This window comes from Pseudophryne corroboree (genome assembly GCF_028390025.1).
Source record: "Pseudophryne corroboree isolate aPseCor3 chromosome 5 unlocalized genomic scaffold, aPseCor3.hap2 SUPER_5_unloc_3, whole genome shotgun sequence".
In the NCBI taxonomy this organism is placed as follows: domain Eukaryota; kingdom Metazoa; phylum Chordata; class Amphibia; order Anura; family Myobatrachidae; genus Pseudophryne; species Pseudophryne corroboree.
Window position 1 is genome coordinate 207333 of NW_026967600.1, and position 70990 is coordinate 278322.

At 49.6% G+C, this 70990-nt stretch overlaps 1 protein-coding gene across 1 annotated transcript; it reads right to left on the reverse strand.

Annotated features, from left to right (window-relative positions):
- Window positions 1-2721: 2721 nt before the first annotated feature.
- LOC134985581 (tyrosinase-like) lies at window positions 2722-53077 on the reverse strand. Its single transcript, XM_063950402.1, has 5 exons — window positions 52946-53077; window positions 27209-28018; window positions 25392-25605; window positions 6116-6254; window positions 2722-3853 (listed from the first exon to the last, which is right to left on the reverse strand). The coding sequence occupies exons 1-5, from the start codon at window positions 53072-53074 to the stop codon at window positions 3646-3648; spliced, it is 1500 nt and encodes a 499-aa protein (XP_063806472.1). The 5' UTR covers window positions 53075-53077; the 3' UTR covers window positions 2722-3645.
- Window positions 53078-70990: the final 17913 nt, after the last annotated feature.

Genomic DNA, 70990 nt, shown 5'->3' on the forward strand with positions numbered 1-70990 from the left:
GGCCACGGCAGAGTCTCAGAGGGTGATTATATAAGGGCCCCAGCAGAGTCTCAGACAGTGATTATATTGCACTATGGGCCCCGGCAGAGTCTTAGAGGGTGATTATATTACACTATGGAACCAGGCAGAGTCTCAGAAGGTGATTATATTACACTATGGGCCACGGCAGAGTCTCAGAGGGTGATTATATAAGGGCCCCAGCAGAGTCTTAGACAGTGATTATATTGCACTATGGGCCCCGGCAGAGTCTTAGAGGGTGATTATATTACACTATGGTCTCTGGCAAAGTCTCAGAAGGTGATTAGATTACACTGTGGTCCCCGGCAGAGTTTCATAAGGTGATTATATTGCACTATGGGCCCCAGCAGAGTCTCAGAGGGTATTTATATAAGGGCCCCAGCAGAGTCTTAGACAGTGATTATATTGCACTATGGGCCCCGGCAGAGTCTTAGAGGGTGATTATATTACACTATGGAACCCGGCAGAGTCTCAGAAGGTGATTATATTACACTATTGGCCCTGGCAGAGTCTCAGAGGGTGATTATATAAGGGCCCCAGCAGAGTCTTAGACAGTGATTATATTGCACTATGGGCCCTGGCAGAGTCTTAGAGGGTGATTATATTACACTATGGAACTAGGCAGAGTCTCAGAAGGTGATTATATTACACTATGGGCCACGGCAGAGTCTCAGAGGGTGATTATAAAAGGGCCCCAGCAGAGTCTCAGACAGTGATTATATTGCACTATGGGCCCCGGCAGAGTCTTAGAGGGTGATTATATTACACTATGGAACCAGGCAGAGTCTCAGAAGGTGATTATATTACACTATGGGCCACGGCAGAGTCTCAGAGGGTGATTATATAAGGGCCCCAGCAGAGTCTTAGACAGTGATTATATTGCACTATGGGCCCCGGCAGAGTCTTAGAGGGTGATTATATTACACTATGGTCTCTGGCAAAGTCTCAGAAGGTGATTAGATTACACTGTGGTCCCCGGCAGAGTTTCAAAAGGTGATTATATTACACTATGGGCCCCAGCAGAGTCTCAGAGAGTATTTATATAAGGGCCCCAGCAGAGTCTTAGACAGTGATTATATTGCACTATGGGCCCCGGCAGAGTCTTAGAGGGTGATTATATTACACTATGGAGCCCGGCAGAGTCTCAGAAGGTGATTATATTACACTATGGGCCCTGGCAGAGTCTCAGAGGGTGATTATATAAGGGCCCCAGCAGAGTCTTAGACAGTGATTATATTGCACTATGGGCCCTGGCAGAGTCTTAGAGGGTGATTATATTACACTATGGAACTAGGCAGAGTCTCAGAAGGTGATTATATTACACTATGGGCCACAGCAGAGTCTCAGAGGGTGATTATATAAGGGCCCCAGCAGAGTCTCAGACAGTGATTATATTGCACTATGGGCCCCGGCAGAGTCTTAGAGGGTGATTATATTACACTATGGAACCAGGCAGAGTCTCAGAAGGTGATTATATTACACTATGGGCCACGGCAGAGTCTCAGAGGGTGATTATATAAGGGCCCCAGCAGAGTCTTAGTCAGTGATTATATTGCACTATGGGCCCCGGCAGAGTCTTAGAGGGTGATTATATTACACTATGGTCTCTGGCAAAGTCTCAGAAGGTGATTAGATTACACTGTGGTCCCCGGCAGAGTTTCAAAAGGTGATTATATTACACTATGGGCCCCAGCAGAGTCTCAGAGGGTATTTATATAAGGGCCCCAGCAGAGTCTTAGACAGTGATTATATTGCACTATGGGCCCCGGCAGAGTCTTAGAGGGTGATTATATTACACTATGGAACCCGGCAGAGTCTCAGAAGGTGATTATATTACACTATGGGCCCCGGCAGAGTCTCAGAGGGTGATTATATAAGGTCCCCAGCATAGTCTTAGACAGTGATTATATTGCACTATGGGCCCTGGCAGAGTCTTAGAGGGTGATTATATAAGGGCCCCAGCAGAGTCTTAGACAGTGATTATATTGCACTATGGGCCCCGGCAGAGTCTCAGAGGGTGATTATATTACACTATGGTCTCTGGCAAAGTCTCAGAAGGTGATTAGATTACACTGTGGTCCCCGGCAGAGTTTCAAAAGGTGATTATATTTCACTATGTGTCCCGGCAGAGTCCCAGAGGGTATTTATATAAGGGCCCCAGCAGAGTCTCAGACAGTGATTATATTGCACTATGGGCCCCGGCAGAGTCTTAGAAGGTGATTATATTACACTATGGAACCAGGCAGAGTCTCAGAAGGTGATTATATTACACTATGGGCCACGGCAGAGTCTCAGAGGGTGATTATATAAGGGCCCCAGCAGAGTCTTAGACAGTGATTATATTGCACTATGGGCCCTTGCAGAGTCTTAGAGGGTTATTATATTACACTATGGGACCTGGCAGAGTCACAGAGGATGATTATACTGCACTATGGGCCCCAGCAGAGTCTTAGACAGTGGTTATATTGCACTATGGGCCCCGGCAGAGTCTTAGACAGTGATTATATTGCACTATGGGCCCCGGCAGAGTCTTAGAGGGTGATTTTATTACACTATGGTCCCCGGCAGGGTCTCAGAGGGTGATATTACTCGATGGGCCCGGGCAGAGTATTAGAAGGACTTTCACTCTCATACAAGAAATGTCAGCAAACAAAGAATTTGAAAAAAAATATTTAATTTTCCTTTGTTTTTTCTAATCTTACAATAATAATGATACAGAACAGACATCTAACTGACGTCGGCCCTACACCCCCTGTGTAACACACCCAAAACTGTGTTTTATTATAACATCTAATTTGTAAACAGCTTTAATATCAGTGGTTTTATTTTTACTTTACAGTTACATTTTTATCATTAAGAGAAAGACATTTATAGGACAAGACACAGTAACATTATATAATACAGATAAATGTCCGTGACAGAGATTGTAATGGACGTACACAAAGAACGCCAGGTCCCACGTGACTTGGCGATACAGAGTGTCTTTTTCGCACATAACGTGTGGCGTATTGAGGTACGGGGTATGAGGCCCCTCTGTACTAGTAAGGTAATGGTAATTACAGTGTGTCCCAATCAATTGCAGTAAGCAGGAGGAAAGGGAATAAAATTACCTACTGGTGCGGCTGCTTAGATAATGAAGGTACACAGTGCAGACTTTCCATCTGTGGCAGATCTGGGGGTTCCTGATTGTTTCCTTGTCCAGACTGCTGGCCAGGTGATGGGTACGTTGTAGTACAGTGTAGAGGTACAAAGAGCTGAGTATTAATGGAGGACTAGTAGTAGATGGAACACTATGTAATGAGACACAGCTGAGATAGGAACTAGTAAGAACGCTGTGACGGCTGACACTCAGAGCTGAACCTTTAATGAGTAGTATAACGCACATTGCACCCTGGATGGATTTCTACCTGTATACAGCGCACTATTAGTAGGGCTTATGTTGTAAGCTCCGTCAGCGTTGTACTGACAGTCATATAATTATTATTATCATTAGTGTTGGTCAGTATGTGGGGTACATACATGCACAGTAAAATACAAGGCTGGATATGAACCCTTCTGTTGTTATCACACATATTCCAGCTATATGGAGCATCTGCCACCCCAGATCAGATGTCTGGACCTTCAGCGTCACTGGTGTCTCTTCCTCCCCATCGGTGGCTTCCTGGAGAACTCTGAAAATCGATATCCGAAATCTGTCGACTTGAGAAATAGGATTTTGTTCTTGTAACATGGGAAATACGGCGTTGTACAATTATTTGGACCATGACCCAGCTCATTATTCTCAGGGTATGTGTCTGGAGACGCATTGTATCTTGTTAGCCATGTCTCAAAGATCCTGTGTACAATATGGAATAGCATTAGTTCTAGATCAGCATCAATGTCATAGGTTCCCATTATAGAATGTTTAGCACTGAGGGAATTATAGACAGAAATATATAACATAAGCACAGCAGCATATTTCCCCCACCCATACTATAATGCGTTGGCTATCCACCAATGTGAGATTTTATCCACTATATTGGGGTCCTGTAGATAACTCTGGTGCATCACTAAAGCCTCTGTCCTGGTGATGGCATCACTAGAGCCTCTGTCCTGGTGATGGCCTCACCAGTGCCTCTGTCCTGGTGATGCCATCACTAGAGCTTATGTCCTGGTGATGGCCTCACCAGTGTATCTGTCCTGGTGATGGCATCACTAGAGCCTCTGTCCTGGTGATGGCATCACCAGATCCTCAGTCCTGGGGACTGCATCAGTAAGCCTCTGTCCTGGTAATGGCCTCACTGGTGCCTCTGTCCTGGTGATGGCATCACTAGAGCCTCTGTCCTGGTGATGGCATCACTGGAGCCTCTGTCCTGGTGATGGCATCACTAGAGCCTCTGTCCTGGTGATGGCATCACTAGAGCCTCTGTCCTGGTGATGGCATCACTAGAGCCTCTGTCCTGGTGATGGCCTCACCAGTGTCTCTGTCCTGGTGATGCCATCACTAGAGCCTATGTCCTGGTGATGGCCTCACCAGTGTATCTGTCCTGGTGATGGCATCACTAGAGCCTCTGTCCTGGTGATGGCATCACTAGAGCCTCTGTCCTGGTGATGGCATCACCAGAGCCTCAGTCCTGGGGACTGCATCAGTAAGCCTCTGTCCTGGTAATGGCCTCACTGGTGCCTCTGTCCTGGTGATGGCATCACTAGAGCCTCTGTCCTGGTGATGGCATCACTAGAGCCTCTGTCCTGGTGATGGCATCACTAGAGCCTCTGTCCTGGGAACTGCATCAGTAGAACCTCAGTCCTAAAGATGGCATCGCTAGAACCTCAGTCTTGGGGTGGGTTCATTAGAGCCTCAGTCCTGGAGACAGCATCACTAGAACCTCAGTCCTGGTGACTTAATCACTAGAGCTTAATTCCTGAGGATGGCATCACTACAGCCTCAGTGCTGGGGACTGGATCACTAGATCCTCAGTTCTTGGGATGGCATCAATAGAGCTTCAGTTCTAGGGATGGCATCACTACAGCCTTAGTACTGGGGACTGCATCACTAGTGCTTCTATCCTGGTGATGGCATCAATAGAGCCTCAGTCCTTCAGCATGCATCACTAGAGCCTCAGTCCTGGGGACTGCATCAGTAGAGCCTCAGTCCTGGGGATTGCATCACTAATACCTCAGTTCTAGGGACTGAATCACTAGATCCTCAGGGCTGGGGACAGCATCAGTAAAGCCTTAGTCCTGGTGATGACATCCATAGAGCCTCAGTCCTGGTGATGCAATCAGTAGAGCCTCCGATCTGGTAACTGTATCAATAGAACCTCAGTCCTGATGATGCAGTAAGTAAAGACTCAGCCTTTATGACTACATCAATAGAGTCTCATGCCTAGGTTTTACATCAGTAGAACCTCAGTCCCGGTGATGCAATTAGTACAGCCTCAGCCCTGTTGACTGCATCAGTTAGCCTTAATCCTGAGGATGGCAGCAGTAGAGCCTCAGTCCTGGGAATGGCATCACTAGAGCCTCAGTTCTGGTGATGGCAACTGTAGAGCCTCAGTCCTAGAGATTGTATCTCTAGAGCCTCAGTCATGGGGATGGTATAAGTAAAGCCTCAGTCCTGGTGATGCTATCAGTAGAGCCTCAGCCTTGGTGACTGCATCAATAGAGCCTCAGCCCCAGGGATTACGTCAATAGAACCTCAGTCCTTTTGACTGCATCAGTTTGTCTTAGTCCTGAGGATGGCATCGCTAGAGCCTCAGTCCCGATGCATACATTAATAGGATCCGTGCTTTTTGGATGTACCTTTTCTTGGTTTGATTCACTAAGCAGGATCCCCCAAAATACATATTCACCTTGCTGTATCTGATCACATTTGCATTTATGGACTCTGTATTATGGATGAGCAATTCGTGTTATGTTGTTAATAATTGTTAAATAATTAACAATATACACATGTCCTGTCCCTTGTCATCTACTGCCAGGTGACATCCGCAGCCTATCCCACCTGTAATAGTACTTTACCTGAATGTATAATTAATACCCAGAGAAGACTGAGGACTCTACAATAATCACACAGTGACTGACGATACGACCCCCGAACGTCCTCTCCAACACTCACTTGTCAATGAAGCTGTGATGTAGTATGAAGATGGGATCATTGCTGGAGATAGGGACTTGAGACATGGTGCCCCCCAGATATATGTGCACCAGGTTATGCATGCTGCGTTTCAGGGTCACCCCATCAGGATCCAGGAAACCTGCAAGAAGAAAGTAGGTAGGGGTTTAGAAGACAACGGAACAGAACACTGGTCCTAGGTGTATAAAGTACTGTATATCTGTGTCTGTCTGGATGTTCTGCACCTTAGAGATGTGTCCACATCCACCTATACTCAAATCGCGCCTCATAGCCCCATTTGGTGCTTCACCTACATTTCATAAAGTATGCCACAACACTATGCAACAAGAGTACGATGTAGGGGTTCCCTGACTACTGACGCTGGCATTGCATGTAGCTCTGTCGCTAATCGCGGTACAACATCAAAAAGCAGAGGTCCGACAAGCGTGCCCCACGCCATGCGTTGCTCCACGTACAGTATCATTAGGCCTAATCTGTGACTTTACAACAAAAGTACTAATCCTAAGTAACTAGGACACTATAAATGTATGGTTAGGTAAGTGAGCTAGAATACTTACCTCGTCCCTGTCAGAATCATGACTAGCGGGATACCAGCGTCGGTATTGAGACAGCCGGCATCCTGTATGCTGGTTACCTTCCTCATCCCTGCCTCTCCCGCTTGTCTGAGACTCCCCGCTGCTGCCAGTGTCAGGTTTTGCCACAGAATGCTGGCCAGTTCATCCCCATATCATTCCCTCCAAAACAAGCATATGGGCGCTGCCATATTGGAAGTAGTTGAGAGACAGACATCCCTATATAAGGACTTCCTGGAGCACTGGCTACTAGCCAGTGCAACGCTGATTCTCTAGACACCTACCTGGTCCTTTGCAGCCTGCAGACTATCTTGATGTCCCTGCTTAGTGTCTTGCACCCAGCACTATTCCGGTTCCAGGCCGGTCAAATCATCTGGTTCCAGTCCAGTCATATATTGTGAGTCCAGTCTGGTTAAGTCATCAGTTTCCAATCTAGTCATATATTCCGGGCCCAGTCTGGTCAAGTCATCTGTGTCACGATCCGGGTATCTGGACGCCATTTCTTACCCATCAGATGCCTCCTAAGGCTGGCTCAGCGCTCCAGGACCGGATCCCATCTGTTATCCTGATGTGTACATTCCTGTATCCTCTCCTGTCACTCTGGGACGCTGTCACAGTAAACGCCATATTACACCTGGCATGGCGTCTCCCGCGGCCTCCGCCGCCGTCCCTGAACTTCTGCATGCAGAGTGTCTGAGTGGCGATTACGTCAGCCGCGGCCTCCGCTGTGTCCGCGTGGTTGGATGTGCATCTGTCAGCCTGGCGCCTCCTGTCTCCGGTGGCCGGCGCCGCCATTACTGTTTTCATTACCACATGGATTACAAACCAAACTTCCCTCCAAGTGTCTGCATGGGCGCAGCCATCTTGGATTCTGTCAGCTGATCATTTCCACCAATCTGTTCTCAGTATTGATAATCTGCATAATTGCCTAGCCAATCCCTTCCTTGCTGCAGGTATAAATACACTGTGCCTGAGCAAGGAAGGCGTCAGTGCTTTGGTTGTCAAACCTAGTTCCTGTTTGTCTCTCTCCTGTGATTGTCTTCCAGGTTCCAGCTCCTGTCTCAAGACTTCCACCATAGAGACCCGCACCAGCATTCCACCTGCGGTGTAGCCTGACTCTCCAATCCATTGTGGATTCATCTGTTTCCAGCTACAACATTACCTGCTTCCAGCTCAGCTTCCAGCAGAGTACAGCTTCCCTTAAAGGGCCGGTGTCCTTTCTACACTTTACCACTCTCCACCGGTATTATTATTTCTCCGCTCTCAAGTTCTACATTTCAGTTCATATTTCATCGCTCCCAAGTTCATTTATTATTTAACTGGTTCCAGCCAGTATCCACTCCGTGCTAACAACAGTCTGGTTCCAGCCAGTATCCACAGCAGCTGTTTTATCTTCAGCAACCCAGCTTTTCCTGGAACACCAGCTGGCACAATCCTGGGTTATCTCCATTGCTACAGTCGGGCCTGGTAAGGACTTTCCATCTAGAAGATCATAAGAACTATCTCACACTACCAGTGCCCTGTGGCTCCTGCCATCCTGTAGTACTCAGGAACTGTATTTATTCTTTGCTGACTTTTACGTTTTCTTTTACTGCTGCTGTGTTGCGGAGTTGTCATAATAAACATCATTGACTTTTATCCAAGTTGTCGTGGTCACGCCTTCGGGCAGTTATTATTCATGTTACTTACATGTCCAGGGGTCTGATACAACCTCCCAGGTTCCGGTACATCTCAGCCCCTACAACTGAGGCTGCCTCCCGTCAGCTCAGGCCCTCAGTTGTGACAGTAAGCACTGACCTAATGAATCCAGCCGGAGACCAGGATCAAGCGGCCAGGCCGATGCAAGAACTGGCAGCCCGACTAGAACATCAGGAGGCTGCACAGGGCCACATCATCCGCTGTCTCCAGGATCTCTCTACTCGGCTGGATGGGATTCAGACAACTCTCCGTGGATCAGGCGCGTCTGGTGCGTCAACCACAGTGACTCCAGCTATAACCCCACCCACCTTACCCATTTCTGCTCCACGTCTTCATCTTCCAACGCCAGCAAAATTTGACGGATCTCCAAGATTCTGCAGGGGATTTCTCAACCAGTGCGAGATTCAGTTTGAGCTACAACCTGGCAATTTTCCCAGTGACCGTACAAAAATTGCCTACATTATTTCTCTTCTCAGTGGCTCAGCCCTTGATTGGGCATCACCGTTATGGGAGAGGTCCGACACCCTGCTATCTTCCTACACTGCCTTCGTGTCAACATTCAGGCGCATCTTCGACGAGCCAGGCCGGGTAACTTCAGCTTCATCCGAGATTCTCCGTTTACGCCAGGGGTCACGTACTGTAGGACAATATCTGATACAGTTCCAGATCCTGGCATCCGAACTGGCATGGAACGACGAGGCCCTGTATGCTGCATTCTGGCATGGCTTATCTGAGCGTATTAAAGGTGAGTTAGCTACCAGAGACTTACCTTCTAAGTTAGATGAGCTAATCTCACTCTGCACGAAAGTTGATTTACGTTTCAGAGAGAGAGCAACTGAGCGTGGAAGATCATCTGCTCCAAAATCTTCTGCTCCTCCTCCTCGTCAACTGTCACCATCTAAAGATGAGCCCATGCAACTTGGCCGTTCCCGTTTAACTCCTGCTGAGCGCCGAAGACGTCTCTCCGAGTTTCTCTGTCTCTATTGTGCAGCTCCGTCTCACACCATTAATGTCTGTCCCAAACGTCCGGGAAACTCCAAATCCTAGCTCGCCAAGGAGAGGGCCGGCTAGGAGTAATGATCTCCTCTCCATCTCCTCAAGATTGTAATCTCCCAGTCTCGCTTCAAGTTGCTCAACGTTATCGGAACGTCATTGCCCTCCTTGATTCCGGAGCAGCTGGGAACTTTGGCCCTCATTCCGAGTTGATCGCTCGCAAGGCGATTTTAGCAGAGTTACACACGCTAAGCCGCCGCCTACTGGGAGTGAATCTTAGCTTCTTAAAATTGCGACCGATGTATTCGCAATAATGCGATTACTAACTACTTAGCAGTTTCAGAGTAGCTCCAGACTTACTCTGCCTGTGCGATCATTTCAGTGCTTGTCGTTCCTGGTTGACGTCACAAACACACCCAGCGTTCGCCCAGGCACTCCCACCGTTTCTCCGGCCACTCCTGCGTTTTTCCCGGAAACGGTAGCGTTTTCAGCCACACGCCCCTGAAACGCCGTGTTTCCGCCCAGTAACACCCATTTCCTGTCAATCACATTACGATCGCCGGAGCGAAGAAAAAGCCGTGAGTAAAAATACTATCTTCATTGTTAAATTACTTGGCGCAGTCGCAGTGCGAATATTGCGCATGCGTACTAAGCGGAATTTTACTGCGATGCGATGAAATATACCGAGCGAACGACTCGGAATGAGGGCCTTTATTACCGAAGCCTATGTTAAACGGTGGTCCCTACCCACCGAGAGACTTCCTTCGTCCATTTCTTTAACTGCCGTGGATGGCAGTAAAATTTTTGATGCAGTCATTTCTTTAAGGACTCTACCAGTTCGTCTGAGAGTGGGAGTTCTTCATTCCGAACTTATTTCTTTTTTAGTGATTCCAAGAGCCACACATCCTGTGGTCCTGGGCCTTCCATGGCTCCGTCTTCACAATCCTACAATTGATTGGACGACTACGCAAATCCTGGCATGGGGTTCCTCCTGTGCTGAGACATGTTTGTTTAAAGTATTGCCTGTCTGTTCTTCCTCCCCCAGGTCGTCTGATGTTCCACCTCCTCCATATCAAGATTTCACGGATGTGTTCAGTAAAGCTTCTGCTGATATCCTTCCTCCTCATAGAGAATGGGACTGTCCGATTGATCTCGTTCCAGGGAAGGTTCCACCTCGAGGCCGAACTTATCCGTTGTCTCTGCCTGAGACGCATTCTATGGAGGAATATATTAAAGAGAACCTAGCAAAGGGGTTCATTCGACCTTCTTCTTCTCCAGCCGGCGCAGGCTTCTTTTTTGTAAAAAAGAAAGATGGTGGTCTGCGGCCGTGCATCGACTACAGAGGTTTGAACGACATTACCATCAAGAACCGTTATCCTTTACCCCTGATTACTGAGCTCTTTGACAGAGTTAGCGGAGCTACCATCTTTACAAAGCTGGACTTGCGAGGTGCATACAATCTCATCCGGATCCGTGAGGGTGACGAGTGGAAGACCGCCTTTAACACCCGTGACGGACATTATGAGTACCTCGTCATGCCCTTCGGATTGAGCAATGCTCCAGCTGTCTTCCAGCATTTTGTCAATGAGATCTTCAGAGACATTCTATACCGTCATGTCGTGGTCTATCTAGACGATATCCTCATTTTTGCCAACGATTTAGAGGAACATCGTTTTTGGGTTAAAGAGGTTCTGTCCCGTCTCCGTGTCAATCATCTCTATTGCAAATTAGAAAAATGCGTCTTTGAAGTCAAGTCCATTCCGTTTCTAGGGTACATTGTGTCCGGTTCCGGACTAGAGATGGATCCTGAGAAACTACAAGCAATCCAAAATTGGCCGGTACCCTTAACCCTCAAAGGGGTCCAGAGGTTCTTAGGGTTCGCCAACTATTACCGAAAGTTTATACGAGACTTTTCCACCATTGTGGCGCCTATTACTGCTTTCACTAAGAAGGGTGCTAACCCGTCCAAGTGGTCTGAAGAAGCCATGCAAGCATTTCATCTTTTAAAACAAAGGTTCATCTCTGCGCCTGTTCTGAAACAGCCTGACATCGACTCTCCTTTCATCTTAGAGGTGGATGCCTCCTCCGTTGGAGTAGGAGCGGTGTTATCTCAGAGGGCTAAAGATGGCCATTTACACCCTTGCAGTTTCTTCTCCCGGAAGTTCTCCCCAGCTGAGCGCAACTATGCCATTGGCGACCAGGAGTTGCTAGCCATCAAGCTCGCTCTAGTAGAGTGGAGGTATCTGTTGGAGGGAGCTTCTCATTCAATCACCATACTTACAGACCACAAGAACCTTTTATACCTGAAGGGCGCACAATGTCTCAACCCTCGTCAGGCCAGATGGGCACTTTTCTTTTCCAGGTTCGACTTTAAACTCCAGTTCTGTCCGGGCTCTCAGAATCGCAAGGCCGATGCCCTTTCCCGCTCATGGGAGCAAGAAAATGAGTCAGAGTCTTCAGACAAGCATCCTATTATAAATCCGTTGGCATTCTCCACGGTAGGGATGGACTCTACGCCCCCATCAGGGAAAAGTTTTGTGAAGCCGATGCTAAGGAAGAAGCTCATGCATTGGGCCCATGCTTCCCGTTTTGCCGGACATACAGGTATCCAAAAAACCCTGGAGTTTATCTCTAGGTCCTATTGGTGGCCAACTCTGAAAAAGGACGTCTTGGAGTTTATTGCATCTTGCCCAAAGTGTGCCCAACATAAAGTATCCCGCCAGTCGCCTGCGGGGCAACTGGTTCCACTATCCGTTCCCCGTCGACCATGGACCCACTTGTCGATGGATTTCATTACAGACTTACCCATGTGCAACAAGTTCAATACCATCTGGGTGGTAGTTGACCGGTTCACCAAGATGGCACACTTCATTCCTCTCACCGGTCTTCCGTCAGCTTCCAAGTTGGCTCAAGTATTCATACAAGAGATCTTCCGACTCCACGGTCTTCCTGAAGAAATTATCTCAGATCGAGGAGTTCAATTCACAGCCAAATTCTGGCGAAGTTTATGTCAAGTCCTCCAAGTCAAGCTAAAGTTTTCCACGGCTTACCATCCTCAGACCAATGGTCAAACCGAGAGGGTGAATCAGGACTTGGAGGCCTTCCTCCGCATCTATGTGTCCTCCTCTCAAGATGACTGGGTTCAATTACTTCCCTGGGCCGAGTTCTGTCATAACAACCAGTATCATTCTTCATCTGCTTCAACACCATTCTTCACTAACTTTGGATTCCACCCTAAAGTCCCTGAGTTCCAACCGCTTCCAGCAACTTCTGTTCCCGCAGTGGATATCACCTTGCATCAGTTTGCCAATATCTGGAAGAGCGTACGATCAGCTCTGCTCAAGGCATCGTTCAGGTACAAGAAGTTTGCGGATAAGAAGCGTCGAGCAGTTCCTGCTCTCAAGGTGGGTGATCGGGTATGGTTATCCACGAAGAATTTGAGGTTAAGAGTTCCCAGTATGAAGTTTGCACCTCGCTATATCGGTCCTTTCAAGATTGAACAAGTCATCAATCCTGTGGCTTACAGACTCCAGTTGCCTCCCTTCTTAAAAATACCTAGGACATTCCATGTTTCCCTGTTGAAACCGCTGATCTTGAATCGGTTTCATTCCTCACTTCCTCCAACTCCGAAAGTCCTAACTCAACGAGGCGTTGAGTATGAAGTGGCCAAGATCCTGGACTCACGTCACCGTTACGGTCAACTACAATATCTTATTGACTGGAAGGGTTATGGTCCTGAGGAACGTTCTTGGACCAATGCTTCTGATGTCCATGCTCCTGCCTTGGTCCGGAGATTCCATTCCAAGTTTCCTCAAAAGCCAAAGAAGTGTCCTGGGGCCACTCCTAAAGGGGGGGGGTGCTGTCACGATCCGGGTATCTGGACGCCATTTCTTACCCATCAGATGCCTCCTAAGGCTGGCTCAGCGCTCCAGGACCGGATCCCATCTGTTATCCTGATGTGTACATTCCTGTATCCTCTCCTGTCACTCTGGGACGCTGTCACAGTAAACGCCATATTACACCTGGCATGGCGTCTCCCGTGGCCTCCGCCGCCGTCCCTGAACTTCTGCATGCAGAGTGTCTGAGTGGCGATTACGTCAGCTGCGGCCTCCGCTGTGTCCGCGTGGTTGGATGTGCATCTGTCAGCCTGGCGCCTCCTGTCTCCGGTGGCCGGCGCCGCCATTACTGTTTTCATTACCACATGGATTACAAACCAAACTTCCCTCCAAGTGTCTGCATGGGCGCAGCCATCTTGGATTCTGTCAGCTGATCATTTCCACCAATCTGTTCTCAGTATTGATAATCTGCATAATTGCCTAGCCAATCCCTTCCTTGCTGCAGGTATAAATACACTGTGCCTGAGCAAGGAAGGCGTCAGTGCTTTGGTTGTCAAACCTAGTTCCTGTTTGTCTCTCTCCTGTGATTGTCTTCCAGGTTCCAGCTCCTGTCTCAAGACTTCCACCATAGAGACCCGCACCAGCATTCCACCTGCGGTGTAGCCTGACTCTCCAATCCATTGTGGATTCATCTGTTTCCAGCTACAACATTACCTGCTTCCAGCTCAGCTTCCAGCAGAGTACAGCTTCCCTTAAAGGGCCGGTGTCCTTTCTACACTTTACCACTCTCCACCGGTATTATTATTTCTCCGCTCTCAAGTTCTACATTTCAGTTCATATTTCATCGCTCCCAAGTTCATTTATTATTTAACTGGTTCCAGCCAGTATCCACTCCGTGCTAACAACAGTCTGGTTCCAGCCAGTATCCACAGCAGCTGTTTTATCTTCAGCAACCCAGCTTTTCCTGGAACACCAGCTGGCACAATCCTGGGTTATCTCCATTGCTACAGTCGGGCCTGGTAAGGACTTTCCATCTAGAAGATCATAAGAACTATCTCACACTACCAGTGCCCTGTGGCTCCTGCCATCCTGTAGTACCCAGGAACTGTATTTATTCTTTGCTGACTTTTACGTTTTCTTTTACTGCTGCTGTGTTGCGGAGTTGTCATAATAAACATCATTGACTTTTATCCAAGTTGTCGTGGTCACGCCTTCGGGCAGTTATTATTCATGTTACTTACATGTCCAGGGGTCTGATACAACCTCCCAGGTTCCGGTACATCTCAGCCCCTACAACTGAGGCTGCCTCCCGTCAGCTCAGGCCCTCAGTTGTGACAATCTGATTCCAGTCCAGTCATATATACCAGGTCCAGTCTGGTCAAGTCATCTGGTTCCAGTCCAGTCATATATACCAGGTCCTGTCTGGTCAAGTCATCTGGTTCCAGTCCAGTCATATATACCAGGTCCAATCTGGTCAAGTCATCTGGTTCCAGTCCAGTTATATATTCTGGGTCCAATCCAGTCAAGTCAGCTGGTTCCAGCCCAGTTATATATTCTGATTCCAATCTAGCCAAGTCATCTAGTTCCAGTCCAGTCCATCATACTGGTGTCTATCCAGTTTGATCATCTGGTTCCTGTCCAAATACTGTATATAGCAGGTCCCAGCCCGACATTAAGCATTGCCAGTCCCAGCCTGGCTTTCCTGTGTAGCTGGCCCCAGCCCGGTATCAAGTTTAAGGCCTAGTCCATTCTGCTGTGTCCAGTACAGTTTCACCTACCCATCTGACATGTACTCTCAAGTGTCACACACCTCCTATCATTCACTTTCATTCAAGCTGTTCCACCTCATGCATAGGAATCTCATTCGGCCACCCAGCTTTCTAGACATAGCCTCACCCTCACCTCCTGGCACCCAACCCTTCCCGTGTACTAACAAACCCTCAGGTGTGACACGGGATCAGAAATTAGAGATGTGCTCCAACCCTGTGTTTTGCCAAAGCCACTCTCAGTGTTTTGTTTTTGTTTTCTGGTTTTGGCAAAATCACCCTCAGTTATTTTGGTTTTGGATCTGATTTTTTTAATTGCTAAAAACAGCTAAAGTCATGTAATTTGGGCCCATTTTTATCCCTACAGCATTATTCACCTCAATAACATTAATATCCAGTCATTTTCAGTCAATTTTGAAAACTTTACAGTTCACAATATTGTTCTCCAATATAGGCCAAAGGCCTACAGAGCAGCGGCACAAACACACGGCAGTTTAAAAGACTATAGTATAGCAGCACAGCAGTAGCAGACAGGATGGCAGTTTAATAAACTATACAACCCATAGAAAGAATGTTTTCAAAAGCAGAGGCCCAGGGAAATGGAGATGGTGTATGTAATGGTAGGTAAAACATTACTTTATTAATTGATTCATTGTTTACAATTGATTAAAATGTATTAATTTCATTGATTATTTTATAAAATGTAAAAGAAAACCACAACTGTTTGCAGTAACTGAGAAGAGAAAATGTCATATAATAATCTAATGTTAATAACCAAGGATTCCTGACAAGGGTTGAAAAAGAAGCTAAGAAAATAAATACTAGCACTGCAGAGGTGCAAACTCCAAATCATCCTATCTTACACTAACAAATCTTAGGAAGCTGACCTGATGGCCATACCCCGCCCCCCCACCCCCACCCCCCACTAGTGTAACACACCCCTGTAGCACATTTATGTGGTGCACCACAGAGTCTGAATATTAGGGATAATACCATGTTTTCTCCTAAATCTAGTCCATGAGTGGTACAAGGTGGAACTGTCCTTGGGCCCTCCCACCCACCCTTATGTTGCATATTAAAAATTGCATACACAGTTTCACAAACCAAGAACTTCAGTTACAGGGACTGCCACTTTTGTTTGGGCCCTCACAAACCAATGTTTTGGAAGGACTACCTCTAATTATTAATGAGGAGGTTGATGTTGGTGGTAGGGATTGCATGGACTGGTCCAAACTGCTGGTAACTGATACTGGACTGCTTGTTATTATTTAAAAAAAATATTATGTTTAAAATAACTTTCATGAACTCACCACAAATGATGTAACATGGAGGAGGTGCCTAGATGGTGAATGTCCCTACCTCTACTAACTTTGGCCTCACAAATAGTACAGATGCTTTCACAAATGGTGGTCTTAAAACTTAGGCATGACAATGCCCTTCTTTTTTCATTAGCAAGAACTGCTGCCACTGGTGGCTGAAATATACAAACAATGTTCTCCTCATCAACATCCTCATTAGCATCAGATACACAAATATCCCCCTCATCCTGTTGCACTTCCACACTAGCATCCTCAACTTGTACTGCTTATCCCCTCATTAACAGAGGGTGCAGAAATAGTGGAAGGATGCTTCTTTATGAGTACAGTGTCAGAAATTGCAGATTCACACATAGCTAACGTCGACACCCCAAATCTCTCAGGGATTTGAAAACAAACAGCTTGCTCTTCAGCCTTAGTGTTCTTTTTTTTATTTGCCTGCTTTAAAGGGGACACCTCTACTAAACTCAGAGCTAGCTCAGACCAGTGTTGCATCATCATATCAGGTTATAGAAGAAGATACCTGACTGCGTTTGGCAGCGGCTTCCTCAATAGACATTCTTTTCGTGCATGAAACATCAGAAGAACTAGCAGGACCACCACTCGGAAAACAAAGGCCATGACCTAAGCCTTTCCTTGCCACTATTTAAGGTGTATGGCATGTTGGCAATTTTTAATTTTTTGGCAGTAAATATTCTCTTTATTCTTAGATGTGATGTTTTCTTTAACATTGTAAAATATTTAGATTTCAGGGGCCCTTTCATAAACTTTGCGTCCCCTGGACCACCTTTAGTAGATGTTGAAGTACTATCATGACTGACAGCAGCACAGCACTAGTACTTGGTTGCTGCTCCTGCTCTGCTATGGACTGATCGTGAGCCATATTTGTTTACACACACTGCAGCTCACTGTGCTTAGAGTAATGGTGGCACACTGGCACCTAATGAATGTTATTTTTGACAGTTTTAGTTTAGTTTTCTTTAACAGCACTTCACAGTCTGACACAGCCGCAGCAGTAGTGCTTGCACCTGAAAGCCCGTCATTGAGACTTAGTGCTGTAGCCCACATCCTACCCTACCTAACCCTCCGACGTCCTTTGTGAAATGGCACCTGAACCACGAGGGAGGGGCTTTTGTTGAAATCAAAAAGGCAAGATCCATCCCTGGGAAGTTGGCGTTTTGCCTCGTTTTGGAATCTGAGTCTGGCGGGAAATCCCGAGCACAGACTTGGAAGTTCTCTGATATGCAAAATTCATGTGGGTTCAGATTTCAGAAACCTGAACCCACACATCTCTGTTAGCAAGCCCCAGCGACCGGGATTCGGAGAATCCTCTGCCTGAGAAGCGTGAGGTTGCCCATCGGCATCTCTCCCAGCAGGTACTGCGCTACTTTCCCCAGCCCAGGTGAGTATACGTGACTCTGTAACTGATCACCACTTCTATTACTGAAGTGCTCATTGTTGTAGTAGGGCTCTCAGAGGGTGGCTAGTACTGTACTACTGGCATGTCTGTATATATTGTATATACTGCAGTCTGTAGTTACTGTTTGTGCATGACTGTAGTGTGCTGTGTATGTGCGGAGTACGCTGCATTTCCCTACACTTTACTTAGGAGTAATGTACACCCATGTAGCTGCCATCTAAATATCCCGTATTCAGGAATCCACCACCCGGGGGCCCGGTGCCCATACCTAGTACTGGAAGCCATGGAGCAGTGCATTGGGAATGGCCTGCTCTGTCTGTATAGAGCAGCGGTGCAAGTATGCGGGTACGCTCAGGTACGGAATACCCTTAAGAATTTGGCAGCGGGTACGCAGTACCACCTGCCTCACACTTTGCCATTACCACAATTATAATGTGCCACAAAGCAACAAGACCAGGCTCCTCCCACGTTGTCAGGGTTACTGGGAGTGCGACAGCGGCTGTATTTTCCTGTTATACTGGAGGTGTCACTATATATTTCTATTATACTGGAGGTATCACTATATATTTCTATTATACTGGAGGCATTACTATATATTTCTATTATACTGGAGGTATTACTATATATTTCTATTATACTGGAGGTATTACTATATATTTCTATTATACTGGAGGCATTACTATATATTTCTATTATACTGGAGGTATTACTATATATTTCTATTATACTGGAGGTATCACTATATATTTCTATTATACTGGAGGCATTACTATATATTTCTATTATACTGGAGGTATTACTATATATTTCTATTATACTGGAGGTATTACTATATATTTCTATTATACTGGAGGTATCACTATATATTTCTATTATACTGGAGGTATCACTACATATTTCTATTATACTGGAGGTATCACTATATATTTCTATTATACTGGAGGTATCACTATATATTTCTATTATACTGGAGGTATCACTATATATTTCTATTATACTGGAGGTATCACTATATATTTCTATTATACTGGAGGTATCACTATATATTTCTATTATACTGGAGGTATCACTATATATTTCTATTATACTGGAGGTATCACTATATATTTCTATTATACTGGAGGTATCACTATATATTTCTATTATACTGGAGGTATCACTATATATTTCTATTATACTGGAGGTATCACTATATATTTCTATTATACTGGAGGTATTACTATATATTTCTATTATACTGGAGGTATCACTATATATTTCTATTATACTGGAGGTATCACTATATATTTCTATTATACTGGAGGTATCACTATATATTTCTATTATACTGGCGGCATCACTATATATTTCTATTATACTGGAGGTATCACTATATATTTCTATTATACTGGAGGTATCACTATATATTTCTGTGGCCGGAGAGACTAGCCAGCCACACGTGTAATGGCGTCTGCGGCACTGAAGGGGTTAACCCTCGTGCCCGGCGCCATGTTACGGACTGTTTGAAAGTTTGTTGAATGATGTGTTTTAACATGTCATATGTAGTGCTCTGTGCACCATTGCAGGAAGGCATGTTTAACTGTATCTATTTTATATTCAAGACAGGCTCTGTGTATATTTAAAGGGAAACACGTGTTTAAATGAAATGTATTTAAAGGAAAAAATGCAGTTACTATAGATGTCTGAATAAGCAACTCTTATCCTCTGGAAATAGGAAGTGGCATGCTAATGGTCCTGTCCTAGCAGCGAGGTGTGAAGGACAATACCTTTTGATGTGTAAGTTCCTTAGAGAGAGATGCTAATCACTGGGTCTATGGGCTTGGAACTTGTTTCATGTACCTGATTTAATTGACATACGAACGACCGATGTAGGAAGGAAGACTGTTTGTTTGTATTGTAGCCATTCCTGTTGTAATCTTAAACACTGGGATTGCCTGTAGATGTGAATGACCAGAAACATCTGTATTTTGAAGATATGTGATAAATTTATCAATAGTGATGTTAATCTGATACCAAACGTTGTCTGGGTGACAGGAAGGAGGATATTGTTTTATTGCACTTATATCCTTGTAAAATGTAATTTATTGGTATTTTGTAAAATAACCTGATTGGTTGGAGAAGACAGGGAGGGCTTACCCCCCTGTGGTACTGTGTGGAAAACTGACATAAAAAGGAGACCTGCGTGCCTCCAGAGTTGTAGTTGTACCATCTTTATTCTGCTGAAACATCTGATTGTATGCTGTTGGCCCTAGCAATAGGGAAGGGTTCTCTTTAGAACTATTGAGCAAATAAACATCTTTGCCTCAAGAAGACTGCTTCATCTTGTGACCAACAGGGTTAGGCCAAACCTAGCCCCGTCCTCCGGCTGTCCAGGGAAGTACCTAGCGTCTCCAAGCTCCGCCTTCCGCCAGCTACCGGTAGAGGCCTAGCAAGTGGCTAGTGGGGATTCGTCAGCACCACACAGCTGTGGTAAGGCAGTGCGTCGGCACATACAGAGCAGAACCGTGGTTCCAAACGCCACGGCAGGTTAGGAGTTTGGTGGTGGCAGCGAGAACCCGCCCACAACGCAGTGGGTGGAGTCAGTACCTGGCGGTTACTGACGGTAAGCGGGAATCCCCTATGTGGTCAGGCCTCGTGCGGCTTGACCTTCCATTTTGTGCGCAGTCGACGGGACGCGAAAGCGGCGAGTGCTTCCGTACGGTACCGTCCTGTCACAGAAATTGGTGGCATAGTGGTGGGATATTCCCAGGCGGCTTTTCATCACCCGATTGGAGAAGCCGAGTTACTCAGAAGAGGAGTAACTGCAGCGCAGGAGAACGCACAAGATGGCGGAATTCAGCGGAATGTCCAAGGGCGATCTGGAGATCGTGTGCCAGGAGAAGGGTGTGGATATCCCTTCCAACGCGTCCAGAAGCGTCATGAAGGCGGCGCTCAGGAGCGTGGAGGAGTCTCATCGGGCGGAGGTGGAAAGCACTGACGGCGTCAGCATCGCAGAGGACGGCCCAACAGTGGACCTTCGTAAGGAACCGGTGAGAACCACAAGCCCCGCCCTCTCTCACCGCAGCAATGTTTCCCAGGATCCCAACGTCCCAGGGGGGGCGGCCCGGATACCCTAGCAGATCGGCTAGCGGAATTGGGGGAAAGGGCAACGGAGCAAGAACGCATGCTTGTCATTCGGATGTGGCATGCGGAGCGTGCATCACAGGCCGTGGTACCCCGGGAGCCGTTGTCAGCTGTTGTACACAGATCAGGACGTATTCAGTTTGCCAAGTTTGCAGACAGTGATGGGGACATTGATGGACATTTACAAGTTTTTGAAAGGACTTGCAAATTACATGATCTACCCAAGTCAGAGTGGGTGAGACACCTTGTGCCCACTCTGCATGGAGAGGCCTTGGAGGCCTATCGAGGAGTGGCGACGGAGGACTGTGGGAACTACGACGAAGTCGCGAAGGCCCTCCTCCAGCGATTCTTCATCACTCCAGAGTCTTACAGGAAGAAGTTCAGAGACTTGACAAAGAATCCTAGCAGCACCTATGAGCAGTTCGCCACCCAGCTGCGGCAGTACGTGGTGAAGTGGGTGAAGGATTCGGAAGCCACTACATGGGACGCACTGATCGACCTGATCTGCAGGGAGCAGTTCTACCGCAGGTGCGCCCAAGAAGTGAAGGAGTGGGTGCTAGATCGGGAGCCACCCAGCTTAAAAATGGCTGCCCAATTAGCCGACAAATATGTGGCAATTCGGCCACGGGGGCAGAAGCGCCCCGCCAGCAGCCAGCTCCAACAGACTGTACCACCAAGGGGACCACCCTCTTCAGCTCATCAACCCCAAAGACAAGCATCTTCCAACCCGGGTGCTCTTGGCCAGCAACCGCACCGCAGCGTCCCTGCAACTGATCAGAGATCATCGGTGCCACGACTGGAGAAGAAGTGCTACGGCTGTGGGAAAATCGGACATCTGAGGATGAACTGTCCTGCATCCCAAGCACCCCAGACTCGTGCCCCAAATCCGAGTGCTGGAGCCCGGCTCGCTTGTTTGACGAGAGGAGATGAGCCTACAGAGACTGTTCCCCCTCCAGTCAGTCCGATGGAGTGTGGCGAGAGACAGGTGCACTCTGCGGAGAGAGTCACCTGCATGGCCAAACAGCCCCTACACAACATGTGGAGGCACCTGCAGCCAGTCCACGTGGGACCCCTGCAGGGAGAAGGCCTAAGAGACTCTGGGGCCTCAATCACTGTGGTGAGCCCCCACCTTATAGATCCCGCTGCAGTATTGCAGGGTCGCACTGCCACGGTCACCCTGGCAGAAGGAACAGAAAAAGCGGTTCCCATGGCAAGAATCTACCTGGACTGGGGAGCTGGACCAGAGTTGCGAGAAGTTGCCGTCATGGATGGTCTCCCAACTGATGTGGTCCTAGGAAATGACCTGGGTGGTGGGATCGTCACTACGTTTGTTGGCGCCATTCCCCGGAGTCAAGTTCCAAACCCACCGTTGACATCAGCTACTCCAGCACAGCCCAGCCCAGAGGAAAAGACTACAGCTGCTAGACAACTGCCAGCACAGCCAACCACAGCATCAACCAGCCCAGAGGAAAAGATTACAGCGGCTAGATCAGCACATCGACCCCGCATGCCTTTTGCCTCTGGTATGCCCACGTCCACTAGCAACGCAGAGGATGTCAGTTCCAGCTCGTTTGATCCTGTGGGAGTGCCCAATGATGCTCCTGACCCAAGTGGTTTGCCAACTCCGGCGGTGAGTATGAGAAACCACACTGACTTTTTCATGACTGACCCCTACCAGACTGTCCCTAGTAGTCCCTACCTAGATCCCCCTGTAGAGTGTCCCAATTTAGGAGAGATTGAGGGCCACAGGCAGGAGTTTAGGGAGGCTCAACTCTCTGACCCATCCCCGAAAGGCATGAGGCGCCACTCTGGCAGCAGCCTTGACAGGGTTGGGGCAGGAAGTTTGCCCTGGCGGGAAGGGTTAAGGTACAGGGTAGCCAGGAAAGTGGGAGGGGATAGACCAGATAGGGAATGTGTCCAACTGGTCCCCTCAGGGAACGTTCCTGCGCAACCGGTGTCGGTTGCCAGTGAAACCCCTATGGACAGTAACCCGGGGACAGACCGTACCCTGAAGTGCCTGACACAGAGCTTACCCTGGTCTGGAATGTCGGATGACGCCCAGACCAACTGTAAGGCTGGTGCCATGCGTTGGCAGCCGGGGCACTCCAGCGGTTGTGTTGTCTCTGGGCCTCTGCCCATAGGAGAACCCTTGCAGCAAGTTGCTGTGGACATAGCAGGTCCCCTGCCTGTGCGCAGTAGATCGGGGAAGACACGCAGCCTCCCTGTAGTGGATGCCACACAGGATCCAGAGGCTGGTGGTCTGGCCGCCATCACTGTGGCACAGGTAGCGGACGAGGAGGGAAGAGTAGGCCTAGGTGACAGGGTAGGTTTCCCGAGTCATAGGTCGACGGAGGAGGATTGGAGGGCAGGTCTGACGGTTAGGGCAGACAGTTGCCAGTTAGGTATGACGGAGGTGCAGTGCCTGGGGCACCATGTGGGAGGAGACAGGGGTAGGCCCAACCCAGAGGGGGTGGAGGCAACCAGAGGCTGTCCCCGGCCCACATCACCCAGACCGGTACTGACCTTAGAACCTGTAAGGCCCTACGGACATGTTGTCATTGACTTTAGTCCTGTAGTGACTGTAGAGGTATTACTATATATTTCTATTATACTGGAGGTATCACTATATATTTCTATTATACTGGAGGTATCACTATATATTTCTATTATACTGGAGGTATTACTATATATTTCTATTAAACTGGAGGTATCACTATATATTTGTATTATACTGGAGGTATCACTATATATTTCTATTATACTGGAGGTATCACTATATATTTCTATTATACTGGAGGTATCACTATATATTTCTATTATACTGGAGGTGTCAATATATATTTCTATTATACTGAAGGTATCACTATATATTTATATTATACTGGAGGTATCACTATATATTTCTATTATACTGGAGGCTTTACTATATAGTTCTATTATACTGGAGGTATCACTATATATTTCTATTATACTGGAGGTATCACTATATATTTCTATTATACTGGAGGTATCACTATATATTTCTATTATACTGGAGGTATTACTATATATTTCTATGATGCTGGAGGCATTACTATATATTTCTATTATACTGGAGGCATCACTATATATTTCTATTATACTGGAGGTATTACTATATATTTCTATTATACTGGAGGCATTACTATATATTTCTATTATACTGGAGGCATTACTATATATTTCTATTATACTGGAGACATCACTATATATTTCTATTATACTGGAGGCATTACTATATATTTCTATTATACTGGAGGTATTACTATATATTTCTATTATACTGGAGGCATTACTATATATTTCTATTATACTGGAGACATCACTATATATTTCTATTATACTGGAGGCATTACTATATATTTCTATTATACTGGAGGTATCACTATATATTTCTATTATACTGGAGGTATTACTATATATTTCTGTTATACTGGAGGTATCACTATATATTTCTATTATACTGGAGGTATCACTATATATTTCTATTATACTGGAGGTATCACTATATATTTCTATTATACTGGAGGTATCACTATATATTTCTATTATACTGGAGGTATCACTATATATTTCTATTATACTGGAGGTATCACTATATATTTCTATTATACTGGAGGTATCACTATATATTTCTATTATACTGGAGGTATCACTATATATTTCTATTATACTGGAGGTATCACTATATATTTCTATTATACTGGAGGTATCACTATATATTTCTATTATACTGGAGGTATCACTATGTATTTCTATTATACTGTAGACATTACTATATATTTCTATTATACTGGAGACATTACTATATATTTCTATTATACTGGAGGTATCACTATATATTTCTATTATACTGGAGGTATCACTATATATTTCTATTATACTGGAGGTATCACTATATATTTCTATTATACTGGAGGTATCACTATGTATTTCTATTATACTGTAGACATTACTATATATTTCTATTATACTGGAGACATTACTATATATTTCTATTATACTGGAGGTATCACTATATATTTCTATTATACTGGAGGTATCACTATATATTTCTATTATACTGGAGGCATTACTATATATTTTTATCCTTGCCTCCAGATTCCCCCAAAAAAGGGGCTGTGTCATGTGGCCACGCCGCAAGTGTCATGTAGCTACTCCCACTAGCAGCATGTGACCACACCCCCTCACAACACATGACCGCACCCATTTTTTGGCACTCAGTATCACTAAGAAATATTTCAACTTGCACCACTGGTATAGAGGTGTAGCCACACATACAGACACTTATGGTAAATAAAAATACTGCAGCAGGCAATGCTTGTGGCTCCTTAGGATGTGGATTTAGCCATGTATAGGGTACTCGATCATACAGTGACCCTAAAACCCCATTTCCATCCTTACTGATCAGTCTGACAATTGCACCTCCTGGTGGGGCCTCATCTGCATGATAACAGTCTATGCGAAGATCTCTTATATATAATCTCCCAGAGACGACGTTTCCCATCAGACTGACCTTCCAGGGCGTTGCGGAAACTGTATCTTGCGGTCTCATTAAATGGTGGATAATCAAAGTCTTCTATTTTCAGCAAATTTTCCACATCCTGAAAGGTGGGAAGATTGGGGGCGTAAGGTGTGGTCCCCGGCCTGCGGTGCAGCCGCTCCATTTTATCCTCCACATCGGCCAGTGGGCAATATTCATCCGGGAAGTTGAACCCACTGCAGATGGCCTGGAACGTGAGATGAAAGCGTGAAGAACATATTCTGTTTCAAAGGAAGATTACATCTGGGAAAGAGTTCTACTTTACTGTAACCAATTGTCAAAGTGTCATAATGTGCAACATATTTACTAATCAAAATAACAGTATGTTTCCCATAAGGGAAGTCTTGGGGACAGGGAGTTTCTAGGCAATATGGATTCCAGTGCGAACAGTCAAAATGCCACCACCCCTCCCTTACCACGGATAGTTGGAAAATGAATCATACTTCCCACCTTTTAGGAAGCAGATGATTGGCCCAAAAAGGGGGCGTGAAAAGATAACTTTACACCATAGATTTGCACCCTGTACACCACTGCATTTACAGCCCAAGCCAACCCCCAACCTAATATCCCCATCATTCAGGCCCTGCTCACTTTACCAGGTTGTCAGACTCCCCCCCCCCCCCACACACACACACTCACTCCCACCGCCCACCCAATGCCCCCTATTGGGGCTGACCCCCCATATTTAAACCTCTCTCCATCTTTCACTCTTTCTCAGTGAACCTTGTTATCTTCTCACTCTAGCTTCCATTCCCTTGATCTGATTGTTATGTACCAATGTGACATCACTGATTTCACAAACTGAATATTCTCTTTCCCTGGTCATCATCTCCTTTCCTTTAGCCTATCCCTGACCCCTTCACCTCCTCTTCCACCCAAAGCTGCCTTCATAAAGCTTAACCCTGAGGCTATTCACACAGATACTTTGCCATAACACTGACCTTTCCAGATCTATGCAATGATATTTCAAAACTATACCTTCAACTCTCTCACTTGCTTTTCCACCTACAGTACTTCACAAATCAAGATTGAATCTGTCTGCAAGGAGATCTTATCTCACTAGGCTCCACTCACCCCACCACCACCCCTTCTCCTCTACTGCCGCCAACCAGCTTGTCTTCCTTCCCTCCAGTATGTGATTATAAAGTCAGGACACTGATCTGGCCCTCCATGCATCTGCTCCCTTGATCCTCTCCTTCCCTCCCATCTCCTCTGCTACCCTCTCCTTCATTGCCTGTTCCTTTCTTCCCCACTTCCCTCAGACAAAGTCACCTCTACCAAGAAGTTCCTTGTTTCTCCCATCCTTAAAAATATACCATTGAGTCTCTCTTTTTCTCTTCACCTCTAAGCTACTCAAGGAGATTGTCTATAGTTTCATGCTCTACATGGCACAGAAATAGACACCATTAAACTCACTAATGACCTCAATGCATCTGATATAGACTGTAGTTTGAATGTTGGACTTTCCTTCTATGTGTGATTGTCATCTACAAAAAAATAGACCAGATGCTCTCCTTGATCTAGTCCATTTACTATGGGCACCAATGAAAAGACTAGTGGGCAGGATTGCATTAAGAGGACAACTCAAGGCCAACACAAGTTTCCCGCAAGAAGACATTATGTTTAGGGGTTTATTTCTCCTGGATGATGCAATTGTATGAGGGCATATTGCATCTTTCAAAATATATAAAGAAATTAATCTAGAACTATAGCCATATATTATACTTCAGCAGAACGTGTTGTGCATCAGAGCAGGAAAATGGAATGGAACATGCTGCAACAGGTCTCACCTTCCAGAAAGAGAAATGAGAGTATGGATGCAGAACCCCTTGGGCATCGTTACTTCCCAATAGGCCATCGATACAGATGGAGCAGTTCTTCTCCCCCCTCCAGTCATAGTATGGAATCGCAAAGTCCTCATCTCCCGTCATCAGCTGGATTTGTCTCTCCAAGAAGAGAAGTCCTAGCCGATGCCACCCAGGAAATGCAGGGCCCTGATGAGCATAGTTCTTACTGTTATCAAATGTGCTATTTATCATTAGAGGTTTCATGGAATAATAATGCATCCATGCAAAAACATCATAAAGAGAGGCGTCCACAAAGCGATAGGTCTCCCGGTGGTGTCTGTCTCCCGTGCTCAGGACCACAAAGTCTCTGCTTTTGGTCGTCTTGGCTAGAGCCAGGTAGCTGAAAAATCTTTCTGTTTCCACAAAGGTCAGTTCCCGGAGCTCCCGCCGCAGCACCACTTTCTTCCGGTCACATTTCTCTCCATGGTGGCCGAACCTGCAATCACCACAGTCAAAGCCGCTAAAGTTCCCATAGCACTCACAGGTGTTGTCGTAGTAGTTCCTTGGCCAATCCAGACGGTCATCGTTGTACTGGGGGACTTTCTGTCCTGTCAACTGAGCCCAATTGATGCATTTTCCACGTCCTGACAGGGAACCACATGGGCTTCTGTCCTTCCACAGTGGGCAACAACTCTTGGTGCGAAAGGCGGCTTCACTGGTGCAGACTCGGGGGAACTGGGCATCCACGGCACAGAGGCAGCAGGTGAGGAAGATGAGGGTACGTAGCATGGTGTCCTGATGATGGGAAGAAACCTATAGATGGGAAGCCATAAAAGTTCAACTTTAGAAATATTATTAATATACTTTGTAAACAAAATGTATCAATAGCAATTATTAGTTTATTAACTAAAACAACATCATGTTCCAAAAGCATACATTTTCCAGAGCATCCACCAATCCATTGGTTTTCTGGTCACGTTCCCAAAGAGTGGGAAATAGAATAACATATTGTCCATCCATTAATAATTCTCCAGCAAGGTGGAAGTGGCTGGGCGGTGACAAGGGAAATGGCTGGGCGGTGACTGGGAAGTGGTTGGGCGGTGACCAGGGAGTGGCTGGGCGGTGACAAGAGAGTGGCTTTGTGGTGACAAGGGCGTGGATTTGCAGTGACAAGGGAGTGGATGGGCAGTGTCAGGGGAGCGGCTGGGTGGTGTCAAGGGAATGGATGGGCAGTGTCAGGGGAGTGGGTGGGTGGTGACCGAGGAGCAGGTGGATGGTGACTGGAGAGTGGCTGGGCAGTGACAGGAGAGTGGATGGTCGGTGACCGGAAAGTGGCTAGAAGGAGACCAGGGAGTGGCTTTGTGGTGACCAGAGTGGCTGGGCGGTGACCAAGGAGTGGATGGGTGGTAACAGGGGAGTGGGTGCACAGTGACCAGAGAGTGGATGGGTGGTAACAGGGAAGTGGGTGCACAGTGACCAGGGAGTGGCTGGACGGTGACCGGAGAATGGCTTGAAGGTGACAGGGGAGTGGATGGGCAGTGATCGGTGAGTGGATGGGTGGTGACAGGGGAGTGGTTGGGCAGTGATCGGTGAGTGGATGGGTGGTGACAGGGGAGTGGTTGGGCAGTGACCGGGGAGTGGCTATACGGTGACAGGGGTGGGTGGTCAGGGATCGGGGAGTGGATGGGCAGTGACAGGAGAGTGGCTGGGCAGTGACAGGAGAGTGGATGGGCAGTGACAGGAGAGTGGATGGGCAGTGACAGGAAAGTGGATGGGCGGTGACAGGAGAGTGGCTGGGCAGTGACAGGGGAGTGGCTGGGCAGTGACAGGAGAGTGGATGGGCGGTGACAGGAGAGTGGATGGGCGGTGACAGGAGAGTGGATGGGCAGTGACAGGAGAGTGGATGGGCAGTGACAGGAGAGTGGATGGGCAGTGACAGGAGAGTGGCTGGCCAGTAACAGGAGAGTGGCTGGGCAGTGACAGGAGAGTGGATGGGCAGTGACAGGAGAGTGGCTGGGCAGTGACAGGAGAGTGGATGGGCAGTGACAGGAGAGTGGATGGGCAGTGACAGGAGAGTGGATGGGCGGTGACAGGAGAGTGGATGGGCGGTGACAGGAGAGTGGCTGGGCGGTGACAGGAGAGTGGCTGGGCGGTGACAGGGGAGTGGCTGGGCAGTAATAGGAGAGTGGATGGGCAGTGACAGGAGAGTGGATGTGGGCAGTGACAGGAGAGTGGATGGGCAGTGACAGGAGAGTGGATGGGCAGTGACAGGAGAGTGGATGGGCAGTAACAGGAGAGTGGATGGGCAGTGACAGGAGAGTGGATGGGCAGTAACAGGAGAGTGGATGGGCAGTGAAAGGAGAGTGGCTGGGCAGTAACAGGAGAGTGGATGGGCAGTAACAGGAGAGTGGCTGGGCAGTAACAGGAGAGTGGATGGGCAGTGACAGGAGAGTGGCTGGGCAGTAACAGGAGAGTGGATGGGCAGTGACAGGAGAGTGGCTGGGCAGTAACAGGAGAGTGGATGGGCAGTAACAGGAGAGTGGATGGGAAGTAACAGGAGAGTGGCTGGGCAGTGACAGGAGAGTGGATGGGCAGTGACAGAGGAGTGGCTGGGCAGTGACAGGAGAGTGGCTGGGCAGTGACAGGGGAGTGGATGGGCAGTGACAGGAGAGTGGCTGGGCAGTGACAGGAGAGTGGATGGGCAGTGACAGGAGAGTGGCTGGGCAGTGACAGGAGAGTGGATGGGCAGTGACAGGAGAGTGGCTGGGCAGTGACAGAAGAGTGGCTCGGCAGTGACAGGAGAGTGGATGGGAAGTAACAGGAGAGTGGATGGGCAGTGACAGGAGAGTGGCTGGACAGTGACAGGAGAGTGGATGGGCAGTAACAGGAGAGTGGATGGGCAGTGACAGGAGAGTGGCTGGGCAGTGACAGGAGAGTGGATGGGCAGTAACAGGAGAGTGGATGGGCAGTGACAGGAGAGTGGCTGGGCAGTGACAGGAGAGTGGCTGGGCAGCAACAGGAGAGTGGCTGGGCGGTGACAGGGGAGTGGAAGGGCAGTGAAAGGAGAGTGGATGGGCAGTGACAGGAGAGTGGATGGGCAGTGACAGGAGAGTGGCTGGGCAGTGACAGGAGAGTGGATGGGCAGTGACAGGAGAGTGGCTGGGCAGTGACAGGAGAGTGAATGGGCAGTGACAGGAGAGTGAATGGGCAGTGACAGGAGAGTGGATGGGAAGTAACAGGAGAGTGAATGGGCAGTGACAGGAGAGTGGATGGGCAGTGACAGGAGAGTGGCTGGGCAGTGACAGGAGAGTGAATGGGCAGTGACAGGAGAGTGGCTGGGCAGTGACAGGAGAGTGGATGGGCAGTGACAGGAGAGTGGATGGGCAGTGACAGGAGAGTGGCTGGGCAGTGACAGGAGAGTGAATGGGCAGTGACAGGAGAGTGAATGGGCAGTGACAGGAGAGTGGATGGGAAGTAACAGGAGAGTGGCTGGGCAGTGACAGGAGAGTGGCTGGGCAGTGACAGGAGAGTGGATGGGCAGTGACAGGAGAGTGGATGGGCGGTGACAGGTGAGTGAATGGGCAGTGACAGGAGAGTGGATGGGCAGTGACAGGAGAGTGGATGGGCAGTGACAGGAGAGTGGATGGGCAGTAACAGGAGAGTGGCTGGGCGGTGACAGGGGAGTGGAAGGGCAGTGACAGGAGAGTGGATGGGCAGTGACAGGAGAGTGGCTGGGCAGTAACAGGAGAGTGGATGGGCAGTGACAGGAGAGTGGATGGGCAGTGACAGGAGTGTGGCTGGGCAGTGACAGGAGAGTGGATGGGCAGTGACAGGAGAGTGGCTGGGCAGTGACAAGAGTGTGGCTGGGCAGTGACAGGAGAGTGGATGGGCAGTGACAGGAGAGTGGCTGGGCAGTGTCAGGAAAGTGGATGGACAGTGACAGGAGAGTGGCTGGGCAGTGACAGGAGAGTGGATGGGCAGTGACAGGAGTGTGGCTGGGCAGTGTCAGGAAAGTGGATGGGCAGTGACAGGAGTGTGGCTGGGCAGTGACAGGAGAGTGGATGGGCAGTGACAGGAGTGTGGCTGGGCAGTGTCAGGAAAGTGGATGGGCAGTGACAGGAGAGAGGCTGGGCAGTGACAGGAGAGTGGCTGGGCAGTGACAGGAGAGTGGATGGGCAGTGACAGGAGAGTGGCTGGGCAGTGACAGGAGTGTGGCTGGGCAGTGACAGGAGAGTGGATGGGCAGTGACAGGAGTGTGGCTGGGCAGTGTCAGGAAAGTGGATGGGCGGTGACAGGGGAATTGGTGTGCAATGACTGGGGAGTGGCTATACGGTGACAGGGGGGTGGGTGGTCAGTGATCGGGGAGTGGATGGGTGGTAACAGGGGAGTAGATGGACGGTGACAGGGGAGTGGCTATACGGTGACAGGGGAGTGGCAGGGCAGTGACCGGGGAGTGGCTATATGGTGACAGGGAAGTGGATGGGTGGTGACCGGGGAGTGGCTATACGGTGACAGTAGAGTAACTGGGCGGTGACTGGAGAGTTGCTGGGCTGTGACCGGGGAGTGGCTATACGGTGACAGGAGAGTAACTGGGCGGTGACTGGAGAGTGGCTGGGCAGTGACCGGGGCTTGGCTATATGACAGGGGAGTTGGTGGGCAGTGACCAGAAAGTGGCTATACGGTGACAGCTGAGTGGCTGGGCAGTAACCGGGGAGTGGCTATACGGTGACAGGGGGGTGGGTGGTCAGTGATCAGGGAGTGGATGGGCGGTTATAGGGGAGTGGGTGCTCGGTGACCAGAGAGTGGATGTACAATGACATGGGAGTGGCTGAGCGGTGGCCGGGAAGTGGTTGGGCAGTAACCAGGGAGCGGCTTTGTGGTGACCAGGGAGTGGATGGGTTGTAACAGGGTAGTGGGTGCACAGTGACCATGGAGGGGCTGGACGGTGACCGGTACGTGGAGAACTACAAGTACCAGGATGCGGGGCATTGAAGGGGCTGCTAGTACCTATAGTTCTCTTGTGAAAGAAATAACATACTGACAGAACACACACAGTCACCTACACCCAGAGACAAGGCGAGTACTGTACTCGCCTTGTCTCTGGGTGATCGCGTCCACTTGTCCAGTAGAATCCATACTCACCCATCCCTGGTGTAGATCACGTCCTCTTGGTCCACGTAGTATCCAAGGGGTTAAAAAAACAAAACACAGAACACCCAATCCATGCCGGACTGAGGAGCGCTATGTGTATAAACGCAATTTACAGGACACACGTGAGTCCTGCCATTAGGAAAGCCACTGCCATAGGAGCAGCCCTCTTATTGGCTGGAAGCAGCCAGACTGTCTGTCAACATCAGTTCCAACTGACTACAATGGTGGGAACTCCAAACATCCACCGCCACCCCAATGCCCAGTCCCTCAGCCCACATACTCTCCCCACTCCTCTCTCTGCCCTCACAGCTCCAAACTCCCACCCCCATCTGTGGCACCCCCACCCACACACAGTCTCCCCTCTCCTCTCCCACCCTCACAGCCCCAAACACCTGCCCCATCTGCAGCACCCCTGACCCCACAAAGGCACCCCCCTCACATCTCCAAATTCAAACCCACCCCCCATCTGTGGCACCCCCAACACCCCCCAGGCTCCCCTCTACTCTCTCTTTCCTCACAACGCCATACTCTAATTTCTGTGGCACACCCAAACCCCCCTCCCCCCACAAAGGTTCTGTTCTTCTGCTTAGTCTCACCTCACAGCTCCAAACACCCCCACCCCCTCTCCTCCTAAACACAGGTTCCCGTTTCCTCTCTCTACATACACAAACACACATAGAATTTGGTGGTGTTTTCTCTATAAAGATGGTAGGATGCTGTTAGGGAGGGGTTAGTATTCTGCAGTTAGGGTTAGGCTGCAGTTAGGGTGGGGTGAGTATTGGGCTGTGGTTAGGGTGGGGTTAGGATTAGGCTGCAGTTAGAATGGGTTTAGTATTCTGCAGTTAGAGTTTGGCTGCTGTTAGGGTGGAGTTAGGGTCAGGCAGCTGTTAGTGTGGCTGCAGTTAGGGTGGAAATATGGTTAGGTTGCAGTTAGTGTGGGGTTAGTATTAGGATGCAGTTAGTGTGCGGTTAGGGTAAGGCTGCAGTTAGTGTGGGGTTAGTATTAGGATGCAGTTAGTGTGCGGTTAGGGTTAGGCTTGCAGTTAGTGTGGGGTTAGGCTGCAGTTACTGTGCGGTTAAGGTTAGGCTGCAGTTAGTGTGGGGTTAGAATTAGGCTGCAGTTAGTGTAGGGTTAGGGATAGGCTGCAGTTAGTGTGGGGCTAGTATTAGGCTGCAGTTAGTGTGGGGTTGGTATGAGGCTGCAGTTAGTGTGCGGTTAGGGTTAGGATGCAGTTACTGTGCAGTTATGGTTAGGCTGCAGTTAGTGTGGGGTTAGTATTATGCTGCAGTTAGTGTGAGGTTAGTATTAGGCTGCAGTTACTGTGCGGTTAGGGTTAGGCTGCAGTTAGAGTGGGGTTAGTATTATGATGCAGTTAATATGGGGTTAGTATTGGGCTGCAGTTAGTGTGGGGTTAGGGATAGGCTGCAGTAAGGGTGGGGTTAGGGTCAGGCTGCAGTTAGTGTAGGGTTAGTATTATGCTGCAGTTAGTGTGGGGTTAGTATTAGGCTGCAGTTAGTGTGGGGTTAGTATGAAGCTGCAGTTAGTGTGAGGTTAGTGTTAGGCTGCAGACAGTGGCCCTCATTCCAAGTTGTTCGCTCGCTAGCTATTTTTTGCAGAGCAGCGATCAGATAGTCGCCGTCCACGGGGGAGTGTATTTTCACTTTGCAAGTATACGATCGCATGTGCAGCCAAGCGGGACGAAAACGTTTTTTGAAGTTTCTGAGTAGGTCTGAACTTACTCAGCGCTTGCGATCACTTCAGCCTGTCCATTCCCGGAATTGACGCCAGACACCCGCCTTGCAAACGTTTGGACACGCCTGCGTTTTCCCTACCACTCCCAGAAAACGGTCAGTTGACACCCGTAAACGCCTTCTTCCTGTCAATCTCCTTGTGATCGGTTGTGTAAATGGATTCTTTGCTAGAAGCATTGCACAGCAACGATGCTGTTTGTACCCGTGCAACGCACGTGCACATTGCGGTGCATATTCATGCGCAATAGTAACCTGATCGCTGCGCTGTGAAAAACGGCAGCAAGCAATTGACTCGGAATGAGGGCCAATGTCGGGTTAGTATTAGGATGCGGTTAGTGTTGGGTTAGGGTTAGGCTGCAGTTAGTGTGGGGTTAGGGTTAGGCTGCATTTAGTGTGGGGTTAGGCTGCAGTTAGTGTTGGGTTAGGGTTAGGCAGCAGTTAGTGGGGTTAGGGTTAGGCTGCAGTAAGTGTGGGGTTAGGCTGCAGTTAGTGTGGGGTTAGGGTAAGGCTGCAGTCAGTGTGGGGTTAGGCTGTAGTTAGCGTGGGGTTATCATTAGGCTGTGGTTAGGATGAGGTTAGGCTGCAGTTAGTGTAGGGTTAGTATTAGGCTGCAGTTAGTGTGGGGTTAGGGTTAGGCTGCAGTTAGTGTGGGGTTAGGGTTACTATTAGGCTGTAGTTAGTGTGGGGTTAGGGTTACGCTTCAGTAAGTGTGGAGTTAGTATTAAACTGCAGTTAGTGTGGGGTTAGTGTTAGGCTGCAGTTAGTGTGGGGTTAGTGTTAGGTTGCGGATAGTGTTGGGTTAGTGTTAGGCTGCGGTTATTGTCAGGTTATGGTTAGGCTGCAGTTAGTGTGGGGTTAGTGTTAGGCTATGGTTAGTGTCAGGTTAGGGTTAGGCTGCAGTTAGTGTGGGGTTAGGGTTAGGCTGCAGTTAGTGTGGGGTTAGGGTAAGGCTGCAGTTAGTGTGGGGTTAGGGTTAGGCTGCAATTAGTGTGGGGTTAGCATTAGGCTGTGATTAGGGTGGGGTTAGGCTGCAGTTAATGTAGCATTAGTGTTAGGCTGCAGTTAGTGTGGGGTTATGGTTAGGCTGCAGTTAGTGTAGGGTTAGGTTGCAGTTATTGTGGGGCTAGTATTAGGCTGTGGTTAGTGTGGGGTTGGGGTTAAGCTGCAGTAAGGGTGGGGTTAGGGTTAGGCTGCAGTTAGTGTGGGGTTAGTATTAGGCTGCAGTTAGTGTGGGGTTAGGTTGCTGTAAGGGTGGGGTTAGGGTTAGGCTGCAGTTAGTGTGGAGTTAGTATTAGGCTGCAGTTAGTGTAGGGTTAGGCTGCAGTTAGTGTGGGGTTAGGGTTAGGCTGCAGTTAGAGTGGGGTTAGGCTGCAGTTAGTGTGTGGTTAGGGTTACTATGAGGCTGTAGTTAGTGTGAGGTTAGGGTTACACTTCAGTAAGTGTGTGGTTAGGGTTAGGCTGCAGTTAGTGTGGGGTTAGTATTAGGCAGCAGTTAGTGTGGGGTTAGTGATAGGCTGCAGTTAGTGTGGGGTTAGTGTTAGGCTGCAGATAGTGTCGGGTTAGTGTTAGGCTGCGGTTACTGTCAGGTTAGGGTTAGGCTGCAGATAGTGTGGGGTTAGTGTTAGGCTACGGTTAGTGTCAGGTTAGGGTTAGGGTGCAGTTAGTGTGGGGTTAGGGTTAGGCTGCAGTCAGTGTGGGGTTAGGGTAAGGCAGCAGTTAGTGAGGGGTTAGGCTGCAATTAGTGTGGGGTTAGCATTAGGCTGTGATTAGGGTGGGGTTAGGCTGCAGTTAGTGTAGCATTAGTGTTAGGCTGCAGTTAGTGTGGGGTTAAGGTTAGGCTGCAGTTAGTGTAGGGTTAGGCTGCAGTTAGTGTGGGGTTAGAGTTAGGCTGCAGTTAGTGTGGGGTTAGGGTTAGGCTGTAGTTAGTTTGGGGTTAGTATTAGCTGCGGTTAGTGTGGGGTTAGAGTTAGGCTGCAGTTAGTGTGGGGTTAGGGTTAGGCTGTAGTTAGTTTGGGGTTAGTATTAGCTGCGGTTAGTGTGGGGTTAGGTTGCAGTAAGGGTGGGGTTAGGGTTAGGCTACAGTTAGTGTGGGGTTAGTATTAGGCTGTGGTTAGTGTGAGGTTAGGTTGCAGTAAGGGTGGGGTTAGGATTATGCTGCAGTTAGTGTGGGGTTAGTATTAGGCTGCAGTTAGCGTGGGGTTTGTATTAGGCTGCGGTTAGTGTGGGGTTAGGTTGCAGTAAGGGTGGGGTTAGGGTTAGCCTGCAGTTAGTGTGGGGTTAGTATTAGGCTCCAGTTAGTGTAGGGTTAGGTTGCAGTTAGTGTGGGGTTAGGGTTAGGCTGCAGGTAGTGGGGTTAGGCTGCAGTTAGTGTGGGGTTAGGGTTACTATTAGGCTGTAGTTAGTGTGGGGTTAGGGTTACGCTTCAGTAAGTGTGTGTTTAGGGTTAGGCTGCAGTTAGTGGGGGGTTAGTATTAGGCAGCAGTTAGTGTGGGGTTAGTGTTAGGCTGCAGTTAGTGTGGGGTTAGTGTTAGGCTGCAGATAGTGTCGGGTTAGTGTTAGGCTGCGGTTACTGTCAGGTTAGGGTTAGGCTGCAGATAGTGTAGGGTTAGTGTTAGGCTACGGTTAGTGTCAGGTTAGGGTTAGGCTGCAGTTAGTGTGGGGTTAGGGTTAGGCTGCAGTCAGTGTGGGGTTAGGGTAAGGCTGCAGTTAGTGTGGGGTTAGGGTTAGGCTGCAATTAGTGTGGGGTTAGCATTAGGCTGTGATTAGGGTGGGGTTAGGCTGCAGTTAGTGTAGCATTCGTGTTAGGCTGCAGTTAGTGTGGGGTTATGGTTAGGCTGCAGTTAGTGTAGGGTTAGGCTGCAGTTAGTGTGGGGTTAGGGTTAGGCTGCCGTTAGTGTGGGGTTAGGGTTAGGCTGCAGTTAGTGTGGGGTTAGTATTAGCTGTGGTTAGTGTGGGGTTAGGTTGCAGTAAGGGTGGGGTTAGGGTTAGGGTTAGGCTACAGTTAGTGTGGGGTTAGTATTAGGCTGTGGTTAGTGTGAGGTTAGGTTGCAGTAAGGGTGGGGTTAGGATTATGCTGCAATAAGTGTGGGGTTAGTATTAGGATGCAGTTAGCGTGGGGTTTGTATTAGGCTGCGGTTAGTGTGGGGTTAGGTTGCAGTAAGGGTGGGGTTAGGGTTAGGCTGCAGTTAGTGTGGGGTTAGTATTAGGCTGTGGTTAGTGTGAGGTTAGGTTGCAGTAAGGGCGGGGTTAGGGTTAGGCTGCAGTTAGTGTGGGGTTAGTATTAGGCTGTGGTTAGAGTGGGAATATGGGTGGTCATTCCGAGTTGTTCGCTCATTGGCGATTTTTGCAACGAAGCGATTATGTAAAAAATGTGCATGCATTAGGCTGAAGTTAGTGTAGGGTTAGGTTGCAGTTAGTGTGGGGTTAGGGTTAGGCTGCAGGTAGAGTGGGGTTAGGCTGCAGTTAGTGTGGGGTTAGGGTTACTATTAGGCTGTAGTTAGTGTGGGGTTAGGGTTACGCTTCAGTAAGTGTGTGGTTAGGGTTAGGCTGCAGTTAGTGTGGGGTTAGTATTAGGCAGCAGTTAGTGTGGGGTTAGTGTTAGGCTGCAGTTAGTGTGGGGTTAGTGTTAGGCTGCAGATAGTGTTGGGTTAGTGTTAGGCTGCGGTTACTGTCAGGTTAGGGTTAGGCTGCAGATAGTGTTGGGTTAGTGTTAGGCTACGGTTAGTGTCAGGTTAGGGTTAGGCTGCAGTTAGTGTGGGTTAGGGTTAGGCTGCAGTCAGTGTGGGGTTAGGGTAAGGCTGCAGTTAATGTGGGGTTAGGGTTAGGCTGCAATTAGTGTGGGGTTAGCATTAGGCTGTGATTAGGGTGGGGTTAGGCTGCAGTTAGTGTAGCATTAGTGTTAGGCTGCAGTTAGTGTGGGGTTATGGTTAGGCTGCATTTAGTGTAGGGTTAGTATTAGCTGTGGTTAGTGTGGGGTTAGGTTGCAGTAAGGGTGGGGTTAGGGTTAGGGTTAGGCTACAGTTAGTGTGGGGTTAGTATTAGGCTGTGGTTAGTGTGAGGTTAGGTTGCAGTAAGGGTGGGGTTAGGATTATGCTGCAGTAAGTGTGGGGTTAGTATTAGGATGCAGTTAGCGTGGGGTTTGTATTAGGCTGCGGTTAGTGTGGGGTTAGGTTGCAGTAAGGGTGGGGTTAGGGTTAGGCTGCAGTTAGTGTGGGGTTAGTATTAGGCTGTGGTTAGTGTGAGGTTAGGTTGCAGTAAGGGTGGGGTTAGGGTTAGGCTGCAGTTAGTGTGGGGTTAGTATTAGGCTGTGGTTAGGGTGGGAATATGGGTGGTCATTCCGAGTTGTTCGCTCATTGGCGATTTTTGCAACGAAGCGATTATGTAAAAAATGTGCATGCATTAGGCTGCAGTTAGTGTAGGGTTAGGTTGCAGTTAGTGTGGGGTTAGGGTTAGGCTGCAGGTAGAGTGGGGTTAGTCTGCAGTTAGTATGGGGTTAGGGTTACTATTAGGCTGTAGTTAGTGTGGGGTTAGGGTTACGCTTCAGTAAGTGTGTGGTTAGGGTTAGGCTGCAGTTAGTGTGGGGTTAGTATTAGGCAGCAGTTAGTGTGGGGTTAGTGTTAGGCTGCAGTTAGTGTGGGGTTAGTGTTAGGCTGCAGATAGTGTTGGGTTAGTGTTAGGCTGCGGTTACTGTCAGGTTAGGGTTAGGCTGCAGATAGTGTTGGGTTAGTGTTAGGCTACGGTTAGTGTCAGGTTAGGGTTAGGCTGCAGTTAGTGTGGGTTAGGGTTAGGCTGCAGTCAGTGTGGGGTTAGGGTAAGGCTGCAGTTAATGTGGGGTTAGGGTTAGGCTGCAATTAGTGTGGGGTTAGCATTAGGCTGTGATTAGGGTGGGGTTAGGCTGCAGTTAGTGTAGCATTAGTGTTAGGCTGCAGTTAGTGTGGGGTTATGGTTAGGCTGCATTTAGTGTAGGGTTAGGCTGCAGTTAGTGTGGGGTTAGGGTTAGGCTGCAGTTAGTGTGGGGTTAGGGTTAGGCTGCAGTTAGTGTGGGGTTAGTATTAGCTGCGGTTAGTGTGGGGTTAGGTTGCAGTAAGGGTGGAGTTAGGGTTAGGCTACAGTTAGTGTGGGGTTAGTATTAAGCTGCGGTTAGTGTGAGGTTAGGTTGCAGTAAGGGTGGGGTTAGGATTACGCTGCAGTAAGTGTGGGGTTAGTATTAGGATGCAGTTAGCGTGGGGTTTGTATTAGGCTGCGGTTAGTGTGGGGTTAGGTAGCAGTAAGGGTGGGGTTAGGGTTAGGCTGCAGTTAGTGTGGGGTTAGTATTAGGCTGTGGTTAGTGTGAGGTTAGGTTGCAGTAAGGGTGGGGTTAGGGTTAGGCTGCAGTTAGTGTGGGGTTAGTATTAGGCTGTGGTTAGGGTGGGAATATGGGTGGTCATTCCGAGTTGTTCGCTCATTGGCGATTTTTGCAACGAAGCGATTATGTAAAAAATGTGCATGCATTAGGCTGCAGTTAGTGTAGGGTTAGGTTGCAGTTAGTGTGGGGTTAGGGTTAGGCTGCAGGTAGAGTGGGGTTAGGCTGCAGTTAGTGTGGGGTTAGGGTTACTATTAGGCTGTAGTTAGTGTGGGGTTAGGGTTACGCTTCAGTAAGTGTGTGGTTAGGGTTAGGCTGCAGTTAGTGTGGGGTTAGTATTAGGCAGCAGTTAGTGTGGGGTTAGTGTTAGGCTGCAGTTAGTGTGGGGTTAGTGTTAGGCTGCAGATAGTGTTGGGTTAGTGTTAGGCTGCGGTTACTGTCAGGTTAGGGTTAGGCTGCAGATAGTGTTGGGTTAGTGTTAGGCTACGGTTAGTGTCAGGTTAGGGTTAGGCTGCAGTTAGTGTGGGTTAGGGTTAGGCTGCAGTCAGTGTGGGGTTAGGGTAAGGCTGCAGTTAATGTGGGGTTAGGGTTAGGCTGCAATTAGTGTGGGGTTAGCATTAGGCTGTGATTAGGGTGGGGTTAGGCTGCAGTTAGTGTAGCATTAGTGTTAGGCTGCAGTTAGTGTGGGGTTATGGTTAGGCTGCATTTAGTGTAGGGTTAGGCTGCAGTTAGTGTGGGGTTAGGGTTAGGCTGCAGTTAGTGTGGGGTTAGGGTTAGGCTGCAGTTAGTGTGGGGTTAGTATTAGCTGCGGTTAGTGTGGGGTTAGGTTGCAGTAAGGGTGGAGTTAGGGTTAGGCTACAGTTAGTGTGGGGTTAGTATTAAGCTGCGGTTAGTGTGAGGTTAGGTTGCAGTAAGGGTGGGGTTAAGATTACGCTGCAGTAAGTGTGGGGTTAGTATTAGGATGCAGTTAGCGTGGGGTTTGTATTAGGCTGCGGTTAGTGTGGGGTTAGGTAGCAGTAAGGGTGGGGTTAGGGTTAGGCTGCAGTTAGCGTGGGGTTAGTATTAGGCTGTGGTTAGTGTGAGGTTAGGTTGCAGTAAGGGTGGGGTTAGGGTTAGGCTGCAGTTAGTGTGGGGTTAGTATTAGGCTGTGGTTAGGGTGGGAATATGGGTGGTCATTCTGAGTTGTTCGCTCATTGGCGATTTTTGCAACGAAGCGATTATGTAAAAAATGTGCATGCATTAGGCTGCAGTTAGTGTAGGGTTAGGTTGCAGTTAGTGTGGGGTTAGGGTTAGGCTGCAGGTAGAGTGGGGTTAGTCTGCAGTTAGTATGGGGTTAGGGTTACTATTAGGCTGTAGTTAGTGTGGGGTTAGGGTTACGCTTCAGTAAGTGTGTGGTTAGGGTTAGGCTGCAGTTAGTGTGGGGTTAGTATTAGGCAGCAGTTAGTGTGGGGTTAGTGTTAGGCTGCAGTTAGTGTGGGGTTAGTGTTAGGCTGCAGATAGTGTTGGGTTAGTGTTAGGCTGCGGTTACTGTCAGGTTAGGGTTAGGCTGCAGATAGTGTTGGGTTAGTGTTAGGCTACGGTTAGTGTCAGGTTAGGGTTAGGCTGCAGTTAGTGTGGGTTAGGGTTAGGCTGCAGTCAGTGTGGGGTTAGGGTAAGGCTGCAGTTAATGTGGGGTTAGGGTTAGGCTGCAATTAGTGTGGGGTTAGCATTAGGCTGTGATTAGGGTGGGGTTAGGCTGCAGTTAGTGTAGCATTAGTGTTAGGCTGCAGTTAGTGTGGGGTTATGGTTAGGCTGCATTTAGTGTAGGGTTAGGCTGCAGTTAGTGTGGGGTTAGGGTTAGGCTGCAGTTAGTGTGGGGTTAGGGTTAGGCTGCAGTTAGTGTGGGGTTAGTATTAGCTGCGGTTAGTGTGGGGTTAGGTTGCAGTAAGGGTGGAGTTAGGGTTAGGCTACAGTTAGTGTGGGGTTAGTATTAAGCTGCGGTTAGTGTGAGGTTAGGTTGCAGTAAGGGTGGGGTTAGGATTACGCTGCAGTAAGTGTGGGGTTAGTATTAGGATGCAGTTAGCGTGGGGTTTGTATTAGGCTGCGGTTAGTGTGGGGTTAGGTAGCAGTAAGGGTGGGGTTAGGGTTAGGCTGCAGTTAGTGTGGGGTTAGTATTAGGCTGTGGTTAGTGTGAGGTTAGGTTGCAGTAAGGGTGGGGTTAGGGTTAGGCTGCAGTTAGTGTGGGGTTAGTATTAGGCTGTGGTTAGGGTGGGAATATGGGTGGTCATTCCGAGTTGTTCGCTCATTGGCGATTTTTGCAACGAAGCGATTATGTAAAAAATGTGCATGCATTAGGCTGCAGTTAGTGTAGGGTTAGGTTGCAGTTAGTGTGGGGTTAGGGTTAGGCTGCAGGTAGAGTGGGGTTAGGCTGCAGTTAGTGTGGGGTTAGGGTTACTATTAGGCTGTAGTTAGTGTGGGGTTAGGGTTACGCTTCAGTAAGTGTGTGGTTAGGGTTAGGCTGCAGTTAGTGTGGGGTTAGTATTAGGCAGCAGTTAGTGTGGGGTTAGTGTTAGGCTGCAGTTAGTGTGGGGTTAGTGTTAGGCTGCAGATAGTGTTGGGTTAGTGTTAGGCTGCGGTTACTGTCAGGTTAGGGTTAGGCTGCAGATAGTGTTGGGTTAGTGTTAGGCTACGGTTAGTGTCAGGTTAGGGTTAGGCTGCAGTTAGTGTGGGTTAGGGTTAGGCTGCAGTCAGTGTGGGGTTAGGGTAAGGCTGCAGTTAATGTGGGGTTAGGGTTAGGCTGCAATTAGTGTGGGGTTAGCATTAGGCTGTGATTAGGGTGGGGTTAGGCTGCAGTTAGTGTAGCATTAGTGTTAGGCTGCAGTTAGTGTGGGGTTATGGTTAGGCTGCATTTAGTGTAGGGTTAGGCTGCAGTTAGTGTGGGGTTAGGGTTAGGCTGCAGTTAGTGTGGGGTTAGGGTTAGGCTGCAGTTAGTGTGGGGTTAGTATTAGCTGCGGTTAGTGTGGGGTTAGGTTGCAGTAAGGGTGGAGTTAGGGTTAGGCTACAGTTAGTGTGGGGTTAGTATTAAGCTGCGGTTAGTGTGAGGTTAGGTTGCAGTAAGGGTGGGGTTAAGATTACGCTGCAGTAAGTGTGGGGTTAGTATTAGGATGCAGTTAGCGTGGGGTTTGTATTAGGCTGCGGTTAGTGTGGGGTTAGGTAGCAGTAAGGGTGGGGTTAGGGTTAGGCTGCAGTTAGCGTGGGGTTAGTATTAGGCTGTGGTTAGTGTGAGGTTAGGTTGCAGTAAGGGTGGGGTTAGGGTTAGGCTGCAGTTAGTGTGGGGTTAGTATTAGGCTGTGGTTAGGGTGGGAATATGGGTGGTCATTCTGAGTTGTTCGCTCATTGGCGATTTTTGCAACGAAGCGATTATGTAAAAAATGTGCATGCATTAGGCTGCAGTTAGTGTAGGGTTAGGTTGCAGTTAGTGTGGGGTTAGGGTTAGGCTGCAGGTAGAGTGGGGTTAGGCTGCAGTTAGTGTGGGGTTAGGGTTACTATTAGGCTGTAGTTAGTGTGGGGTTAGGGTTACGCTTCAGTAAGTGTGTGGTTAGGGTTAGGCTGCAGTTAGTGTGGGGTTAGTATTAGGCAGCAGTTAGTGTGGGGTTAGTGTTAGGCTGCAGTTAGTGTGGGGTTAGTGTTAGGCTGCAGATAGTGTTGGGTTAGTGTTAGGCTGCGGTTACTGTCAGGTTAGGGTTAGGCTGCAGATAGTGTTGGGTTAGTGTTAGGCTACGGTTAGTGTCAGGTTAGGGTTAGGCTGCAGTTAGTGTGGGTTAGGGTTAGGCTGCAGTCAGTGTGGGGTTAGGGTAAGGCTGCAGTTAATGTGGGGTTAGGGTTAGGCTGCAATTAGTGTGGGGTTAGCATTAGGCTGTGATTAGGGTGGGGTTAGGCTGCAGTTAGTGTAGCATTAGTGTTAGGCTGCAGTTAGTGTGGGGTTATGGTTAGGCTGCATTTAGTGTAGGGTTAGGCTGCAGTTAGTGTGGGGTTAGGGTTAGGCTGCAGTTAGTGTGGGGTTAGGGTTAGGCTGCAGTTAGTGTGGGGTTAGTATTAGCTGCGGTTAGTGTGGGGTTAGGTTGCAGTAAGGGTGGGGTTAGGGTTAGGCTACAGTTAGTGTGGGGTTAGTATTAAGCTGCGGTTAGTGTGAGGTTAGGTTGCAGTAAGGGTGGGGTTAGGATTACGCTGCAGTAAGTGTGGGGTTAGTATTAGGATGCAGTTAGCGTGGGGTTTGTATTAGGCTGCGGTTAGTGTGGGGTTATGTAGCAGTAAGGGTGGGGTTAGGGTTAGGCTGCAGTTAGTGTGGGGTTAGTATTAGGCTGTGGTTAGTGTGAGGTTAGGTTGCAGTAAGGGTGGGGTTAGGGTTAGGCTGCAGTTAGTGTGGGGTTAGTATTAGGCTGTGGTTAGGGTGGGAATATGGGTGGTCATTCCGAGTTGTTCGCTCATTGGCGATTTTTGCAACGAAGCGATTATGTAAAAAATGTGCATGCATTAGGCTGAAGTTAGTGTAGGGTTAGGTTGCAGTTAGTGTGGGGTTAGGGTTAGGCTGCAGGTAGAGTGGGGTTAGGCTGCAGTTAGTGTGGGGTTAGGGTTACTATTAGGCTGTAGTTAGTGTGGGGTTAGGGTTACGCTTCAGTAAGTGTGTGGTTAGGGTTAGGCTGCAGTTAGTGTGGGGTTAGTATTAGGCAGCAGTTAGTGTGGGGTTAGTGTTAGGCTGCAGTTAGTGTGGGGTTAGTGTTAGGCTGCAGATAGTGTTGGGTTAGTGTTAGGCTGCGGTTACTGTCAGGTTAGGGTTAGGCTGCAGATAGTGTTGGGTTAGTGTTAGGCTACGGTTAGTGTCAGGTTAGGGTTAGGCTGCAGTTAGTGTGGGTTAGGGTTAGGCTGCAGTCAGTGTGGGGTTAGGGTAAGGCTGCAGTTAATGTGGGGTTAGGGTTAGGCTGCAATTAGTGTGGGGTTAGCATTAGGCTGTGATTAGGGTGGGGTTAGGCTGCAGTTAGTGTAGCATTAGTGTTAGGCTGCAGTTAGTGTGGGGTTATGGTTAGGCTGCATTTAGTGTAGGGTTAGGCTGCAGTTAGTGTGGGGTTAGGGTTAGGCTGCAGTTAGTGTGGGGTTAGGGTTAGGCTGCAGTTAGTGTGGGGTTAGTATTAGCTGCGGTTAGTGTGGGGTTAGGTTGCAGTAAGGGTGGGGTTAGGGTTAGGCTACAGTTAGTGTGGGGTTAGTATTAAGCTGCGGTTAGTGTGAGGTTAGGTTGCAGTAAGGGTGGGGTTAGGATTACGCTGCAGTAAGTGTGGGGTTAGTATTAGGATGCAGTTAGCGTGGGGTTTGTATTAGGCTGTGGTTAGTGTGGGGTTAGGTAGCAGTAAGGGTGGGGTTAGGGTTAGGCTGCAGTTAGTGTGGGGTTAGTATTAGGCTGTGGTTAGTGTGAGGTTAGGTTGCAGTAAGGGTGGGGTTAGGGTTAGGCTGCAGTTAGTGTGGGGTTAGTATTAGGCTGTGGTTAGGGTGGGAATATGGGTGGTCATTCCGAGTTGTTCGCTCATTGGCGATTTTTGTAACGGAGCGATTATGTAAAAATGCGCATGGTACACATCGCGCATGAGCTAAGTACTTTCACACAAAACGTAGTAGATTTACACAAGGCAGACCGACGTTTTTTCATCGCTGGGGCGATCGTAGTGTGATTGACAGGAAGTGGGTGGTTCTGGGTGGTAACTGCCCGTTTTCAGGGAGTGTGCTAAAAAACGCAGGCGTGCCAGGTAAAAACGCAGGAGTTGCTGGGGAAACGGGGGAGTGGCTGGCCGAACGCAGGGCGTGTTTGTGACGTCAAACCAGGAACTAAACAGACTGAGCTGATCGCAAACTAGGAGTAAGTCTTGAGCTACTCAGAAACTGCAGCAAATTATTTAGTAGCAGTTCTGCTAATCTTTCGTTCGCAATTCTGCTAAGCTAAAATACACTCCCAGAGGGCGGCGGCCTAGCGCTTGCAATGCTGCTAAAAGCAGCTAGCGAGCGAACAACTCGGAATGAGTGCCATGGTTAGGTTGCAGTTAGAGTGGGGTTAGGGTTAGGCTGCGGTTAGTGTGGGGTTAGTTTTAGGCTGCGGTTAGTGTGGGGTTAGGTTGCAGTAAGGGTGGGGTTAGGGTTAGGCTACAGTTAGTGTGGGGTTAGTATTAGGCTGCGGTTAGTGTGAAATTAGGCTGCAGTAAGGGTGGGGTTAGGGTTAGGCTGCAGTTAGTGTGGGGTTAGTATTAGGCTGTGGTTAGTGTGAAGTTAGGTTGCAGTAAGGGTGGGATTAGGATTAGGCTGCAGTTAGTGTGTGGTTAGTATTAGACTGCGGTTAAAGTGGGAATATGGTTAGGCTGCAGTTAGTTTGGGGTTAGTATTAGGATGCCGTTAGTGTATGGTTAGGGTTAGTCTGCAGTTAGTGTGGGGTTAGGGTTAGGCTGCAGTTAGTGTGGGGTTAGTGTAAGGCTGCAGTTAGTGTGGGGTTAGGGTTAGGCTGCAATTAGTGTGGGGTTAGCATTAGGCTGTGATTAGGGTGGGGTTAGGCTGCAGTTAATGTAGCATTAGTGTTAGGCTGCAGTTAGTGTGGGGTTATGGTTAGGCTGCAGTTAGTGTAGGGTTAGGCTGCAGTTATTGTGGGGCTAGTATTAGGCTGTGGTTAGTGTGGGGTTAGTATTAAGCTGCAGTTAGTGTGGGGTTGGGGTTAAGCTGCAGTAAGGGTGGGGTTTGGGAGGGGCTGCAGTTAGTGTGGGGTTAGTTTTAGGCTGCAGTTATGTGGGGTTAGGTTGCAGTAAGGGTGGGGTTAGGGTTAGGATGCAGTTAGTGCGGGGTTAGTATTAGGCTGCGGTTAGTGTGAAATTAGGCTGCAGTAAGGGTGGGGTTAGGCTGCACTTAGTGTGGGGTTAGTATTAGGCTGCGGTTAGTGTAAAGTTAGGTTGCAGTAAGGGTGGGGTTAGGATTAGGCTACAGTTAGTGTGTGGTTAGTATTAAGCTGCGTTTAGGGTGGGAATTTGGTTAGGCTGCAGTTAGTTTGGGGTTAGTATTAGGATGCAGTTAGTGTATTGTTAGGGTTAGGCTGCAGTTAGTGTGCGGTTAGGGTTAGGCTTGCAGTTAGTGTGGGGTTAAGGTTAGGCTGCAGTTACTGTGTGGTTAGGCTGCAGTTACTGTGTGGTTAGGGTTCGGCTGCAGTTAGTGTGGGCTTAATATTAGGCTGCAGTTAGTTTGTGGTTGGTATGAGGCTGCAGTTAGTGTTAGGCTGCAGACAGTGGCCCTCATTCCGAGTTGATCGCTTGCTAGCTATTTTTTGCAGAGCTGCAATCAGATAGTTGCCGTCCACGGGGGAGTGTATTTGCGCTTTGCAGGTATGCAATTGCATGTGCAGCCGAGCAGGACGAAATTTTTTTTTTTGCAGTTTCTGAGTAAGTCCTTGCGATCACTTCAGCCTGTCCATTCCCGGAATTGATGTCAGACACCCGCCCTGCAAACATCTGGTCACGCCTGAATTTTCCCTACCACTCCCAGAAAACGATCAGTTGACACCCGTAAACGCCTTCTTCCTGTCATTCTCCTTGCGATCGGTTGTGTGAATGGATTCTTCACTAGAAGCATTGCACAGCAACGATGCTGTTTGTACCCGTGCGACACTGGTGTGCATTGCGTGCATAAGCATGCACAATAGTAACCTGATCGCTGCGCTGTGAAAAACGGCAGCAAGCAATCGACTCGGAATGAGGGCCAATGTCGGGTTAGTATTAGGATGCGGTTAGTGTTGGGTTAGGGTTAGGCTGCAGTTAGTGTGGGGTTAGGGTTAGGCAGCAGTTAGTGTGGGGTAAGGCTGCAGTTAGTGTAGGGTTAGGGTTAGGCTGCAGTTAGTGTGGGGTTAGGGTTAGGCTGCAGTTAGTGTGGGGTTAGGGTTAGGCAGCAGTTAGTGTGGGGTAAGGCTGCAGTTAGTGTAGGGTTAGGGTTAGGCTGCAGTTAGTGTGGGGTTAGGGTAAGGCTGCAGTCAGTGTGGGGTTAGGCTGTAGTTAGCGTGGGGTTATCATTAGGCTGTGGTTAGGATGAGGTTAGGCTGCAGTTAGTGTAGGGTTAGTATTAGGCTGCAGTTAGTGTGGGGTTAGGGTTACTATTAGGCTGTAGTTAGTGTAGGGTTAGGGTTACGCTTCAGTAAGTGTGTGGTTAGGGTTAGGCTGCAGTTAGTGTAGGGTTAGTATTAGGCTGCATTTAGTGTGGGGTTAGGGTTACTATTAGGCTGTAGTTAGTGTAGGGTTAGGGTTACGCTTCAGTAAGTGTGTGGTTACTCGTCAGCGAGCGATCACCTCAGTGTGAGGGACAGTGTCAGGTTAGTATTAGGCAGCGGTTAGTGTTGGGTTAGGATGCAGTTAGTGTGGGGTTAGGGATAGGCAGCAGTTAGTGTGGGGATAGGGTTAGGCTGCAGTTAGTGTGGGGTTAGGCTGCAGTTAGTGTTGGGTTATCATTAGGCTGTGGTTAGGGTGAGGTTAGGCTGCATTTAGTGTAGGGTTAGTATTAGGCTGCAGTTAGAGTGGGGTTAGGGTTAGGCTTCAGTTAGTGTGTGGTTAGGGTTAGCATGCAGTTAGTGTGGGGTTAGTGTTAGGCTGCAGTTAGTGTGGGGTTAGTATTAGGCTGCAGTTAGTGTGGGGTTAGTGTTAGGCTGCAGTTAGTGTGGGGTTAGTGTTAGGCTGCAGTTAGTGTTGGGTTAGTGTTAGGCTACGGTTAGTGTCAGGCTGCAGTTAGTGTGGGGTTAGGGTTAGGCTGCAGTTAGTGTTGGGTTAGGGTAAGGCTGCAGTTAGTGTGGGGTTAGGGTTAGGCTGCAATTAGTGTGGGGTTAGAATTAGGCTGTGGTTAGGGTGGGGTTAGGCTGCAGTTAGTGTAGGGTTAGTGTTAGGCTGCAGTTAGTGTAGGGTTAGGCTGCAGTTAGTGTGGGGTTAGTATTAGGCTGCAGTTAGTGTGGGGTTAGTGTTAGGCTGCAGTTAGTGTGGGGTTGAGGTTAGGCTGCAGTAAGGGTGGGGTTAGGGTTAGGCTGCAGTTAGTGTGCGGTTAGGGTTAAGCTGCAGTTAGCGTGGGGTTAGTATTAGGCTGCGGTTAGTGTGGGGTTAGGTTGCAGTAAGGGTGGGGTTAGGGTTAGGCTGCAGTTAGTGTGGGGTTAGGGTTAGGCTGCAATTAGTGTGGGGTTAGTGTTAGGCTGCAGTTAGTGTGGGGTTAGTATTAGGATGCGGTTAGAGTGGGGTTAGTATTACACTGCGGTTAGTGTGGGGTTAGGCTGCAGTAAGGGTGGGGCTAGGGTTGGGCTGCAGTAAGGGTGGGGTTAGGGTTAGGCTGCAGTTAGAGTGGGGTTATGGTTATGCTGCAGTTAGTGTGGGGTCAGGGTTAGGCTGCAGTTAGTGCGGGGTCAGGGTTAGGCTGCAGTTAGTGTGAGATTATGGTTAGGCAGCAGTTAGTGTGTGGTCAGGGTTAGGCTGCAGTTAGTGTGGGGTTACAGTTAGGCTGCAGTTAGTGTGGGCTTAGTATTAGGCTGCAGTTATTGTGGGGTTGGGTTTAGGTTGCAGTAAGGATGGATTTAGGGTTAGGCAGCAGTTAGTGTGGGGTTAGGGTTAGGCTGCAGTTAGTGTGGGGTTAGTATTAGGCTGCAGTTAGTGTGGGGTTAGTATTAGGCTGCAGTTAGTGTGGGGTTAGTATTTGGCTACAGTTAGTGTTAGGTTATGGTTAGGCTGCAGTTAGTGTGTGGTCAGGGTTAGGCTGAAGTTAGTGTGGGGTTAAGCTGCAATTAGTGTGGGGTTAGGCTGCAGTTAGTGTGGGGTTAGTATTAGGCTGCGGTTAGTGTAGGGTTAGTATGGCTGCAGTAAGGGTGGGGTTAGAGATAGGCTGAAGTTAGTCTGGGGTTAGGGTTAGGCTGCAGTTAGTGTGGTGTTAGGGTTAGGCTGCAGTTAGTGTGGGGTTAGGGTTAGGCTGCAGTTAGTGTGGGATTATGGTTAGACTGCAGTTAGTGTGGGGTTTTGGTTAGGCTGCAGTTAGTGAGGGGTTAGTATTTGGCTGCAGTTAGTGTGAGGTTATGGTTAGGCTGCAGTCAGTGTGTGTTCGGGGTTAGGCTGATATTAGTGTGGAGTTAAACTGCAGTTATTGTGGGGTTAGGCTGCAGTTAGTGTGGGGTTCGTATTAGGCTGCGGTTAGTGTGGGGTTAGGGTTAGGCTGCAGTTAGTGTGGGGTTAGCAATAGGCTGTGGTTAGGGTGGGGTTAGGCTGCAATTAATGTAGGGTTAGTATGGCTGCAGTTAGTGTGAGATTAGGGTTAGGCTGCAGTTAGTGTGGGGTTATGGTTAGGCTGCAGTTAGTGTGGGGTTAGTATTTGGCTACAGTTAGTGTGAGGTTATGGATAGGCTGCAGTTAGTGTGTGGTCAGGGTTAGGCTGAAGTTAGTGTGGGGTTAAGCTGCAATTAGTGTGGGGTTAGGGTTAGGCTGCGGTTAGTGTGGGGTTAGTATTAGGCTGCAGTTCGTGTAGGGCTAGGATTAGATTGCAGTTAGAATAGGGTTAGTTTTTTGGCTACGGTTAGTAGAACCCACATATTACTGCAAAGGACCTGCAGGACCCACACATCACTACTATCAGCAGAATCCCCAACATCCAACTGATCCTTAATGCCTGGAGCAACCAAACACAGCTATACAGTAATACCCGGGGTCTCAGACTCCACTACAATCAGTCTTAGTTATAATACAGCAACCCGCACAGTCATATCTAAGATGGATGTAATATTTACCCACTAGCAGAGAAGGGAGATGTGTTACAGACAGGAGCGGCCATACATCTCTCTCTATACCAGGCATGTCCAAACTGCGGCCCGCCAGCTGTTGAGAAACTACACATCCCAGCATGCCCTGATACAGCTTTAACATTCTCTGACAGCGAAACTGTGTCAGGGCATGCTGGGATACGTAGTTTCTCAACAGCTGGAGGTCCGCAGTTTGGACATGCCTGCTCTATACATACACATATATATACTGTACAAACACACACACTGCTCAAAAAAATAAAGGGAACACTTAAACAACACAATTGTAACTCCAAGTCAATCACACTTCTGTGAAATCAAACTGTCCACTTAGGAAGCAACACTGATTGACAATCAATTTCACATGCTGTTGTGCAAATGGGATAGACAACAGGTGGAAATTATAGGCAATTAGCAAGACACCCCCAATAAAGGAGTTGTTCTGCAGGTGGTGACCATAGACCACTTCTCAGCTCCTATGCTTTCTGGCTGATGCTTTGGTCACTTTTGAGAGCTGGCGGTGCTTTCACTCTAGTGGTAGCATGAGACGGAGTCTACAACCCACACAAGTGGCTCAGGTAGTGCAGCTCATCCAGGATGGCACATCAATGCGAGCTGTGGCAAGAAGGTTTGCTGTGTCTGTCAGCGTAGTGTCCAGAGCATGGAGGCGCTACCAGGAGACAGGCCAGTACATCAGGAGACGTGGAGGAGGCCGTAGGAGGGCAACAACCCAGCAGCAGGACCGCTACCTCCGCCTTTGTGCAAGGAGGAACAGGAGGAGCACTGCCAGAGCCCTGCAAAATGACCTCCAGCAAGCCACAAATGTGCATGTGTCTACTCAAACGACAAGAAACAGACTCCATGAGGGTGGTATGAGGGCCCGACGTCCACAGGTGGGGGTTGTGCTTACAGCCCAACACCGTGCAGGACGTTTGGCATTTGCCAGAGAACACGAAGATTGGCAAATTCGCCACTGGCGCCCTGTGCTCTTCACAGATGAAAGAAGGTTCTCACTGAGCACATGTGACAGAGTCTGGAGACACCAAGGAGAACGTTCTGCTGCCTGCAACATCATCCCGCATGACCGGTTTGGCAGTGGGTCAGTAATGGTGTGGGGTGGCATTGCTTTGGGGGGCCGCACAGCCCTCCATGTGCTCGCCAGAGGTAGCCTGACTGCCATTAGGTACCGAGATGAGATCCTCAGACCCCTTGTGAGACCATATGCTGGTGCGGTTGGCCCTGGGTTCCTCCTAATGCAAGACAATGCTAGACCTCATGTGGCTGGAGTGTGTCAGCAGTTCCTGCAAGACAAAGGCATTGATGCTATGGACTGGCCCGCCCGTTCCCCAGACCTGAATCCAATTGAGCACATCTGGGACATCATGTCTCGCTCCATCCACCAACGCCACGTTGCACCACAGACTGTCCAGGAGTTGGCGGATGCTTTAGTCCAGGTCTGGGAGGAGAACCCTCAGGAGACCATCCGCCACCTCATCAGGAGCATGCCCAGGCGTTGTAGGGAGGTCATACAGGCACGTGGAGGCCACACACACTACTGAGCCTCATTTTGACTTGTTTTAAGGACATTACATCAAAGTTGGATCAGCCTGTAATGTGTTTTTCCATTTTAATTTTGAGGTGACTCCAAATCCAGACCTCCATGGGTTAATAAATGTGATTTCCATTGATAATTTTTGTGTGAGTTTGTTGTCAGCACATTCAACTATGTAAAGAACAAAGTATTTTATAAGAATATTTCATTCATTCAGATCTAGGATGTGTTATTTTAGTGTTCCCTTTATTTTTTTGAGCAGTATATATATATATAATCTGCCACTCATGGAGTCCATGTGTCTTTACTTGCTCAGGTCTCACCCCCAAATGCAGAACAGGCAATAAATCAGACCCTGTAAATCAGTGAGGCGGGGGTGTTTATTATCTACATTTTGGGTATAGGTGCCCCGTCTTCAGGACACACACACAGGTTTCAGTGTGTGTGTGTGTGTGAGTGTGTATGTGTGAGTGTGTGTGAGTGTGTGTGTGTGTGTGTGTATATGTGTGTGTGTGTTTGAGTGAGTGTGTGTGTGTGTGTGTGTGTGTGTGTGTGTGTGTGTGTGTGTGAGTGTGTGTATGTATGTGTGAGTGAGTGTGTGTGTGAGTGTGTGTGTGTGTGTGTGTGTGTATGTGTGAGTGTGTGTATGTGTGAGTGTGAGTGAGTGAGTGTGTATGTATGAGTGTGTGTATGTGTGAGTGTGTGTGTGTGTGTGTGTGTGTGTGTGTATGTATGTGTGAGTGTGTGTATGTGTGAGTGAGTGAGTGTGTGTGTGTGTGTGTGTGTGTGTGTATGTGTGAGTGTGAGTGTGTGTGTGTGTGTGTGTGTGTGTGTGTGTGTATGTATGTATGAGTGTGTGTATGTGTGAGTGTGTGTGTGTGTGTGTGAGTGTGTGTATGTGTGAGTGTGTGTGTGTGTGTGTGTGTGTGTGTGTGTGTGTGTGTGTGTGTGTGTGTAGACAGGGCACTTGTCCCCAAAACACATAACATAGATATTAAACACCCCAGCTCCACTATATTACAAGCTTCAGAGTGTTGCCTTTGTTCCTGCATATATATATATATATATATATAATCAGACATATATATGGCATACATACATATACACACGTCACGGGCTTGTAATAAAAGTATCTCTCACCTTTGTGCCCACTTGTGCAGAACGTTCACATTGATTCTCTGCCTGTGATAGAACAGAATTCAGCCTCCTGCGAGTTCCTATATACTTGTGACATATGTATATACCCTGCCTGGCCGGCGCTGCAGTCATCACCTGAGGAGTAGCTGGAAGTCACCTGTCACCTGCAGGCTGGGTGAGGGGCGCCTGCGTTTATAAGGCGCTGGGAGGTGATAGGTGTGGTCCTCTGACAGCTTCGGGGATCTACAGAACTTCCCCCTGCAGAGCTCTGATACTTCTCTAATGCCCCAGATTAGTCACTTGTGCGTTTTATGGAGTTATTGCTTCAGAGAGGCTGGAAACGAGACCTGACACACCAGCTCCGATAATTCCCCCTATTTACTACGACTCCCCTTTAATCTGAGATGTCACCCATGTCTCACACGCTCCGTCACGCAGCCTGCACAGCTGTAATACACCGATCAGCCTTCATTAAAGCATTTCAGTGATAGAAGTCGTCAAACAACTGGTAATGACTTATCGTCCAGGTATGAAAGCTTCAAAGTGTCCCGTTATTACCGTATTATCAGCGCTTATTGGGCCTAATTCAGACCTAAATCTACGATCAGTCACACAGACATGCGGGGGGGGGGACCCAGCACGTCGGGGCCTCCCACCCCCTCCCCCCGCACAATACAAAAGCATCGCACAGCAACGATGCTTTTGCACTGGGAGAGCAGCTCTTGTGCGCTGGCAGGAGCTACTTGCCGCTGTAAGGGTTGCAGCGGCTGCGTGTGACGCCACGCAGCCCGTCTCCAGCACGGTCCGGGCACGCCTGCATCTAAAACGGCAGCCATATGCCGCCGGCCCGTCCAGCAAACGCCTCTGCCTGTCAATCAGGAAGAGGCGATCACAGGCTGAGACGGCCGCTGCCTGTCTGGCATACACCGGTGCACTGCGGCGTCGGCACATGCGCAGTTCAGACCTGATCGGCTGGTGTGCGAAAACACACAGCAGCAATCAGATCTGAATTAGGCCCCTTGTGCACTATGGCGCACTGCGGCGACAGCCCAGGTAGTTATACAGGGAAACTACACTGCACATATCACTCACAGGTATTACGTCACCCTGCCTCTATCAGTGGCTGAGCAATATACGTCACGCCCTCCACACACACAGAGGGAGGAAAGCCTGTGGCACCGGCATTTCATCACCTGCTGGGATTCTGGCGTCAGCATTGTCACCGCCGCGATCCCGGCAGGTGGTCTCCTCGTAATTGTTTCCTGCTGAGGGCATTTTGGCCCAAATGTATTACACCTTAACAAGAGATAAAGGGCCTAATTCAGAGGTGATCACAGCAGCAAATTTTTTAGCAGTTGGGCAAAACCATGTGCACTGCAGGTGGGGCAGATGTAACATGTGCAGAGAGAGTTAGATTTGGGTGGGGTATGTTCAAACTGAAATCTATACTGCAGTGTAAAAATGAAGCAACCAGTATTTACCCTGCACAGAAACAAAATAACCCACCCAAATCTAACTCTCTCTGCACATGTTACATCTGCCCCACCTGCAGTGCAGTATGGTTTTGTCCAACTCATACTTGCCTACTCTCCAGCCTAAGGTGTAAAAAAAGGGGGACTCTGCCTGCCTAAGGTGTAAAAAAAGGGGAACTCTGCCTGCCTAAGGTGTAAAAAAAGGGGAACTCTGCCTGCCTAAGGTGTAAAAAAGGGGGACTCTGCCAGCCTCAGGTGTTCGCCGCCGCCAGCACTTGCAATACCGGAAGTAAACATCCAAACTTCCGGTCACGGCGGAGCGGACGAAGCAGCGGCTACAGTGCAGCCAGGGGAAGGAGGACGTGAGCTACGGCCTAACAGGCAGGAAAAGCCAGCCTGCCCATCAGCCTAATTGCTGCCACAGACACCGGAACCCCCAGCCACGCTTGCACCAGACAAATAGGGTAAGTCAGGGATAGCCACACTGCAACAGACTGTACCCTTTTAATCAAGTGTCCAAAAGCTCCAAAATTATTCCTAAAGGAGCTGTAAACATTGCACTTTACCCCTTACCCCACCCACCCCTCCCTATTTTTAATTTAAAAACTTTTATATTTATTTTATTATATTTTATTATATTTTATTTCTATTTTTATTTATTTATTTATTTTTCATTCAGTACTTATATTATTATTTTTCTTCCCCAGTTATTATTTTTTATATTTTTTTAATTTTTTTAATTTTTTTCATTTTCTTCTTTTTTCTTCACTCTATTTCTTCTTTACATTTTATTCATTTTTCAGCCATTTACATAATTCTTTACTGGTTCATTAAACAATTCTACAGAACACTACACACCAGCACACACAAGAGCTCGGTTTAACAAATCCCAGTGTTATATACCTGCCATGTAATAGGGTTATGTTATTGTGTTCACTTATCTACCTGCTGTGCATAAATAGAAGGAGCATTTGTACCTGACTATTGTGTCACACTCTGTGTGATTCCGAACCATAGAGGCAACCGGGGCGCCGTGCAGAGCTGTAACCACTGCCTTTATCAAGACGATAGCATGGCAGGAGACATCCACATATGAACATGGGAGTCTCGACATTTGGTGGCAGCGGTGGGATAAGTCAGGTTACAAGCACGGAAGCAAGATATCACAGCAGAATGGAGGCAGCAGCACAATGCTACAAACACAGCAAGGAGGGAGTCCTGCAAGAAAAAGTGTAATCAATGCAGTGGATACCAAGGGGTCCCTAATTGGAAAATTGGCTCTTGGGACTTGGAGCACCCTTGTGATGAGGAGGAAGAGGAGGATATGGCCCAGGACCCGATGGCGGGGACCAGTAATGGAACCAGGGCAGTGGAGCTTGTGGATGGAGGTTTGACAGCAGATAATCCGGTGGAGAGTATCCAGCATACAGGACAAGTTGTGTAATCTGGGGAATGCGTTACTGCAGAAGTGAAGCAGTCACATGGAATCTTCTGGGAGAGCCAGAGTTTGTGGAATTAAGATAGGAAGTGATCGCCACAGTGGCCCAAATGACACAATGTACTGAGACGGAAGGGCAAGTCCAGATTAAATGTCTTCCCGGACAGAGCCAGAGGAAGTGGCATTGGATCGGGGGCCCCTGAATACCCCAGCATGGCAAGACCAGTGTTACAGGGTGGATGCTGAAAGGCACCCTCTGCAACAGCTTCTCCCATACCCAAGGAAAGAAGCTACCCAGTGTCCTATACGGAAGGTGGTTAGCGCTGAAGTGAAGAAAGCAGTGCCCACAATCCAGGCACCCCAGGAAGAACTGCACTACAACTTCCCTTTTGCTGAGATAGAAGATGAGGACTTGGTGAGAGAGTGCCAAGAACTATCTGCCTAGGATGGTGCACTGGGGGAGGCCAACCTTGACCAAGTAGATGCAAGGAAGCACTGCTTGCAACTAGGGATGAGCGGGTTCGGTTCCTCGGAATCCGAACCCGCCCGAACTTCATGTTTTTTTACACGGGTCCGAGCGACTCGGATCTTCCCGCCTTGCTCGGTTAACCCGAGCGCGCCCGAACGTCATCATCCCGCTGTCGGATTCTCGCGAGGCTCGGATTCTATCGCGAGACTCGGATTCTATATAAGGAGCCGCGCGTCGCCGCCATTTTCACACGTGCATTGAGATTCATAGGGAGAGGACGTGGCTGGCGTCCTCTCCGTTTATAGAGAAGAGAGTGAGACAGTAGAGAGAGACACAGTAGTAATTTTGGGGAGCATTAGGAGGAGTACTAGTTACTTGCTGAAGTGATAGATAGTGTGACTGTATATTATCTGACTTGTGGGGGAGACACTGACAGTGGGGAGCAGTTAGAGTCTGAGAGCAGGACTCAGGAGTACATATAACGTACAGTGCACACTTTTGCTGCCAGAGTGCCACACTGCCATTGTGACCACACTGACCACCAGTATAATAATATATATTGTGATTGTCTGCTTAGGAGTACTACTTGCAAGTTGCTGATAGTGTGACCAGTGACCTGACCACCAGTCACCACCAGTTTAATATATATATATATATATATATATATATATATATAATTGTATATAATATATACATAATATTGTATACCACCTACCCGTGTTTTTTTTTTTTTCTTTCTTCTTTATACATACTACTATAGTAGCTTACTGTAGCAGTCTGCGGTGCTGCTGAGCTGACTGTGTCCTGCAGGTCCGTCATCAGTCATTACATAATAAATATATATACCTGTCCGGCTGCAGTACTAGTGATATATATATATATATATATTGATTTCATCTCATTATCATCCAGTCTATATTAGCAGCAGACACAGTACGGTAGTCCACGGCTGTAGCTACCTCTGTGTCGGCAGTCGCTCGTCCATCCATAATTGTATACCACCTACCCGTGGTTTTTTTTCTTTCTTCTTTATACATACTCATATAGTAGCTTACTGTAGCAGTCTGCGGTGCTGCTGAGCTGACAGTGTCCAGCAGGTCCGTCATCAGTCATTACATAATAAATATATCTACCTGTCCGGCTGCAGTACTAGTGATATTATATGTATATATATTGATTTCATCTCATTATCATCCAGTCTATATTAGCAGCAGACACAGTACGGTAGTCCACGGCTGTAGCTACCTCTGTGTCGGCAGTCGCTCGTCCATCCATAATTGTATACCACCTACCCGTGGTTTTTTTTTTCTTTCTTCTTTATACATACTACTATAGTAGCTTACTGTAGCAGTCTGCGGTGCTGCTGAGCTGACAGTGTCCAGCAGGTCCGTCATCAGTCATTACATAATAAATATATATACCTGTCCGGTTGCAGTACTAGTGATATTATATATATATATATATATTGATTTCATCTCATTATCATCCAGTCTATATTAGCAGCAGACACAGTACGGTAGTCCACGGCTGTAGCTACCTCTGTGTCGGCAGTCGCTCGTCCATCCATAATTGTATACCACCTACCCGTGGTTTTTTTTTTCTTTCTTCTTTATACATACTACTATAGTAGCTTACTGTAGCAGTCTGCGGTGCTGCTGAGCTGACAGTGTCCAGCAGGTCCGTCATCAGTCATTACATAATAAATATATCTACCTGTCCGGCTGCAGTACTAGTGTGATATAATATATATTGATTTCATCTCATTATCATCCAGTCTATATTAGCAGCAGACACAGTACGGTAGTCCACGGCTGTAGCTACCTCTGTGTCGGCAGTCGCTCTTCCATCCATAATTGTATACCACCTACCCGTGTTTTTTTTTTTTTCTTTCTTTTTTATACATACTACTATAGTAGCTTACTGTAGCAGTCTGCGGTGCTGCTGAGCTGACAGTGTCCAGCAGGTCCGTCATCAGTCATTACATAATAAATATATCTACCTGTCCGGCTGCAGTACTAGTGTGATATAATATATATTGATTTCATCTCATTATCATCCAGTCTATATTAGCAGCAGACACAGTACGGTAGTCCACGGCTGTAGCTACCTCTGTGTCGGCAGTCGCTCGTCCATCCATAATTGTATACCACCTACCCGTGGTTTTTTTTTTTCTTTCTTCTTTATACATACTACTATAGTAGCTTACTGTAGCAGTCTGCGGTGCTGCTGAGCTGACTGTGTCCAGCAGGTCTGTCATCAGTCATTACATAATAAATATATCTACCTGTCCGGCTGCAGTACTAGTGTGATATAATATATATTGATTTCATCTCATTATCATCCAGTCTATATTAGCAGCAGACACAGTACGGTAGTCCACGGCTGTAGCTACCTCTGTGTCGGCAGTCGCTCGTCCATCCATAAGTATACTAGTATCCATCCATCTCCATTGTTTACCTGAGGTGCCTTTTAGTTGTGCCTATTAAAATATGGAGAACAAAAATGTTGAGGTTCCAAAATTAGGGAAAGATCAAGATCCACTTCCACCTCGTGCTGAAGCTGCTGCCACTAGTCATGGCCGAGACGATGAAATGCCAGCAACGTCGTCTGCCAAGGCCGATGCCCAATGTCATAGTACAGAGCATGTAAAATCCAAAACACCAAATATCAGTAAAAAAAGGACTCCAAAATCTAAAATAAAATTGTCGGAGGAGAAGCGTAAACTTGCCAATATGCCATTTACCACACGGAGTGGCAAGGAACGGCTGAGGCCCTGGCCTATGTTCATGGCTAGTGGTTCAGCTTCACATGAGGATGGAAGCACTCAGCCTCTCGCTAGAAAAATGAAAAGACTCAAGCTGGCAAAAGCACCGCAAAGAACTGTGCGTTCTTCGAAATCCCAAATCCACAAGGAGAGTCCAATTGTGTCGGTTGCGATGCCTGACCTTCCCAACACTGGACGTGAAGAGCATGCGCCTTCCACCATTTGCACGCCCCCTGCAAGTGCTGGAAGGAGCACCCGCAGTCCAGTTCCTGATAGTCAGATTGAAGATGTCAGTGTTGAAGTACACCAGGATGAGGAGGATATGGGTGTTGCTGGCGCTGGGGAGGAAATTGACAAGGAGGATTCTGATGGTGAGGTGGTTTGTTTAAGTCAGGCACCCGGGGAGACACCTGTTGTCCGTGGGAGGAATATGGCCGTTGACATGCCTGGTGAAAATACCAAAAAAATCAGCTCTTCGGTGTGGAAGTATTTCAACAGAAATGCGGACAACGTTTGACAAGCCGTGTGTTGCCTTTGTCAAGCTGTAATAAGTAGGGGTAAGGACGTTAACCACCTCGGAACATCCTCCCTTATACGTCACCTGCAGCGCATTCATAATAAGTCAGTGACAAGTTCAAAAACTTTGGGCGACAGCGGAAGCAGTCCACTGACCAGTAAATCCCTTCCTCTTGTAACCAAGCTCACGCAAACCACCCCACCAACTCCCTCAGTGTCAATTTCCTCCTTCCCCAGGAATGCCAATAGTCCTGCAGGCCATGTCACTGGCAATTCTGACGATTCCTCTCCTGCCTGGGATTCCTCCGATGCATCCTTGCGTGTAACGCCTACTGCTGCTGGCGCTGCTGTTGTTGCTGCTGGGAGTCGATGGTCATCCCAGAGGGGAAATCGTAAGACCACTTTTACTACTTCCACCAAGCAATTGACTGTCCAACAGTCCTTTGCGAGGAAGATGAAATATCACAGCAGTCATCCTGCTGCAAAGCGGATAACTGAGGCCTTGGCATCCTGGGTGGTGAGAAACGTGGTTCCGGTATCCATCATTACTGCAGAGCCAACTAGAGACTTGTTGGAGGTACTGTGTCCCCGGTACCAAATACCATCTAGGTTCCATTTCTCTAGGCAGGCGATACCGAAAATGTACACAGACCTCAGAAAAAGAGTCACCAGTGTCCTAAAAAATGCAGCTGTACCCAATGTCCACTTAACCACGGACATGTGGACAAGTGGAGCAGGGCAGGGTCAGGACTATATGACTGTGACAGCCCACTGGGTAGATGTATGGACTCCCGTCGCAAGAACAGCAGCGGCGGCACCAGTAGCAGCATCTCACAAACGCCAACTCTTTCCTAGGCAGGCTACGCTTTGTATCACCGGTTTCCAGAATACGCACACAGCTGAAAACCTCTTACGGCAACTGAGGAAGATCATCGCGGAATGGCTTACCCCAATTGGACTCTCCTGTGGATTTGTGGCATCGGACAACGCCAGCAATATTGTGTGTGCATTAAATCTGGGCAAATTCCAGCACGTCCCATGTTTTGCACATACCTTGAATTTGGTGGTGCAGAATTTTTTAAAAAACGACAGGGGCGTGCAAGAGATGCTGTCGGTGGCCAGAAGAATTGCGGGACACTTTCGGCGTACAGGCACCACGTACAGAAGACTGGAGCAACACCAAAAACGCCTGAACCTGCCCTGCCGTCATCTGAAGCAAGAAGTGGTAACGAGGTGGAATTCAACCCTATATATGCTTCAGAGGTTGGAGGAGCAGCAAAAGGCCATTCAAGCCTATACAATTCAGCACGATATAGGAGGTGGAATGCACCTGTCTCAAGCGCAGTGGAGAATGATTTCAACGTTGTGCAAGGTTCTGCTGCCCTTTGAACTTGCCACACGTGAAGTCAGTTCAGACACTGCCAGCCTGAGTCAGGTCATTCCCCTCATCAGGCTTTTGCAGAAGAAGCTGGAGACATTGAAGGAGGAGCTAACACGGAGCGATTCCGCTAGGCATGTGGGACTTGTGGATGGAGCCCTTAATTCGCTTAACAAGGTGTGGCCGGAGAGCCCCAGCCACGAGGCAAATGGCCGCCCTGGCACTGAAGGGGTTAATCCCTAGTGCCCGGCGCCATTTGCCAAGACAAAGGGGCGCTTGGCGCCAAATTTGAAATGTATTGCGGGCGCTAGGCGCCGTGTTTTATTAATGTTTAAAATTGTATTTTCATATGCGCCGTGGTCCCGGACCCCTCCGGAGACCACGGCAGGGAGGACAGCTCCCCGGCGCGCTCAGCAGAGTGTGCGCGCCGGGGGAGAGGAGGCAGCCGCTGACCGCCGGAGTCCGGGAGCTCCGCTCCCGGCAGCGGTCAGTGTAGCCCCGGGCGCACTGGAGTGTGCGCGCCGGGGAGAAGGGTGAGCGCTGCGGCTGGGAGCTCGGCTCCCGCTGCAGTGCTCTAGGTGAGAGCCGCCGCTGCAGCCCAGCACGGGTGGCCAGCCGCAGCAGCCGGGACGGACGTCCCGGGCTGCTAGTCGGCGAGGGGGGTGCGCTGCAGCCCGGCTCCCCGCCGGACGCTGCAGCGAGGCTAACAGACAGGCGCCGCTCATGGGGGACCGGGCTAGCCGGCTCCCTAGCGGCGTGGGCACATTAGGCGGCCAAGCAAGATGATGAGCGCTGGGGTCCGGGAGCTACGCTCCCGGCGCCCCAGCACCACAACAAAGCCAGAGTCACGGCGGCCGGGACAAGAGTCCCGGGCCGCCGGGCTTAGGTACAGGGGGGTGCGCCGCTGCGTGCGGCGAGGCCACCAAAGTAGTGCCACCCTGGGGGGACAGGGAGAGCCAGCTCCCTGGAACCCCAGAGGCAGGAAGGCAGGCTGAAGGATGGGGGAAGCCAGCCCCATGCCTCCAGCACTGAGAGGGAGAGCCCTAGCAGCCAGGCTGCAGGGCTAGGGAAGGCACTGCAGTGCCTGAATATGTAGAGTCTGTGCAGGGCACAGGCTCAGTGTATATTTAAAGAGAAATGTACAGTGTGATTTAAAAATGTAATGTATTTAAAGATAAAATGCACTTACTTGATTGTGTGTCCCAGGAGGGGGGAATCCATAGCTGTGCAGGCTGATGGATTCTCCCAGACCTTTTCCCTAAAAACGGAATGCTTTCCCATCCAGCCTCACAGTTCCAATGGGGACAGGGAGAAAGAGAAGCAGCTTAGCTATAGAACAAGCTGAGGGGTTTCTTGGAGCTCCATGGAGATCAGCCGTAGTGAACCAGAGACCTGGACCGGGGAGTCAGGCTGCCCAGCTCTGGAGCCCAAATCCAGGCTGCAGGCAGTGAGAGGGGTCCCGGGCAGGTTTCTGGAAGTCAGTTTAGGAGGGAAAACTTCCCCCCAGCCAGACTGAACGGCACCGTGGGAGTAGCCTGCTCTCCCAGATGGGAGAGACAAAGGAGACCGGCCACTCCCCACTGTCCATTGGGGACAATGTTAGGTGTGCATGAGTCCAGAGCATGCACAGCTCATGGGTAAACATTGATTGGTTGTACACCACAGGGCGGGCTTACCCCCTGTGGTAGAGGGTCTTGGAGAGGGATAAAAGGAGGGCAGTTGGCCCATAGGATTGTGTAGTTATACCATCTTATTCTGCTGGAACATCTTGCTGTATGCTGTTGCCCCTAGCAATAGGGAGGAGCCTTTTTAAAGATTATTTGAGCAATAAACACCTTTGCCTCAAGAAGACTGCTTCATCTTGTGACCAACAGGGTTAGGCCAAACCTAGCCCCGTTCTCCGGCTGTCCAGGGAAGCACCTGACGTCTCCAAGCTCCGCCTTCCGCCAGCTACCGGTAGAGGCCTAGCAAGTGGCTAGTGGGGATTCGTCAGCACCACACAGCTGTGGTAAAGCAGTGCGTCGGCACATACAGAGCAGAACCGTGGTTCCAAACGCCACGGCAGGTTAGGAGTTTGGTGGTGGCAGCAAGAACCCGCCCACAGCGCAGTGGGTGGAGTCAGTAACAGGCGGTTACTGACGGTAAGCGGGAATCCCCTATGTGGTCAGGCCTCGTGCGGCTTGACCTTCCATTCTGTGCGCAGTCGACGGGACGCGGCAAGCGGCGAGTGCTTCCGTACGGTACCGTCCTGTCACAGAAATTGGTGGCATAGTGGTGGGATAATCCCAGGCGGCTTTTCATCACCCGATTGGAGAAGCCGAGTTACTCAGGAGAGGAGTAACTGCAGCGCAGGAGAACGCACAAGATGGCGGAATTCAGCGGAATGTCCAAGGAGGATCTGGAGATCGTATGCCAGGGGAAGGGTGTGGAAATCCCTTCCAACGCGTCCAGGAGCGTCATGCAGGCGGCGCTCAGGAGCTGGGAGGAGTCTCATCGGGCGGAGGTGGAAAGCACTGACGGCGTCAGCATCGCAGAGGACGGCCCAACAGTGGACCTTCGTAAGGAACCGGTGAGAACCACAAGCCCCGCCCTCTCTCACAGCAGCAATGTTTCCCAGCAATCCCTAGCAGGGCCAGGATCCCAACGTCCCAGGGGGGGCGGCCCGGATACCCTAGCAGATCGGCTAGCGGAATTGGGGGAAAGGGCAACGGAGCAAGAGCGCTTGATCATCATCCAGATGTGGCGTGATGAGCGGGCACCACAGGCCGTGATACCCCGGGAGCCGTTGTCAGCTGTTGTACACAGATCAGGACGTATTCAGTTTGCCAAGTTTGCAGACAGTGATGGGGACATTGATGGACATTTACAAGTTTTTGAAAGGACTTGCAAATTACATGATCTACCCAAGTCAGAGTGGGTGAGACACCTTGTGCCCACTCTGCATGGAGAGGCCTTGGAGGCCTATCGAGGAGTGGCGACGGAGGACTGTGGGAACTACGACGAAGTCAAGAAGGCCCTCCTCCAGCGATTCTTCATCACTCCTGAGTCTTACAGGAAGAAATTCAGAGACTTGCCCAAGAATCCTAGCAGCACCCATGAGCAGTTCGCCACCCAGCTGAGGCAGTACGTGGTGAAGTGGGTGAAGGATTCGGAAGCCACTACGTGGGACGCACTGATCGACCTGATCTGCAGGGAGCAGTTCTACCGCAGGTGTGCCCCAGAAGTGAAGGAGTGGGTGCTAGATCGGGAGCCACCCAGCTTAAAGATGGCTGCCCAGTTAGCAGACAAATATGTGGCAATTCGGCCGCAGGGGCAGAAGCGCCCAACCAGCAGCCAACCCCAAAAGACTGTACCACCAGGGGGACACCCCTCTTCAGCTCATCGCCCCCCAAAGCAAGCATCTTCCAACCCGGGTGCTTTTGGCCAGCAACCGCCCCGCAGTGCCCCTGCCAGTAATCAGAGGCCATCGGAGCCACGCCTGGACAAAAAGTGCTATGGCTGTGGGAAGATCGGACATCTGAGGATGAACTGTCCTGCATCCCAAGCACCCCAGACTCGTGCCCCAAATCCGAGTGCTGGAGCCCGGATTGCTTGCTTAACCCGGGAAGATGAGCTTCCAGAGACTGTACCCCCTCCAGTCAGTCCGATGGAGTGTGGCAAGAAACAGGTGGACTCCACGGAAAGAGTCACCTGTATGGCTAAGAAGCCCCCACCAAATATGTGGCGGCACCTGCAGCCGGTCCAAGTGGGATCCCTGCAGGGCGAAGGCTTAAGAGACTCTGGGGCCTCCATAACCGTTGTAAGCCCCCACCTGGTCGACCCTGCTGCCGTACTGCAGGGTTGCACTGCAAAAGTTACAGTGGCCGATGGGCTAGAGCGAGAAGTGCCCATGGCCAGAGTCTACCTCGACTGGGGAGCTGGACAAGAGCTAAGAGATGTTGCCGTAATGGATGGCCTCCCAACTGATGTCGTCTTGGGGAATGATCTCGGTGGAGGGATCGTTACTGCCTTCGCGAACGCCATCACCCGGAGTCAAGCGGCCAGACTACAGTCTTCATCGTCTCTGCCAGCACCGCCCAGCCCAGAGGAAAAGACCCTAGCGGCTGAATAACCGCCAACCACAGCGTCAGCCATCCCAGAGGAAAAGACCACAGCGGCCAGATCAGCACATCTGCCCCTTGCCTCTGGTGGGCCTACGTCCCCTAGCAACGCAGAGGATGTCGGTTCCAGTTTGTTGAATCCTGTGCGGGTGCCCAGCGATGCTCCTGTCCCTAGTGGTCTGCCAACTCCGGCGGTGAGTATGAGTGACTACCCCGACCCTACCATGACTGACCCCAACTTGACTGACCCCAATCTTCCCCCTGTAGAGTGTCCAAACTTAGGAGAAAGTGAGGGCCGCAGGCAGGAGTTTAGGGAAGCTCAGCTCTCTGACCCATCCCTGGAAGGTATGAGGCGCCAAGCTGGCCGCGGCCTTGCTGGGATGGGGGCAGGGAGTGTGACCTGGTGGAAACGGTTACTGTACCGGGTAGCCAAGGTAGAGGGGGATAGGCCAGTGCGGGAGAAAGTTCAACTGGTGGTTCCCAGGAGCTTTCGGGAGCAACTGATGTCAGTTGCCCATGAAATTCCTTTGGCGGGACACCTGGGGAGGGACCGAACACTGAGGCGCCTGACGCAGAACTTTTTTTGGCCCGGAGTGTCGGATGACGTCCGGACCTACTGTAAGTCCTGTGATGTGTGCCAACGGCTTGGACGCCCCAGTGCTCGGGCTCCCCTGAGGTCTTTGCCAATAGTCGGGGAACCTTTCCAACGAGTGGCCGTGGACATAGTCGGTCCCCTACCTGTGCCCAGTAGATCGGGGAAGAGATACATCCTCACCGTGGTGGATTATGCTACCCGGTATCCAGAGGCTGTGGCTCTGTCCGCCATCACTGCGGAAAAGGTAGCGGACGCTCTGCTAGGCATATTTAGTAGAGTAGGGTTCCCCAGTGAGATCCTAACCGATCAAGGGACACAGTTCATGAGTGATCTGGTCCAGTGTCTCTGGGCGAAGTGCGGAGTGCGCCAACTCCGCACTGCCCCCTATCATCCCCAGACTAACGGACTCTGCGAGAGATTCAATGGTACTCTGAAGCAGATGCTACGGGCATTTGTGACTTCGGAGGGAGGAGACTGGGAGCGATACCTGCCGCACCTCCTGTTTGCATATCGGGAGGTGCCCCAGGAGTCAACCGGATTCTCGCCCTTCGAGTTACTATATGGCCGCCGAGTGCGTGGACCTCTTGACCTGTTCCGGGAGTCTTGGGAGGGGGAGCTGATCCACCAGGATGAGTCCGTGGTGGAGTATGTGTTGAAGCTCAGAGATCGGTTAGAGAATCTCATGGGACTAGCGCAAGCGAATCTTGCGGAAGCACAGACCAAGCAGAAGACTTGGTATGACCAGGGCGCGCGTGCTCGGGTCTTTGGAGTAGGGCAGAAGGTGCTGGTTCTGGTGCCCACACGTCAGAACAAGCTCCAGGCTGCCTGGGCGGGACCGTACACGGTCGCAAAACGCCTAAGCGACATCACCTACGTGGTGTCATTTGACAGCGATGGTAGGAGGCAGCGTACCTACCATATAAACATGTTGAAGGCATACCACGAGCGTGTGGAGACGGTAGCCGCTGTGTGCTGCCTGCCGATGGAGGAACCAGGAAAAGATCCCATTCCTGACCTCCTCGCGGATGCCAAGGGTGAGGGTGGTGTAGAGGAAGTTAGCTGGAGCAGTGAGCTTGGTAACCACAAGAGGGAGCAGCTGGAGTCAGTGCTGCAGTCCTTTGAGGCCCAGTTCAGCAGGAAGCCCGGCCTGACTTCCCTACGTGCCCATCATGTAGACACTGGTGAGCATAGGCCGATTCGGCAACCCGCGTATCGGGTCTCACCAGAGGCGCAGGCGAGTATCTACCAAGAGGTGCAGGAGATGTTAGCGCTAGGCGTAATCACGCGCTCCAACAGTCCCTGGGCCGCCTCCGTTGTACTGGTTCCCAAGAAGGACCGGACAACCAGGTTCTGCGTAGACTACCGCCGGTTGAACGAAGTAACCAAATCCGACGCCTATCCCCTACCCCGCATTGACGCACTGTTAGACGAGCTGGCTGGGGCGAAGTACATCTCTACGTTCGATCTGAGCAAGGGGTATTGGCAGATACCAATGACTCCCGAGGCTCAGGAACGGTCCGCCTTCATCACCTCCTTTGGCTTGTTTGAGTTCAAAACGATGCCATTCGGGATGAAGAATGCGCCAGCCACCTTCCAGAGTGTGGTCGATGACCTGCTGAAGGGGTTCCGAGAGTTCGCCCAGGCCTACTTGGATGACATTGCTGTCTTCAGCCGAACCTGGGAAGAGCACCTGGGCCATGTGGGGTTGGTGTTAGAGAGGATTCGGTGGGCAGGTCTGACCATCAGGGCAGACAAGTGCCAAATGGGGATGACAGAGGTACAGTACCTGGGGCACCGTGTGGGGGGAGGTAAGGTGAAGCCTGAACCAGCGAAGGTGGAGGCGATCCGCGACTGGCCCCGGCCCACAACCCAGAGACAGGTCCTGGCTTTCTTAGGGATCGCAGGATACTACAGACGTTTTGTCCCTGACTTCAGTTCTGTGGCCAAACCCCTGACTGATCTGACTAAGAAGAAACTCCCCAAGATAGTTGACTGGACGACCGCATGTGAGTTGGCATTCCAGTCGTTGAAAACTGCTCTAGTACAAGCCCCAGTACTGATGGCGCCGGACTATAGTAAAAACTTTGTTGTACAAACTGATGCGTCACAGTACAGACTCGGGGCAGTACTGAGCCAGGAGGGGCCGGATGGACAGGAGCACCCTGTGGCCTATTTGAGCAGAAAGCTGCTACCGCGGGAGGTGGGGTATGCCACAATTGAAAAGGAGTGTTTGGCTATTGTTTGGGCTGTGAAGAAGCTTCAGCCCTATTTGTATGGCCGCCATTTTACGGTGGTAACGGACCACAATCCATTACGGTGGCTCCAACACACCACGGGGGAAAACGGCAGACTGTTGCGGTGGAGCCTTGCTCTTCAGGTTTATGACTTCCATATTATCCACAAGCAAGGCAAGGCTCATAGCAATGCAGATGGACTGTCACGTCAGGAGGAGCCTGAACCCCCAAAGAACTCCCGGTAACCTCATTAAGGACTGCGGGACCAGGACCCAAATCGTTGGGACATGGGTCCCTGGTTGACCCGCTTGAATGGGGGGGGAGGAGTGTGGCCGGAGAGCCCCAGCCACGAGGCAAATGGCCGCCCTGGCACTGAAGGGGTTAATCCCTAGTGCCCGGCGCCATTTGCCAAGACAAAGGGGCGCTTGGCGCCAAATTTGAAATGTATTGCGGGCGCTAGGCGCCTTGTTTTATTAATGTTTAAAATTGTATTTTCATATGCGCCGTGGTCCCGGACCCCTCCGGAGACCACGGCAGGGAGGACAGCTCCCCGGCGCGCTCAGCAGAGTGTGCGCGCCGGGGGAGAGGAGGCAGCCGCTGACCGCCGGAGTCCGGGAGCTCCGCTCCCGGCAGCGGTCAGTGTAGCCCCGGGCGCACTGGAGTGTGCGCGCCGGGGAGAAGGGTGAGCGCTGCGGCTGGGAGCTCGGCTCCCGCTGCAGTGCTCTAGGTGAGAGCCGCCGCTGCAGCCCAGCACGGGTGGCCAGCCGCAGCAGCCGGGACGGACGTCCCGGGCTGCTAGTCGGCGAGGGGGGTGCGCTGCAGCCCGGCTCCCCGCCGGACGCTGCAGCGAGGCTAACAGACAGGCGCCGCTCATGGGGGACCGGGCTAGCCGGCTCCCTAGCGGCGTGGGCACATTAGGCGGCCAAGCAAGATGATGAGCGCTGGGGTCCGGGAGCTACGCTCCCGGCGCCCCAGCACCACAACAAAGCCAGAGTCACGGCGGCCGGGACAAGAGTCCCGGGCCGCCGGGCTTAGGTACAGGGGGGTGCGCCGCTGCGTGCGGCGAGGCCACCAAAGTAGTGCCACCCTGGGGGGACAGGGAGAGCCAGCTCCCTGGAACCCCAGAGGCAGGAAGGCAGGCTGAAGGATGGGGGAAGCCAGCCCCATGCCTCCAGCACTGAGAGGGAGAGCCCTAGCAGCCAGGCTGCAGGGCTAGGGAAGGCACTGCAGTGCCTGAATATGTAGAGTCTGTGCAGGGCACAGGCTCAGTGTATATTTAAAGAGAAATGTACAGTGTGATTTAAAAATGTAATGTATTTAAAGATAAAATGCACTTACTTGATTGTGTGTCCCAGGAGGGGGGAATCCATAGCTGTGCAGGCTGATGGATTCTCCCAGACCTTTTCCCTAAAAACGGAATGCTTTCCCATCCAGCCTCACAGTTCCAATGGGGACAGGGAGAAAGAGAAGCAGCTTAGCTATAGAACAAGCTGAGGGGTTTCTTGGAGCTCCATGGAGATCAGCCGTAGTGAACCAGAGACCTGGACCGGGGAGTCAGGCTGCCCAGCTCTGGAGCCCAAATCCAGGCTGCAGGCAGTGAGAGGGGTCCCGGGCAGGTTTCTGGAAGTCAGTTTAGGAGGGAAAACTTCCCCCCAGCCAGACTGAACGGCACCGTGGGAGTAGCCTGCTCTCCCAGATGGGAGAGACAAAGGAGACCGGCCACTCCCCACTGTCCATTGGGGACAATGTTAGGTGTGCATGAGTCCAGAGCATGCACAGCTCATGGGTAAACATTGATTGGTTGTACACCACAGGGCGGGCTTACCCCCTGTGGTAGAGGGTCTTGGAGAGGGATAAAAGGAGGGCAGTTGGCCCATAGGATTGTGTAGTTATACCATCTTATTCTGCTGGAACATCTTGCTGTATGCTGTTGCCCCTAGCAATAGGGAGGAGCCTTTTTAAAGATTATTTGAGCAATAAACACCTTTGCCTCAAGAAGACTGCTTCATCTTGTGACCAACAGGGTTAGGCCAAACCTAGCCCCGTTCTCCGGCTGTCCAGGGAAGCACCTGACGTCTCCAAGCTCCGCCTTCCGCCAGCTACCGGTAGAGGCCTAGCAAGTGGCTAGTGGGGATTCGTCAGCACCACACAGCTGTGGTAAAGCAGTGCGTCGGCACATACAGAGCAGAACCGTGGTTCCAAACGCCACGGCAGGTTAGGAGTTTGGTGGTGGCAGCAAGAACCCGCCCACAGCGCAGTGGGTGGAGTCAGTAACAGGCGGTTACTGATGGTAAGCGGGAATCCCCTATGTGGTCAGGCCTCGTGCGGCTTGACCTTCCATTCTGTGCGCAGTCGACGGGACACGGCAAGCGGCGAGTGCTTCCGTACGGTACCGTCCTGTCACACAAGGATTCACGGGTGGTCAATCTGTTCAAATCAGAGCACTACATTTTGGCCACCGTGCTCGATCCTAGATTTAAAACCTACCTTGGATCTCTCTTTCCGGCAGACACAAGTCTGCTGGGGTTCAAAGACCTGCTGGTGAGAAAATTGTCAAGTCAAGCGGAACGCGACCTGTCAACATCTCCTCCTTCACATTCTCCCGCAACTGGGGGTGCGAGGAAAAGGCTCAGAATTCCGAGCCCACCCGCTGGCGGTGATGCAGGGCAGTCTGGAGCGACTGCTGATGCTGACATCTGGTCCGGACTGAAGGACCTGTCAACGATTACGGACATGTCGTCTACTGTCACTGCATATGATTCTCTCCCCATTGAAAGAATGGTGGAGGATTATATGAGTGACCGCATCCAAGTAGGCACGTCACACAGTCCGTACTTATACTGGCAGGAAAAAGAGGCAATTTGGAGGCCCTTGCACAAACTGGCTTTATTCTACCTAAGTTGCCCTCCCACAAGTGTGTACTCCGAAAGAGTGTTTAGTGCCGCCGCTCACCTTGTCAGCAATCGGCGTACGAGGTTACATCCAGAAAATGTGGAGAAGATGATGTTCATTAAAATGAATTATAATCAATTCCTCCGCGGAGACATTGACCAGCAGCAATTGCCTCCACAAAGTACACAGG

Bases quoted from the DNA above. Each gene is read 5' to 3' on its own strand.
- LOC134985581 (XM_063950402.1), bottom strand. From the start codon at position 53,074: ATGACTGCAGCGCCGGCCAGGCAGGGTATATACATATGTCACAAGTAT. The intron at 25,606-27,208 runs GTGAGACCTGTT...CTCACGTTCCAG, and splicing joins CTCATTTCTCTTTCTGGAAG to GCCATCTGCAGTGGGTTCAA. The intron at 6,255-25,391 runs GTCAGTCTGATG...TTCTTCTTGCAG, and splicing joins TTTCCGCAACGCCCTGGAAG to GTTTCCTGGATCCTGATGGG.